Genomic DNA, 72,089 nt, shown 5'->3' with positions numbered 1-72,089 from the left:
TACACCCCGTGCCCTGAGCTCCACATCAATTGCACCCTCCTAATCCATGTGCATCAGAAACAATGGTCTATCAGGTGCTGCCGCACAGCACGTCCCTCATGGCCATCGCCACCTGCATGACCTGCAGCCCCCTCTCCTCCATCCTCATCCCCGTCATCACCCTCAGACGGTGGTTGCAGTTCAATGTCAGGGGGCATTGGCACATTCCGTCTGATACACATATTGTGCAGCATGACACATGCCATGGTGATCTTGGCCACCTTCTCATGCCCGTACAGGAGTGCCCCGCCCGACCTGCTGAGGCACCGGAAGCGTTCCTTCAATAGGCCGAATGTCTGCTCGATCACCACGCGGGTACGGGTGTGTGCATGATTGTAGTCCTCTTTGTGCCTGTTCTGTGGGTTCCGCACAGGGGTAAGGAGCCACCTCTTCAGGGAATAACCTGCATCACCTGCATGGGTGCAACAATGGGTATGTGTAAGTGTCTACATAAAGTGGAGCCTGCACATATCACACATACAAACATAGCATTTTCAACGACATCCACTGATGCAAGCACGCATGGCAATCAGGGTAACTGCAATGTGGGAAGGTGAGGTGGTCCTTGCAAGTGGACATGCACCATGCATGCATACGTCAGGGATTGCCATGTCCCGCCTGAGTTTAAGTAATTTGTGTTTCCTGGCCCTGGCAACGTTAGTGCCACACTGCTAGTACACTGCCATTCCTTAGTTGATGTCCCCATGCTGTTCAATGGCAATTCAGTGGTGGGGTACGGGTGTGGCTCACTACAATGGCTACAGGAGATCCATTTGTATGCACTCATGTGCGCGGATCATTTCTGATGTTGTTCAGCGTACATTTCAGATGTGATTTATATATGCATGTTGCTGATTTGTGTAATGGGGGAATGGTGTGTTGTGCGGTGTGCATGTTGTTTGGAATGGCCTGTTTGGCGTAATGGATAGATATGTTTGTCGTGGCACTAACTTCTAGCATGTGGTTTTGTGTCTGTTCCATTGTGGGCTGCCTCACTGTACAGTGATGCAAATATGTATGTCCATTCTTCTCCTGACGCCAGTTCACGACCAGTTGGAGTATGCATCTCCCCCCCCAATCACGCCCAGTTGGAGTATGCATCTACCCCCCCACTCACAATCACATCACACTGCCATGTGGTTGGCCTGCTACTCACCAAGTAGCCACGAACGTTGTCCAGCATGTCGCTCCATGTATCGTGGTATTGTCGAGTTCCGCAGGACCATTGCATCATGGGTTGAACCGGGATATCGGGCACAGCAATGTGTGATGATCTTATTGGAGTCACATACCATTTGGACGTTGATGGAGTGGTATTGCTTTCTGTTACGGTACACTACCTCATTGGCATGTGGGACCACCAGTTCAACATGGGTACAGTCGATGGCCCCGATGCAACTTGGGATGCCTGCCAGTGAATGGAAGCCAACTTTGGTGTTGGAGATCTCCTGGGCAGTCCGTGGCATGTATATGTGTTGACTTGTGTGCTTCAGGAGGGCATCGAGCACCTGGCTCAGTGTGCGTGAGAATACTGGTTGTGATATGCCATGCATCTGACCTACCGTATGCTGGTAGGTGCCTGGGGCCAAGAAGTGGAGCACAGTTACCACCTTCAGTAGAGGGGGGATGGCAGTACGGATGTCAATGAGACTCACAATGTCGTTGTATATCATGTCTACAATTGTGGTGATGGTATCCCGGTCCAGACGGTACAGGGTGTGTATCTGCTCAGGGGTTAGGTTGACTGGACTGGCTCTGATCCTGGGAATTGGTGGCTGCCTCTGTGGTATCACTAGGTGCACTGGTGGTGCTTGCTGCGCCTGTCTTGCCCTCCTCCTCCTCCTGCGTCTCCTCTGTGCTGCCTGTTGTTGTAGCTGCTGCACTGCAATCATGTCCTCTAGCCCATGTAATGCTGCTAGTATTGCATCCATCTTGGTGTGGGAATGGGTGTGGGAAGGGGTGTGGTGTGCTCTTTTGTGCTGCCAGTCTCCATTGCCTCCACCTGTGCTGATTTTGTCAACCTGTGGCAGGTAGGAACACTTCTGTGCTCTTTTAACGTGTGGTTCGCGATGCCGGTATTAGCGCCTTGCCGGTAAGGGGTTTTTGGGTCTACAACATGCCGGTATTGCCATGTCCGCATGGCTCGTGATGGCGTGATATTAGCGCTATGCCGCTATTTCCAGACTGAGGGGACGCGCGCTCACGGACTTGCCGCTAATAGTGACACCGTACTTAGCGGTGCCGCTAATAGCGGTATGTCCGGGTCGTAATTGGGGAGGGGATTTACCGATACCGGTAATCCCTTACCGGTAACGGTAAATCCCTACCGCCTAACGTGTAATGAGGCCCAATGAATTGACGTAAATAGCAGAAAATAACATTATATTAAAAAGCAAAACTGCATAACAAGGCAGTGAAATAGAATGCATCATTCCATTTGAACATTCATCTTAAAGTGGAAATCACGTTGTAAACATGGATGAATGTACACACTGAAGTCATCAGGCAAGTCCTAAGCGTACATTCCTTTATTCAGGTTACATTGACAGGTCCACACGTAGATAATGAAGTAAGAGCCCTGCTGTTTCTTCTTAAACTGAAGTTTCTCAAATTCGCTCAATACTTTCTTTAAGGGCATGTCAGTTTCCCCCTAACAAAGTGAGCAAAAACCCAGCAGAGTGCAGCAGAAGGCTGTCCTCCACTGGCAAAAGTCAGGCTATGTTGGTCAGACCATAGCAAAAAGTTGGGGGGTTCACAGCAGGGGGGGAAATTAGCCATGAATGGAAATCTTTCATAACAATTATGTATGTTGAACTAATGTGAAGTAGAAAGATAATTATTCTAAATGCCAAGTTGATACGAAGTGAAGAGAGTGGCAATATAACAAGGCAGCCAAGTGTCATTGTAATTTTGAAGGTCAGAATAACTACACGAGAGGGCAATATTGTTAGAAACCAATATAAACAACTGTGCCAAAGCCAAAAGAGTGCAATAACAAATCCAGTTAAAAAGAACCAACTTTGCCAAAGCCACGGGAGGGCAATTAAGAGACCAGTGTTTTATAGACCCTATTGTCAAAGGGAGAAAGAAACAATAGGGGGAACCGATTTAAATAAACACTGCCGAAGCCAAAGAAGATCAGGAGTGAGAAGAATCAATTATCAGTACTTGGTTGATGCAAGTGTGGGTAAACACGAGTGGCAGGAAGGCTGCCCTTCTGACAAAAGTTATTCTGGAGGAGAGGTGTACAACCTGCATTTCATGTGTCAATCAAAAATGTGGAACAAACAGCACCAATGTTTTCCCCAAAGAAGTAGTCAAACTTGTTGATCAAATCATAAGAGTTTTTGAGTTGTATGAAGAAAAACTAAACCACTGAAGTACTTGCGGAAGTAGTAGTAGTTTTGCCAGTCCTGGCAGGAGAGTACAGTAGGACAAGGGACCTTGAGGTGTAGGCCTGGCAGGTAAGTGGACCAGGCAGAAGTCATTGAAGTACTGTGGTGTGGTTAAACGTGTCGAAGAAGAAGTGGCAAGAATACAAGAGCACATTGCGATGAATTGTGGAATCATCCTTACAAACCAGTATTGGCGATGCAAGTATTTTGTGAACTGCTACAGAATTATCTAGACAGAAGCCTTTTTGTTGATCTTGATGAACTGTGGAAGTATATTTATTCCCTGAAGAAAGATTGTATAGAACTCTTTACCCCAAGTGGAGAGACAAAAGATTTGTGGAACATTTTGAACTGTTGGTCAAGTCCAATTGAGAGACTTATTGGAACTATATTCGAACTTTGCTGCAAGACGGGATTTCCTTATACTTTTGAACTGTCGGTTCGAATCCTGATTGAATCTGGGGAAGGGAGACTCACCCAAATTACAAGGAGAAACCATTACTGGATCTTGACTATAACTGTTAATGTTGTTATATCTGAATCAACATATGTTACCTTATTGATTTTGTTGTATGTACCAGTGTGAGGGACAGAACCAATTTCTTAGAGTGTTTCCTTTAGTTTATTTTAGGCAGAGAAATCATCATCAGCGTAGGGACAGTGAGGCGTTTATCAAACCTTTTTTTAGTTTAATAAAGTGGCATCTTTTGAAAAACCTTCACAAAGTTGTCCACCTCATTTCTGACCCCTCACATATGGTGTCAAGAGTGTGATCGGAATCAGTTAATTCAAACTGGGGATCCCCCTTGAATGTGGTAGATACTGATCCTACAGATATAGGATCAGAAGAATATTGGAATGGACATACACCCCCTCTTCTTAGGTCATATACTCCTTCCTTAGACCCTATCTCTATCCCCTTTACCACTGGGGATGAGGTGAATCCTGATTCCATTCCCATCAGAGGACCTGGGAGAATAAGGGAGAACCCTAAGAATCTGTGGCTTCTCCAGATGAACATAGGCCTTCATTGTGTTCAACTCTCAGGGCAAGCCATTAATCCAGTAAGACAACCGGTAGAATGACATTTGTAGCATCTGTTCTTTCCACAGAACTGTGTAGCTCCTGGGAAGGATAAGCTTTTGGTTTCCATGTTACTAGAAGTAGAATTTCCTGTATATATATCCACCTACGTTATGTCTGGTCAGGGACCCAGATTTAAAGTGTATGCTTTGATCTCTAGTGTTATTGAACTGAAATACATGCTCCTAAATGTATCAAAAGATCCCTGTTCGAGACATAGAGGAGATAGAGAAGGATGGTAAATATATGATGCTGCTTGGGAATCCTGGAACAGGGGCAACACTAATTGTCATCCCGTATCAAGGAAAACATTTCTACTTGTTTGGTAAATGAAGATAACTGTAGGCTTGTTAAAAAGGAGGAAGAGAATGTCACGAAAATGATGTCTTCTTGTGAGAATGACCCAGCAGAGTTTGAGAAAGAAAAGTCCCCAACCTTGGGCCCATAAATAAGGGTCAATCAGAAGACTCCTTGAGTTCTGAGAAAGGCACTAATCCTTGCCCAAACAATGATGTTAACCAATCCTGTTAGGTTAAAAGCCAGACTGAAGACTCCCACGATTTACCTTCAGGTTTAAATACATCTCAAGAATCAATGATAGACAATCCTAGTAGCATTAACCTCTCAAGCTTTAGAGATCTAGGTTTTTCTGAAAATAATGCTTCCAATAAATTGGAATGTTTGAGATGTGGGAGTTTTGAAGATCATGTATATCTATGTGCCTCACAATTCCCATCCATCATGAAGGAAAGATGGGAGGAAGAGAAATGTTATTTTGCGAATGAAAGTGCTGTCTCTTACCATTCTACTATAAAAATATTGGAAGGCAAACCAGACATAATGTGTGGTACCTGAGAAAATAATAGTTATCACATCCCTGTAGTGCTGCAAGGGAGAACAATCTGGGCTCAGTTAGGTACTGGCAGCAAAGGTTCTGCAGTTCAAGCTGCTATCCTTCTGACAAATTGGGAAACCAAAGGTCAAAAGAATATACAATATATTCATGGATGGGCAGAGGAACATCCCTTAACTAAGATGAATATTACCATTTTGGGAAAGACCATATTGGTATTAGTGGCAGTAATACCTAACCTTCCCACCCCAATGATCTTGGGTAGATCCCTCTTTCTGGCCTCTTTCTCTTGGACCGCTCCTGTGCTTTTATTAAAGGACCTAGGTGTTAGGCTTTCTTCTTCTCTCTCTCTTGAGGCACAAGTGGCTTCTGTCTGCCAATATGGGCTCTATAACCTCAGGGTCCTGTGCAAGGTGTTAATCCTCCTTCCCTCTACGCTGCATTCCACTGTAGTAGCTTTGCTTGTGCTTAGCATAATCGACTACTGCTACTCTCTTTACTTAGCTCAACCGCCTTATCTAATGCGTCACCTTCAGCGCCTGCAAAACGCTGCGGCTAGATTGGTAACCCAGACCCCTTTCTCTATGCACATCTCTCCTGCTCTCAGACAACTGCAATGGCTTCCTGTCATCCAAAGAGTCCAGTTTAAATCTATGTGCATAGTGCATCAGGTTTTCTATGGCACTGGAGCGGAATACTTGCAACTTAAATTCTATCCATATATGCCAAATCGACCTCTGCGGTATCATGACCCTTTTACCATCCAAGTAGCATGGGTTCGGCTCACCCATGTAGGTGGCCAGGCCTTCTTCGTGGCTGCAGCTAAGCTGTGGAACTCGCTTCCGCAGCCGCTACATTCTACTGGGTTTCACCTCTCCTTTGGCCATCTTTTGAAGACCCCTCTGTTTAGATAATCCTCTCCTCAGCTAACTAACTTCACGCAGCATTTACACCATGATGCCCCCACGCTTACGATGGGCTCTATAAATCCAAATAAGATAAGATAAGTAGTGAGGTCCCCCATTTTGATGAATTGATTTTTCGAGTGGCACACACGAAGATGAAATCTGTTAAACATCTTGATCAACAGTCTCAAAAAAAGGCCTCCTCTTTATTCCCCTCAAGATTCATGGGAACAAGAAGAAACATTTTCAGAACGTCCATCCTTGGATTGGAAAACAGATGATCCTTCTATGAATACGGGGAAGACTGGTGATGTAGGAAGAGGAAAAGAACCTGGTGCGGGAGGTCAGGTCTTTAGGGGAAGCAGACTACCCGAAGGCAGCAGTGCGAGTGGATGTGCAAGCCAAACCCAGTGAGTTCACTGGTATACTGTGACCCCGGAGCACTCTGTAACTGCCCACTGGCCACGGCCAGACATTTTGAATATTGAACGAATGAAAGAAGAGTAAAGTGGTAGAAATACAAATATTATTTATGTCGAACTGATGTGAAGCAGAAAGATAATTATTCTAAGCACCAAGTTGATATGAAGTGGAGAGAGTGGCATTATAAGAATGTGGCGAACAAGCCAGCCAAGTGTCATTGCAATTCTGAAACTCAGAATAACTATCAACAACAGAAGAGGGCAATATTCGTAGAAGCCAGTATATATTATGTAAATAAAAAATAAAAAAATGTTATTGTGCATTCGGTTGAATAAAACCTCAATCACATTTGCATGAGATAAAATAATGATTTACATGCACAAAGTTCTACACTTTAAAACATTATAAATATATTCATATATTAACAATTCAAATTCATAATGTACTTACCAAATGCTTATAAAACTGTTAAAAGCTAATTATTCTCATCCATTCGCTCACGGATTTAATGTTAGCACCAATTTCCATACATGGAAAGCTGCAGCTGTAATTACCACTGAGGTGGTCCGTATGAGGTGCTCCAAAATTGGTTAGTTCTGATTCCCTCAATTTGCTTCACAAATTTACCATAGCTCTTTATGGATGGGTTCACGAGGGATGGGCACATTATCAATATATGTCGCTCCATTTCGATGTCCTTGCCATATAAACGAGAAAGTCATTGTTCGGCTGCAATGTTGTGCCATACTCCCTGATATTCCCGGTAGGCAATAGGTTGAGGCGAAGATATATTATGAATCTCCTTAACTCCAAATCGCAGTGCTTCGTGAGATAGTTAGATAGCCCTGTGTTTAGTACTGACTATCGTTTCTTCTTTGCAAGCTTGTCCAGTCTGTGGATTCTATCCCAGTCTTTAACTTTAGTTTTTAAAACTTGCTCAATATTGGGTAATGTGATGGCAGTACTCAGTGGTATATTCAGCCGTGTAAGAAGAACATTTGCAGAGTATGCCAATTCGCTGAGAAATAATGTGTCCCTATGATCTGAGGTGCTGGTGCCCAGTATATTGTGAAGCTTATACGTATCCCCTCTCAGAGTAATTCATTTGAAATATAAGATGGACGAGCCAAAAGGAGAAGACAGAGGAAACGCCAAATTCCATTTGTAATGCCTCTACTGGCACCAGGAATGGGAGATTCATAGTGGAACGCAATATCTTTGCTTCAAATCCATCAAGCCATTTCACCAGATCCCCAGAAAAGGCTTGCAAGCCGTTGAGTATTGACGGGATAAGACTTGTATGATACAAAATGAATAGGCCCTCTAAGTTATTGCTTCCTTTGCAACTAACATAGCGCTTAATAGCCAACCATTTCTTCCAAATCTTGTAGTTTACAAAGTTCTTTATGAAAGAATGTGCGATTTTTAACTTCAACTGGCATCCCAGTTATATACAAGTGTAAACTATTTCCTATGGTTCCAATCCTAACCTATAAGTAATTCTTGGGGTTTTTGGCAGAGATCCTCCTAAGCATATAATTTGTGTTTTATTGGTGTTAATCACCATATTATTATCTAGTTCAAAGAGTATTACTGCGTCAATGGCTCGCTGTAGGCGATGGGTGTTTGGTCGAAGAGGATGATGTAATCGGCTTAACCAAGCCATGTGATCGAGACACCATTGATCTTAGGAGGGTAATGTTTAACTGCTTCTAATTATCTGGTCATGTCATCTGTGTATAGATTGTATAGCAGGAGTGTGAATACGTATCCCTGCTTCAGGCCCGTATTAGTTTCCAACAGCCCAGTTGGCATGCCATTTAGGCTGAGACGCACTTTAACGTTAGTGTTGGTATATAATGATTTTATGAAGTGTAACAAATGGGGTTCAATGCCCCAGGAAGTAAGCTTTGAGCAAAGAAATGGACGTGATACCAGATCCAAGGCTTTACTAAAGTCTATCAGACAACAATATATATTAGGGCTCGTGCACCGGGTGGAATCTGTCATGAGAGACTGTATTGCACATATATTATCTAGGGTTCCATGCCCCTTTGTAAATTCCATTTGGAAAGGTTTCAGTAATTCACTTTCCACGGCCGACTGATTTAATTTTGACAGACGAATCAATGAAAATATCTTCATGCTTGAATCTAGCATTGCTAAAAGGTATTAACATGGATTTGAGACACCTTTCAGGGATATGTCCAGTATAATCTATCCGACTGAACCTATTTAACAGAACCTTTGCCCAGAATGTTGGATTTGCCTTTAAGATAACATTTGCCATACTGCCAGGCCCAGGTGTACGCAAAGATTTTAATTTGTTTATGATGTGCCTTATGGTGTCCACATCATAATTTTCATCAAAGTAGCAATTAAAGGGAGCATGATAGGCAATGGCAGGAGGATTCTCTCTAGCAGAATAGTACAATTGCGAGATATGTTCTATCCATTGGACTTCAGGTATAGGATTCAATTCAGTAGGCCTGTCTAAGGCCATATGTTCTCTAAAGTGTGTCCAAAATCTATGACCATCGTTAGTTTTAAGTATACATGACATGGTGAGCCAATGAATGCTATTCAGCGATAGTCTATGCTGCCTGTGACAATTGACTATATTGTGTTGCTAGTGAGGCTATGATAGACTGTTTCTCATTCAAATGGAGAGACGCTTGGCTTCTTACTTGTGCTCTGGCATTACGGTAAAATAATTTCTTTGGATCTATCAAGGGGTCAAAATTGTTCAAGTTGGTTCCCTTCATTTTTACAAATGGACAAATACTCTATGTAGTTATCATGGGAGCTAGATTGGTTATCAATGAGCTAATATCCCAGGAATTAAGCACCACCCAATTCTCTATATCAGCCTGATTGGTTAGCATAATGTCATTAAATGTATCTGTCATTCCCTCTGACCATATGATACGGTTCCCGTATCATATCCCGGTATTAACTCTTACTGTTGAGGTAGCTGTTAACGTTACCATTGGGGAGTTCGAAATTGGAGGACCACGAAAGGGCAGCATGATCCCTCGCAGTATTCTGTTTAATTAAAAGCTGTGAGCATTGTCCTTTCATATTGGCATTAACTATCACATAATCTATACATGATTTTGCTTTGCCATTAGTCCATGTATAAGGTGAGGTTGGGGATTTAGAGTTAGCACTCACTAAGTAGATTAGGTCATGATTTTGCACAAAAGAAAGCCAACCACAGGGGGGATGATTAAATTGCCTTCCATGTCAATGCATATGATAAGGTGCAAATCATGTGCGTTCAGGTCCCCCGCAATCTCTACTTTACTGTCAGGATGGTTACTGTACCATGTCAAGAGAATTTTTGATATCAAGGATTGGAATTTTTGTGTCACCCTGACATCCGGGGAATCGTAAACATTAATAATCAGAATCCAATCCTTAGTTGCAGGAGCAAATAGCGCATTGACAGTACTTGAGGGAGGGAGATGTCTACACAGAACAGGGAGAATCTGAGTGCCGATTGAACCCCTCTAGCAAGACCCAGACTAGGACGGCCTTTTAATGATGCTCTGGCAGGATTACAATGGATGGTATGGCCACCTATACAGAAGTTTGTAGTAAACCAGGTTTCTTGTAATAAAAAACGTCAGATGCAGTTCAGTTATGGCTAAACCCAACAGTTGTTTGCTAAAGGTGCTATGGCTGCGAGTATTCCATGTTAATCAAGAAAGAATGGATCGAGAGACCTGCCGTCAAACGGTGCTGGTATGCCACTCTTAGAACACCATTCTACTGCATGTTTCCTGGGAATCAAATGAGGTACCTCTTGTATACATGAGGCTAGTAATAGAGAGCGTTGAGAGCAAATCATCGATGTTGAGGTAGGTTAAGAGTTCCTCTACAAAGCCAAAGGCAATCATGCTTTGTGAAGCTCTCCTTGTTCGCCGATGAGTTGCTGTCTACAAATAGTCAGTCTGAATCCCAAGGATTCCAATTCCTCTGCACAAGATTTCAATAAGACTACCATCAAGGGGATGTGAATTTGAATATTGCCCAATTAGTGGAGATTTTATACTTTGGTAATTCTATCCGGGTGATGACTCATGAGCATAGCACTTTAAGATTAGGAATTTGGGAGGTTTCCAGCACTATTCTTCGATTTAAGAAGGGGCTGAGCTTGGTTGGATACAGCTCTTCTATTTTGGCCCATTTTCCAAATGATCCCTTATTTTCACACACTGTAGGTTCTTTACCCGGACCTGCAGATATTGCACGTACGGCACTGATTAAGCTCTGATAGGATGACTGGTTGAAGCAGGATGCACCGACTTGCAAGGAAGCTTTGACTAGTGCCGGAAGGACCAAGTTCTCAGGAACCGGAAGAGGCACTTCGGTGTTAGATGTGGCAAGGCAGTTGTTGGTCCTTTACGGAGGCCAGCAGAGCCTGCAGCCAATTATTTAACAGACCACGAGAAGTCGCTTGCTTAGCCACACCATACGATGAAGCTCCAATTCCTGATTTCAAGGTTGCGGTAGGAAGTGTTGCCAGGAGCAGGCCGGAATCAGGCAGAGGGCCAGCACGACCGGAAGTTTTGGCCTTCTTCTTGTGTTTGGCCTTGGTCTTCAGAACTTTTCTCAGCACAGGGACTGGGGTCGGTATAGTCTGAATTGACTCTGTTGGTTGCTCATTGGAAGCTGCACAGATTGATATTTCTTCAAAATCCCAATCACTCTCCAGTGTGTTATCTAGAATGTTTTCGGATGTGGTCGGTCGGCCATCCTTTTTACTGGATGTAGCTTTATGAGGAATGACAGATGGATGCATCCCATTTCCTTTTACAGTCTGAGGCATTTTGTCAGTCTTCAGTGCTGTGTTCGTCGGTGCTCTTTTAGAAGATTGTGAGGCATTTTCTAATGTTACATTAGTAATCAGGGAAAAGGCCTGCTTGACTTCCTGCTGTTCTTTTGCAAATGTTGCACATTAGGGCATGATTGCCTCCACACTTGCTTAAATTGCATTTAAAGTTCCAATGATAAGTGAGTCTCTGGGTGCAATCTGCTCTGTTGGTACTCTCGAAAAGTCAGACTCACTATGGCTGTCTGAATCGATGTCATCCAGAGCTCCACAAATCAAACAGAGGTGTTAGAGTGGCCGTATCCAGTGGTGCTTGCAGTCTCATCAGGTCAGGTGAGGCTGATTGTTTGTGCTTGGTATATTGTCAGAAACACCTAATGTTGCGATTGCATTTTCCATGGGTCCGACGGCCATCCTCTGGAGCCCTATGCACATGTTAAGTAAAGAATGTTTATTATCAATCGTTGGAGAGGTGACCATGCTTGGGTATCTCTGTGGGGAGGAGGCATGGGCCCAATTAGGTGTGGCTGTGTTCAGGGGAGCATTCAAAAAAACAGTAATAACAGTTCGGCTGCCGGTTTCTTTATTAAGGCTAGCCTTTTTTTTGGATGATTTGGAAGTTAATTCTGGGCTTCTCTGCCCTTTTCCGGATTGCGCTGAGGTACATAGTTGCGATTTGTGGTACGTTTCATACTTCCACTGTGGAAGGGAAGCAATTAGAGGTAATTGGAGATGTCCATCAAATCTGAAGACACCCACCACACCTGCACAATACAATGCAGGCTGATGGATAAGCAGTGAGCGTTAAGAGGGCAAATGAATTGCGTTAGCACAGAACTGCTCCAGCGCTGCTCTCGCTGGTAATGCCTCCCCACTGGAGGTATCTCTGACTGCCAGGCGAGCCTAAAGACCCAATGACCGCTTGCACCGCTTTCACTCTGCGACAACTTAAATGCAAACACCAGACTAGAAACCCTCTATGCCACTACTGAAAGCAGAAACCTGGAGGACTGCACACTTATTACACCAGCTGCACAGTAAGTAGGATTTCTCTAGCAGCTCTCCAGTGCTTGCTTATTGCAGACCACAAACAAATGGGCCCAAGCCCCCATGCAAATACCTGCAGCCTCGGCAACCTCTGGATACTTTCAGTACTCTTGAATGGCCTGGAAACACACGGTCCGGAAACAGGCTAAAACCAACAGTCTGGGACCGCGACCACAACCTCGGGTACGGGATGTGACACAGGGTTCAATCAACTCCACCAATCAACCAAGTCCAGACGCCAGCCTCGATGTTCCAGCGTCAGGGTTCCAGCCTATCAGGCCCCAGCGCTCACGGCTCTCGACTCGCGCAAGCTCTGGAAACACAGCTAGACAAAAGCACCTTGCAAAATGTCAAGTCACACTGACACGTTCACAACAGCCACTTGCGATTTTCATTTACCCAGAAGATAAGTATTAGGCCAACATAAACAACTGTTGCCAAAGCCAAAAGAGTGCAATAACAGATCCAGTTAAAAAGAACCAACTTTGCCAAAGTAATGAGAGGGCAATTAAGAAACCAGTTGTTTATAAATCCTATTAGCAAAGGGAGAAAAAATCAATAGGGGGAACTGACCTAAATAAGCATTGCCTAAGCCAAACCAGGCTCGATCGCACACGGCTCTCGACTCGGGCGAGCTCTGGAAACATAGCTAGAGGAAATCACCTTGCAAAATGTCAAGCCACAATGACAAGTTCACAACAGCCGCTTCTGATTTTCATTCACCCAGAAGATAAGCATTAGACGAATATAAACAACTGTTTCCAATGCCAAAAGACTGCAATAACAAATCCAGTTTAAAAGAACCAACTTTGCCAAAAGCAAAGAGAGGGCAATTAAGAAACCAGTTGTTTTCTAGATCCTATTATTAAAGGGAGAAAGAAGCGATAAGGGGAACTGACCTAAATAAGCATTGCCTAAGCCAAAGAAGATCAGAAGTCATAAGAAACAATTATCAGTACTTGATTGATGCAAGAGTGTGTAAACAAGAGTGGCAGGAAGGCTTCCCTTCTGACCAAAGGTGTTCAGTAGGAGAGGAGTATAACCTGTATTGCGTGTGACAATCAAAATTATGGAACAAATAGCACCAATGAGTTGTATGCAGAAAGCCTAAACCACAGAAGTACTTGCAGAAGTAGTAGTAGTTTTGCTATTGCTGGCAGGAGAGTACACCAGGACAAGGGATCTTGTAGTATAGGCCTGGCAAGTATGTGGACGGGGCCAGAGTCATTGAAGTGCTGTGGTGTGGTTAAAAGTGTTGCTGAAGAAGCGGTAGGACCACAAAAGCATATTGAGTCATTGGGGAATTATCCTGGCAAATCAGTATTGCTGATGCAAGTATTTTGTGAACTGCTACAGAGTTATCTTGACAGAAGCCTTTTTGTTGATCTTGATGAACTGTTGAAGTATACTTATTCTTTGAAGAAAGGTTGTGTAGAACTCTTTACCCCAAGTGGAGGGACGAAGATTTGTTGAACATTTTGAACAGTTGGTCAAGTCCAATTGAGAGACTTATTGGAACTATATTTGAACTTTGCAGCAAGGAGGGATTTCCTTATTCTTTTGAACTGTCGGTTGAAATCCTGATTTAATCTGGGAAAGAGAGACTCAACCAGGTTTACAAGGTGAAACCATTACTTGATCTTGAATATAACTGTTAATTTTGTTATATCTGAGTTGCCATATGTTACCTTATTGAGTTTGTTGTATGTACTAGAGTGAGGGACAGGATCCTTTTGTTAGAGTGTTTCCTTTAGTTTATTTTAGGCAGAGAAACCCTCATCAGGGTAGGGATAGTGCAGCCTTTATCAAACCATTTTTGAGTTTAATAAAATGGCATCTTTTGAACAACTTTCACAAAGTTGGCCACCTCACATTTCTGACCCCTCATAGATAGTCTGGGCAATAGGTATGGTGTGTCAGTGATAGAGGAGCTTCCCTCTTTTTCTATGAAAGTGTTCCAGAACCATAACTGCTAATTTGGATCTCAATCTATTTTAATTAATTTCTTGTCTTAATGTAGCATTATTATCCATTTCAATAATCATGTGTTGTTTACATTCTGCTGTTTGTTCCCTAGGTTCATTAAAATGCTTTAGTTCTGGAGGCCAGCAATTGCTCTGTGTTTTGTATCTCATTTTGTAAGTAATCGTTTTCTTGCTCACAAGCATGCATTTCATTCACTGTCACTTGGTTTATAGGCTGCCAGCTATCTATCACTTACTTTAGTTCTATTTGCAACCAGGAACGTAGTTTAGGGGTTGCCAGGGGTCGCACTTGCGACCCCTGAGGTCTCCCTTACTACCCCTGTGGTCTCCCTTGCTACCCCTTAAAAAATAAATCTTGTTTTTCTTTGTTGTTTACAAATTGAAGCTCCTAGACTGTGGCCAATGCCATGTGCCCCTTTGTTTCTAGAGTAGCTGGCTTATTTGTGCAGGCTTCTTAAAAAAAAAACAGGGGGTTCCACAAGTGTAACACTTTGAGTAGTGACCCTAAATAAGAAAGAATAGGAATGACAAATAATTTGTCTTTCTGGAATTCTAAACAATAATTGCTAGACTCATTAAACATTTATTTCAGGCACACTTCAGTGGGTCAGTGTGATACTTCAAAGGTGTCGTGCTTTAAAAGATGAGATCTCAGCCAATAAGTAGTTTGTTTGGACTAAAAGAGAGCCCAATTCTTTTATTGATCAAAACTATATATTTTTTTCTTTTTTGTTTTAGGTAACAAGAAAAGGACACGTTATCTTCAGCACTCCTGGGCTTCAGGACAAAGTTCAAGTCGGCGGGGTATCAAAGTAGGAGCAATCAGGTAAGTTCTTTAGGTAAGAATGTTCGTTTGAATATTACTCTCCCTCTACTCTCTTTATTTGCTTATCTGTTCTCTTTCTGGGTCTTCTCTTTTCAGTATTTCAGTATTTAGCTGCCCTTTAAAATTTCGTTTGGTACTCTCCGTGCCTTTAGCTCTCTTGATAAGGAAGTATGCTTCCCTCTTATGATAAAAGATCAGGCTCGCTTGAGTTAGGATGCTTTCGTCCTCATCATTGGCTTAAAAGACTTCTACTGTTATCTCCTCTCAGCTGGCTTGATGTATGGGACACCTCTTACGGCTTGGCTCCCCTTCCTAGAAACTCCCCTCTCACTCTCCGTTAATGTCCCAGGTCAGAATTCGCTAGCTAACAACCGTTCCTCTCCTGATACGCGCTCCGCCACTTAACACGTACTTAATTCAGTACGATCTTTCACCCACGCACCTCTTTTATCCGGAGTTCACTCAGTGATCTCTCTGTCGCCTCCGGTGTTGAGCTTCTTACAGTGACTCTCTTTTTTCAATCTGGGCACATACACATTACATGCTCTCCCGGGCTGCACACGGCTCGTCCTCTTTGCCGCTCAGACGCCTGCCGATGGGTCTGCTCCACCTCTTCTGAGTCCGCGTTCTCTCCGCGACTCCAGCGGCGCTTGCCCTCCTCCTCCTCAGTTCGGGTGCCGCCTCCGGTCCCCTCCTCCAGCTCTCACCTCTCCACAGTGCCGGTACGTGTCGGCCACCTCTCTGCCTCTGCTACGAAAACGAGCGACAAACAGTCGCCTTATCCTCACAACCTGATAGAGCGCAATGGCGCTGCTCCGCTTGTTTTCACTCGACTGCTTCAAGCGTCGTTTCTTTTCCAGCCCAAAACGAAATTATCCCCTTGACAACTAACGTCTGTGCAATGGCACAAATTTAGTCTAACAGGCGGTTCCACTTATCAGCTGTCTGTCAATATGCCCAGCTGAGACCGTTGGGTTCCACCTCCTCGTCATCAGCCCTGGTTTCCTAGGATACCAAAACACAGATCACATTAGAAGAAAGTCCATACAGGAACTACTTCCTGCATCCATATCCAAGCTGTAATGATGCTTCCCCACTGTACAGAAAGATGTAGAGGCATGAACAACCCAGCAAATTGTCACAGTGAGTCACTGATTTAGTTTGTTCTTAAACACCCCAATTTCACAATGCAGACAAAAACTTCACAATATTTAGAGTAGAATAAGCATCCATTTCGGACTATGTACTTTGCTTTTCGCAAGTTGCTGTTATAGCATGTTTTTTTCTGTCGATACATATTCTAACCATATCTATCATAGTGTACTTAGAAACAATGCTATATGATGCCACTTCCTGTTTTGTCAAGGGGTAAATGGTCGTGTTCCATCGCTTCCCGTGATGTCACTGCAGGGTGGGGTCAAATGACATCACTTCCTGTGATGTCATCAGAGGTCAAGGGTCATGTGATGTCACTTCCGCTACCCTTGTCATTTTAGTGAAATTACATCCCTGTTTGCGTCATGGCATGATTAAGATCCTTCATTAGCTTTTCTAATTTCTCTCTCACTCTCCCATTCTATTCCCTTCTTCTCACTAGCTCATGCGAAGACACCTTAATCTAATCACTGTATGCATGTGTTTGTGTCAATTGTAAGGCAAGTTGGTGTATTTCTTGGATAGCAGTTCATTTTGTATTGGGCTACCTGGGTTATCTGCTGTTTGATTATTGTTATATCTTGTTGTAACTGATCTAGTCCAGCTTGTGAATTAACATAATCAATGATGTGTTTTGCCACTGTTTCTTGGCCTTATTTGAGTTGCATTTCGATAGTCACAATGCAATCCAGTAAACAATTGGTATAGATGATATGATCACTTAGGTTCACCTTTAATTTGTGATGTGTCTATAAACATTGGCTCTGGGTGTCATTTATATTTAAATATGATCTTTCTGAGCATTTTCTGGCTTGTCAGCACACTTTCAATTCTTGTACTGCTGCAATGAGACAGTTATGTTTTTATATTAATATTTTGTTGTTTTTCAGATACTATTTCGATTGATTTATTTCTTGTTCTTACTGATCACTAATGTGTTGAATGAGTTTTAATTCTGCTAATGTCTTTTGAGCAGGGTCTGTGATTGTGTTCATACAATTTTCTAACTGGACTAGTCTGTCCTCCACTATTTTGAGGTGGAAGAATAGATCAGCTAACAGATTCGCAAGCACGCGTCTCTCTTCCTTGTTAGTGGAAGTAATGTCCTACTTCAGTAATAAATGGTATGATGGACTCTGTTATTCTGAAATATTTGCTCCTACATTCTTCACTATTTCCCTCATTTGCCTTTCCATGACTCAAGATCCTGCATCACCCAATCTCCATGAGGAAAATATCTAAACTGCACATGATCCTGGGCCATTTTTAAATCAATGAATTCCTCCCAAGACATTTCTAGACAAGCTATTTGATCACAATCAATAACTAATGGTCAATAGTCAATAATCAAATAGACAATCTATCTGGATTATAATTCTCACATCCAAAATATCATTAGTTTATCAAACTACAATTCCACAAACATAAAACACAATTCTCAATACACCTATAACTGTCACATTCCAAAAAACAACCTGTGTCCTTTGTGGGATTATTCAACATGAACTGTCTAATTCAGCACAACAATGCAACTTCAAACATATGTGTGGTATGAACACAATCTGTGTTACAAAATGCATCTACATGTTGATATCATTGGCATTATAACTTCTGCTTCCCGGATGAGCCCCCATCTCTCTAATGACCTCTATTTATAAAATACTAGCTAATTTACCCGGTGTTGCCTGGGCTTTCATTCCCTCCTAGGTACAGGTGACTGTGCAAAATGTGAAATGGTGTGGAATTGTATAAGGAACAACGCTTTGCCAAGTCACAAACCCACAAACAAAGTGTGACTTTTGCTGAAATCCTGGCAAAGGGGTAGGGTGTCCCAATGTCATGTAGCCAGTAATGTCCAGAACGTCCTAACTGGTGGCTGTACCAAATGTTGTGCAGATTGGTGAAACAGTGTGGAATTGTACAGGGAACATACGTGAAGCCACAAACCCACACCCACATTTTCTCTTTTGCTGAAATTCGGGGAAGGGGATGAGATGTCCAGATATCATGTAGCCAGTAATATCCAGAGGGTTCTAACAGGTAACTGTGTAAGATTTGGTGCAGATTGGTGAAAGGATGTGGAATTGTATAGGGAACATATGCAAAGCCACAAACCCACAAATGTTCACTTTTATATATGTGGATAATTTGTTTTTAATAATAGACTCATTATAAGGAGGAATATCACCAATTGAATACCATCCACCACAATCCTAGCCCACAATCGTGGGCAAGAAAAAGACTGTTTTTAATGTGAATGTTCTATTTAGCATTAGAAATCAAGAAATTAAAGGTTGTTCGCTAGTTTTAAATGCTGGGGATGTCACCCACATTATTCCACATAAATACAAGCAGCTTGTCTTCAGAAAAGAAAATACAACCTGCCTGCAATTGTTTCACTTAGGTTTACATTCACAATAAACACAGACATCCATACTTATAAAAGCAAATATGTATGACTTTTCTAGGACTGATTCGAAACTAAAATGTTGGATAATATCTGAGGCACACTGCTGGTTTCCAGCTTCAGCATCAATGCACAATTTTCTTTCGGGTTGACTTAGTAATATTTATTCTGAAGGCTGGGGTTCAGGAATTCTGTTTCTTTTCAGATTGTAGGGACAATAATGCCTAACTCCCTCACTAACCTCTAGAAATCAAGCTACCCTCTCAACACCGCATTTCAATGTGTGTCATGATGCCTGCTCCCGGGGAGCCGGTTCAAGCCCTGCGTCCCCGAAAGCGGACATCCAGTCCCCAAGGAAAGACCCAGCAACCCCATATAGGGGCCCTTTGGGCAGTGTCCTGGCGCCTATGGCGCCAGGCTCATAAAGGACATCAGTCCTGGCGCCTATGGCGCCAGGCTCATTATGGGAGTGCTTGGGTGCACTTACCTGATGCAGACCATGCTGCAGAATCCCGGCCTCCTTGAGGCCTGAAAGGAACTACTTTACCTGTGGGATTAATTTACCATCCGGGCGTGGCCGGGGAAGGATACATACCTGATTGGAGGAAGGATACATACCTGGAACTTCTTCCAAGGCTATTTAAACCCCACCCGAACAGCCACACGTGCTTCGCGTTGTTCTGCATCTAGCATCTGGACGCTCGCCGTGTCTGCTCCTGCATCCTGACTTCTGCCACGCCTGCCAGCATCCTGGATCACCTGCAAAGGAAGAGAAGAAGAGAACAGAAGAAGGAAAAGTCCTTACCTGCTAAATCCGCATCCCGGAGACATCTCGCCGACAATCCTGAAAAGGAAGACTTTTATTTAAAAGCTCATCGCGTCGATCGCTGCAGCGCCGCATTCCACTCACCTTTACAGGGCGCCTCCATGTTCAGCAGCGATCATTCGGATTCGCAGTCACGCCCCAGCGCCTAGGGAGAAAAAGGCAAGAACAAAAGGTGAGAGAGAGAAGGGAATAAGGAAAGCTAAATCTCCATGTTAAGACTTACCTGTTGATTCATTCCCTCTTCATTTCGGGTCCGTGCCGCATCCTGGCATTTCCGGACCCCGGCTCCTAAGGGGAAAAAGAGACATTAGAGTTAATGAGCGAATGAAAAGACATTACCAAAAAACGCTCATTAAAGACTTACCTGATTTCTACAAGGATTTCACCTCTCATCTCGGGTCGGTGCCTGTTCCCCGGCATTCCGTACCCCGGCCCCTATGGGGAAAAAGACACTAGCATTAGTACATTAATGCATGGACACAAGGGGAACCTCTTATCAAAAAACTTACCTGGAAGCCAAGCAAGTTTGGTTCTCACCAATCCAAAAATCCAGTGAAGTAACTGGATACCAACGTGCCCCTGCATCAGAAGCAGGATGGAGAGCTCGTCCTTCCAGACCCTAAGGTGAGACGCTACGGGGAATCACAGAAGGGTTTCGAGGAGGGTGAGAGGGGAAAGTGGGAGGCCGATTGCATTACCCCGCAGACAGTTAATCCCCTATTTTCGCCTACAGAAGGATACTTCTGCGAGCCAGACAAGCCAGATTTGGGGGCCCGGTCCAGTCCGTCTTCCGAACCCTGCGCATCACCTTAGAAGAGGTCACAGCAGCGCGAACCAGGCCAGCGCCTCCGTGGGAGTCAGGTGAGCGTTACAATGTGTTCATTAAGGAATATATTTCATTTGGTTTATTGAATAGGGCAGACACTAATCACAAAGGCATATCATTCCACATTTGAATTCAGGATCTCCAAGGTCTCTAGATATATAAACCGTCTGAAGAAAATCCTTATTAAGGTGAAGCAAATCACATTTCACTTTTAATTATCATACACAAAGCATATATGCCTTTTACATTATTCCCCCTTTCAGGGATATAGAGAGATATAGATTATAAACAGGGTTCCCACAAAAAAACATTTAATTACTATTTGGAATGTATTTAATTATTGGGACATTGGTTTAAATTATTTTATTTGTTCTTCAAAGTCCCTCGACGGGAAGGTAGTTCAAGTAGCTCTAGGCAACTCAGCCAGACAAGCTCTTCCTTAAAGTCTTTCCAACTGATCCACAAAATCTCTCTCAGGCAATCTGTTCTTGTCTTGGGAAAGGCCTCTGCATTCAGTTCCCCACTGGAAAAGGCCTCAAGGAACTTTTCCATCAGCTACTTCCAGTTGGATCAATCCATGTTTCTGCTGCCTGGCAGGTTCTCTTCCTTTGCTGCTTTCCCCAAAATTCCCACCATCTCCAGTGCGTTTGAGTTTAAATATCCAGCAAACTCCACCCATGCAGCATTATTTGACGTGGTAATTTTGGATTGGACAGTGCATGTGATGCATTCCCTTCCCTTACTCACAGTCACTAGGACCTTCCGCTTTGCTTTGATTGGACCATTGAACTCCCTATATAATATGGGGATGTGTATGCTATGAGGCAGGCCTCCCCTTAGGAATACAACTGTAGATTTGGACTGGAATATCTCTTTCCCTTAGAATTCTTTGTATGGACCTGTGCCAATAATACAAATTATATATTTGGATTTGCAAGAACATTCTGAGCTCTGAGGCATCCTTTATTTGCTTGTGACAACAAGCCTAACAGAGTTATTAAATATGGAAATGTATACAAAATTCATGAATTCTAATAAATCCTTTTTATATGCATATGATTCATTGTTTCTACACAGCTCATTGATATACGATCCAGCTTGAATTATGTGTGTGAGTATTTGTGTGTGTGCATGTCTTGACCCATTTCTGATCAGATGAATCCATCTACTGAGACAGATATTCTGTGAAACAAAGATATTTTGATAGGCTATTTTAATGGGACTGATTGATGTGCCAAGGTCATAGGTTAGGGTTTGTTAGAGGACACTGCTATTAAGAATGCATGTTATTGATTCTGAATACCATCAACATATTGACCTTTCTATTCTCTTTAAAAATAGGACCAACCATAAAATTCCTGAGGTTGGCATGTATTGTGAGTATTTTATTTATTTTACACACAGGGTTTTGTTCTTCAAGTAAACCAGATGTGTCAATGTGCCTCTTTAATGCCCTGTTCACAGTGATGGATAATTGGTCTATGCAGTCCTAGTTTCAAGAAGACTGAGCATTACATAAACATACACTGAGTTCATAGCTTAGATTCCCAGAGCAGAACGGCTACATGAGATATTCTGTCCTGTGTATCAGACATTTGCAATTTATCTTCATTGTTTATAACACTCAAATAATAAATTGCTCTGATAATAGATATACTAACTAAACTTCTCGTGTGACTTGCAATTAAAATACTTACTACCATTTACTTGCAGAACACTAAAATACAAGTGTACAGTTTCCAATTTGCTTCATGCAACATTGCTGCATAAATAAACTCTTAAATTAGCTCATTTCATTTTTAAATAAAAGATTCAGTTTTAGTATGTTTGACAGGAACTGCATGCTATTTCCATGTATAGCTATTCTATTCTTTGCATTCTTTAATGGACAGCATCAGATTCCAATAGTTTATTGGCTACAGAATAATGTTTGACTGTGAAATGTATTCTAAGACAATGAAGAAGTGAACTCCCCTATACTGGCTGTCAATGATATTTGTAGCATGAGAGAGGCACTTTTACTCCTGACAATTGCTGCCACTGTAGAAATTACATTAAAAACTGCAAATCACATAGATTGTGCCTGGTGCATCCAAGCAAAGTTATTAGACCAACTGGTCTGAGTATAGCCATGATCTGTTTTTAATTATCTATTTAACACATTATTTTCTCATTCTTTGAAGCTTTAATTTATGACATTTTAATAGCTTATTTTAAATTGACGTGCTAAGTCATCTGGTCTAATGCCGTTTTATTGTTTTCATCTAGTGGAGTGCTAAAGCTTTTAGTATGATTTGGAATGTTGTATTAATGTAACATTGTTATATGCTGTATATCTTACCAGAAATGTGTGATTTCTGAGTAAAGCAATAATAAATTGAATTGAATCAAGACCTAAACAAGTTGACAAGCATGTCCTTTTCACTTGCTGGATGGAACATCATTAGACAATACAAAATGTGAATGAAAAGGGGTCATTTGAATGACCACCTTCAAACTGAGGATGCATCCTCCTTTGATGTCTGTGTGAATCACATTTAGATACATTTTAACAGTGTGAGTATTGTATGCAAGACAATGATGAGGTGTAAGCATCAAATAGATGTCTATGTCAGCAGGTCTCAGCTTGGGTACTTTCGTCAATGATGCACATTCTTTTTCAACAATGACAATCATTGTGGCACAAGTCTCTATTAGCAATTCAAGTGGATGACTGCTTATTTGTGGTACCAGGACAGGGCTGCATTTCATTTGAGTCAGGTTTCCAAGAGCGAACACATAACACTTTTTCCATTCTTCATGGGAGGAGGAATCTGCTTCACTGTGAGTACTTTTCTGATATCCAAGCAGTGTATCTTTCTTTTTTGCAATATTTATTTTAAAAAGATTACAATATCACGAACATATTTACAATAAAATATAAACGTCATGCAATAATCACATCAAATCAACTTAACTATATACATCAGAAACACCCTCCTCCCCCCAGGAGCCACGATACAATCAATAAAACAAATCTAATACAGTAACAGAAATTTGCCCCAGATCTTATTAAATAAAGCTTCTTTATTTTCTCTCTGATACAGCACTCTCTCCATATCAGTTAGAGAATGCATCTCAGCAATCCATTCCTCAATAGTAACAGGGGTAGATGTTTTCCAATGTCTCAAAATTAGCTTCTTCCCCACCATTGCCCCACGAAAGATCCATTTCTTCTGAGAAGTAGTCAGGTCGTCCAACAAATCCCCACTACCCAGCAGTGTATCTTTCAACGCAGTCTACATATGGCTTTGTGGTCAGGGGAGCAATAGGTATATTCAGTTGATTATCTGTGATGCTCAGAAGAATATTTGGACTGAAGTCCAGATGGGAGAGGGTCAATATGTGAGTGTACCCCGAGACAGATGACTATATTGATGAAGACAACCCTTTTGAGGATTTTAGAGCAGTAAGCATGGAGCAAGACAGGCCCTTTAGAATGAGGGTTGTTGGAGGTCAGCACTTGGTTGCTTTAGGAGAGGTATGACTGTTGCAGAGGTGCTGGGAAGATATCAGTTGAGAGGTTGAATAAGGCAGAGAGGTGAGCAGAGAATGCAGGAACAACTTCCTTGACAATTTGTGGAGCATAGGGAGCAATTGGAACACAGGATTGATTGGCCAACCGAAGGATGGGAAGACGTTTCATGGGGGAGAAGTGAGATAGAGGGGAAAGTGTGGGGATGAGGGGAGAAGGGGAGAATGAGGGAGTGGAATGAAAAGATGGAAGGGTGTACATAGTGTCCTGTATGTTGGAGATTTTAGTGGAGAAGTAAAAGGCAAAGTCATCAGCAGAGGAACGGGATGAAAAAGAATGATCCTTATGGAGGAAATGCATGACCTGGATTATGGAGAGTGTTGCAGTATTCACAACATGGACAGATAAATGGGATACACAACTTAAATATAAATACATCAATCCAAGCTCAGATTCCATTTCACAAATCAAAATGTATTTCTATTTGCAGATAAATACATTAACGTTAAAAACACAATCTAAAACACAAGGTGATATGGGGTTAGTAGAAGAAAGTGCCCAAATACAGGTGCATCAACAAGTACATAATAAACTCAAAAACATTTATCAATCCTATTTGGAAGATTAGACAATAGGAATGCCTCCACTTCTGTGAATCAGAATATAACTGCCACTTTTTTTTTACATGATTGTCATTCACTTATTTGATAAATCAGTGGTTCTGTGCAGAAAAGTGGGACTTCCTATATAGTGTAATTTACTTTACCAAGTCGACTTGGTCACATACGAATGTGGTCGACACTCAGCCCTTTGTTGAGAGATACAGGCATTCAACCCTGTTCTTCAAATGAGAAAAGCGATGTTTAACATGTTTGTGGAATATAATTAGGAGCCACTATGATAATGAAAGAATTAAAATAGTAGATTACCCTGTTGTATATCGTTGTAGGTGTGTGAACCATAGAAATTCTTGATGTGAAGCTCAACATTGGATTGAATCCACTTGAAGGTCATTGTTCCTCAGCCCATGCACCAAAAAAGACACAATTAAAGGTTAGTTGCCGACATGGACAAGCACTATAAGCCGCAATAAATTGTGCTCCGAGTCCTAGCCTCAGTATTGTTTCTTTTCAAACTCACCGGAATTCGTACAACAGTGAAGGGGATGCGGAGTAAATACCCTTATTGAAACCATACACGTCCTGATGAAGGCCCACTGAAATCTTTGAAGAACGCGATTGGATGTCCCTATCTCTCAACAAAGGGCTGATTGTCAACCACATTCATATGTGACCAGGTTGACTGGGTCACTATCCTTATTGTGATTCAATGAAGTAAATGACACTAAATAGGCAGTACCACCTTTGTGTACAGAAGCACTGATTTATCAAATTAGTGGATGACAACCATGTAAAAAGGTGCCAGTTGTGTTTCCAATTCACATAGTCCTATTGTCCAATATTAAAATAGGATTGATAAATGTTTTGAGTTTATTATGTACGTGTTGATTCAGCTGCATTTGGGCACGTTCTACTAACTCCCCTTAACACCATTTGTGTTTTAGATCATGTTGTAGCCACACGATGTCTATGAGTGTTTCTTAACATTAATGTATTCATATGCAAATGAAATGATTGATGCATTTATAATTACGTTGTGCATCCCTTTTCTCTGTCCATCTTGTGAATAATATGGTGCAAGAGGGAGGCGTAGTATGCTCCACCTGTTCTCTTTAGTTACCTTCTGCAAAGCACCAGCACCCCAAATACAAAAAAGTGGGGAGGATCCATTCTGTAATATATGTGGTCTGGACAACCACTTGGTTGAAGAATCTGTATTAATTCATTGCTACATTGCACGATTGAATCTGATGTGGGTAATCTATTGTAACCCCAATAACTAACTAGGGAAAATGTTAACATTGTGTTGTTTTTCTGAAGAACACTTTCAGAAATTGCTGAACTTACCATCTAGCTTACTTTCATTCCAAAGTGTTACATATACCAGCTCTATCACCAATGATATTGATATAATCACCCCAAAAAAGAAGAAATGTGTCCGCACAGAACGACACAGGAAATTGATGTTGCAATATCTGAAGGCTGGACTCATCCTAGATGGCCTTCAAGTACGCAACATCCCCAAAGTATTCATTGATAATCCAAAGATTAAACTCAATTGGAATGGTGTGGAAATAAGTGCAGTCAACATTGGGTTATTTTAATCATAGAAACAGTGGAAGAAGAGACTGCTAAACAGGGGGAAGCAGTCAAAATTGCCAAAGAGAAACTCCTCACAGAGGCAATGATTTAAGACATGAAAACCAAACTTAAAATTGAATGAAGAAATCCAAAAATGTAAGCACTTCACCCTAGACAAAAAAATCGGGAAAATAAAAAAAGGTATTGAACAACATGTAAAGACTGGAGGGAGGTATCTGAACTCACAGAGCACCCTAGCCAAGATTCTCTATTTGGTAACATTGAACAAGCAATTAAGATTTAAGCTCTCAGGAGGTGATGCCGGCTGGTTCTTAAGTACAGTATAGTCCGCAAGCCCCCACAAAGGAATGTCCACACACTATGTTAGTGATAACACAGTTCTTTATATAAATAAGGTTCAAGCTATATACACATACAATAACACACTTTGTGCTCCGGCAATTCTATAATGATAAATGTACACTTTCTATGTGGTACCACAATTACTGTTTGACTCCATTAAAATACACCAAATGCTGACAGTTTCAAATGGCATACAAATCAATAGCAAAATGTATCAACCATGGGCACAGGAGGAAAACAAGTGGTTAAACGTTTGGCAGAATACTGGCCCCTACCAATAGACAAAGTTCTGTGTGAGGATCCCCCCGACCTGGGCAACCTGTAAATAAGATATTGACAAGCCCAGTCCATATATTGCTTAGCAGAGTCTTATTCCCTTCTATAAATGTTCAACGCTAATGTACCTGGTTTAGCAGAGTTCCACGATGGCTCGTTGACAGATCCTTCTTGAGTGAACTCTCTTTAAGGCAGGAGCCACAGATCCTCGAGATTCTATGAAGAAAAGGTGAACAATGCTGTAGAGACAGCAGCTTCGGTCTTTGCGATGCTCGTCAACAATCGGTCGTTGGCGTCCTGCGAAGATGAGGCCTGCGGTGCACCACGACGACGATAGCTTGTTGCGGCAAAGAGTCAATGAAGAACGTAGGCCCAGCAAGGGTGTCGGGTCGTCTGCGTTTTGCGTTGGCGAACGGGACTAGACCACGGCTGGCTTTCGAGTCTTCGTCGGCATCTTTGAGGACTTTGGGTGGTGGGAAACCCACTGGCAGATTCTCCTCGGTTCGTCGGCGACCATGACTTTCTACAGCGGGACAAAGCGGTCGACGGTGATGAGCAAGGGAGTCCTTGATTCAAAGTGCTGTTAGGCAATGGGGTGTTGCGGCTTCGTTGGAAGATTATGGTCGTCGACAGCGATGGACTTCAATGTCCGGGCACTTTGATTCATATTCCTCAGTGGTCCCCGTCTCCGCTCAGCAGCCTTTCGATGACTGACTTCCAGGGAGCCTTGGTGAAGGTTAGCTGGTGCATGATGCTCCCTCGTAGCTCAGGAAGAGGTCACCTAGCCAGGTCCTCTTTTGGATCAGTTCCTTGAAGACACAGCAGCTTTCAGATAGCGGTGAAAGAAAACAGCAGTTAATGCTTATTCTCGAAGCCGAGCAGGAAGAAGAAGGTTAAGTTTCGACTTCAGCTTCTGAACGATTTCCATCAGTGAGAGGTCCCCAAATATACTGTGTGGTTTCTCATTCACTCTGCTGGGCCACACTCAGGCAACCAATCATTCAGAAGGGCATTCAGGCAGGCAGGCAATCAGGCTCACAGTGCATTCAGGCCATTCACTTCCCTCCAGCCACTCACAACAAGGAATCTGTATTTGGACAAGTAAACAGCCATTCATCACTCCAAACTGCATTAATAGCAGTTTCGGACAGAGCTGCCTCAGTCATTCTGTCACACACTAGATACTAGACACCCATAACATGAAATGTATATTGGTCACACACTCCATTCACCCACGTCACACCCCAAAGGTGGGTCCACAACATACAGTCATTGGGAAGGCTCCAGCCAGTCTGGCCTGGACTTCCCCTCAACACCATATATATATGACAGCCAGTCAGGAGGAGGGACAGAGTCAGGGCTTCGCCAGGACTTTGGGAAAACAAGGTAACAGGCAATAGAAAGCAAGGAGCCACAGGGGCCTTCTTGTCTCCTATCAGGAATCAACTGATTCCAATGGCAGGGCCTGGGTATCCCAAAATGGAGGACACTCAGTGCACCTGTCAAATTCATCATGGAGCTGCCACCAGCCCATATCCTTCTCTGTGGGCCACACACAGGTGCCAGAAAACATACACTAGGGGTACAGTGTCGTACCCCCACCCATGGGTGCCATAAGGGTATCCCAAGGGTCTGTTCACCACAACCAAAAAGAAGAAGAGCTGCACTACCAGGAGTCCCACATGTACGCCTGTGCAGAAAACAACACAGAACGCACTTGAAAAAGGAGTACAGGACAAGGACAGGGAGGCCCTGTCCCTCCAGTGCATTTCCAGCATCACACAATATAAGGAAGAAAAAACGTGCCCTTTCTTAAGACCAGATTACTAACAAGAACAAAAAAGGATATACAGTTGTCAGGGTCAATCTAGATTTCAGAATAGAAGAAGGAAGTACGTAACCTTTGTAGAAACCTCAGCCTCTAGTGAAAGTGAACAGGAACAATTAAGGGAAGAATCTCCCTCCACTTCCAAAGCCGTGGAAGCTCATGTCCAGCAGTTTTTTTGCAGACGTGGCAACAGACGCACGATATTCCAAAAACGGCTGCCACAGGGAGAATACGGTGTCAGAACCAGACAATGGAGCAGGCAAGAACAGGGGTGATGACCCAGATCTTCAATCTTACTGAACATGTTTTATCAGCGGACGAAATCAGTGCTTTAAACAAAAACCTGAGTTTTGTTCCTTTCATGAAAGCCGACATATTTCGCACTGAGTGTGAACTGCGGAAGTTCTTTAGAGTCCTAAGACTGAGATATTTTTTTTACAGATAAAGAGCAAACCTCAATGAGCAGACTGGAAAAAAGTGTGACCGGCTTAAAACACCCGTCAACATTTTGGAGTGTGTTGCAGGCAGCTGCCTTGTCCTAGGTTTTAGATTCAGAGACCTTCTGTCACTCCTTATCCAGGAAGCTTGCTGCAGAGACTAGCAGGACACGCTGTGAGCAGGCTGGGCACCGGTTCCAGAGCAGCTGGAGGGTCTTCTGAGTTCTGTTTCTCCCTCTGTTCCCTGTGAGAAGTTTAGGGGAGGGATCTTGCTTTCCTCTTTTGATATCCTGGCCTTCCTTCACTGGCAGAAGCTGTAAGGCAGTCTGTACCTTCTACCAGGGTCTAAGGTTGAGTTATTCTTTCTTACTTTTTGTGCAGTCTTCAGATGATCTGCAAAACGGAGGGCTCGACCCACTTTTAAAGCCAAGTGGGCCACAGTCATTGGTGTAGGCTAAGTCTACCTTAGTGAACAAATCCTGGGGTCCTGTCACGATGCCTGCCCCGGAAAGCCAGACCAGGCCCAGCAACCCCGGAAGCAGGCATCATGCCACTTGAAGCATGCCCGAAAACCCCATTTAGGGGCTATTTGGCACCAGTCCTGGCGCCTATGGCGCCAGGCTCATAAGAATAAAGTCAGTCCTGGCGCCACGGGCGCCAGGCTCATTACAGAAATCATACCTGTTGCAGACCATGCTGCATACCTACCTGATGCAGACCATGCTGCACGAAGCCACAAGCAAATTAGGCTTAAATGGACTACTTTACCTCAGGGACTCCTTTCCTCTCGGGTGGGGCTGTGGAAGAATACTTACCTATGACTTCTTCCAAGGCTATTTAAGCCACACCCGGACAGCCACACGTGCTTCGCGTTATTCTGCTTGCTGCAGCGTAACGCTCACCGTGTCTTCAGCAGCTCCAGTCTTCAGCCACGCCCGCTTCAGCCCTGGAACACCTGGAACAAGAAAAGGAGAAGGAGAAGAGGTCAGAACAAAACCCTTACCTGAATCCTTGATCCAGCACATCGTCGATCTGGAAGAGAGAAGCCTTCTCAGGTGTATTGCCACGCACCTCGCAGAGCCGCGCTGAACTCACCAACCGGGGCTGCATTCCTTATCTCCATCGCAAATCCAGCATCTCCAGGCCATTCTTCAACACCTTGGGGAGACAAGAACATATAGGTGAGCAAGGGCAATACAAACCACCCCCAAAGACTTACCTGATTTACCACAGGGGGATACTCACCTCATCTCGGGTCGGCGTAGTCAATTCTGCATCACTGCCGCACTCCGGCCCCCTAAGAGGAAAAACAAGGACAATACAAATCACCCCCAAAGACTAACCTGATTACCACAGGGGGGTACTCACCTCATCTCGGGTCGGCGCAGTCATTTCCGCATCACCGCCGCACCCCGGCCCCTAAGGGGAAAAAACAAGGACAATACAACCTACCCCCAAAGACTTACCTGATTAACCACAGTGGGGTACTCACCTCATTTCGGGTCGGCGTAGTCAATTCTGCATCACTGCCGCACTCCGGCCCCCTAAGGGGAAAAAACAAGGACAATACAACCTACCCCCAAAGACTTACCTGATTTACCACAGGGGGGTACTCACCTCATTTCGGGTCAGCGCAGTTAATTCTGTATCATCGCTGTACCCCGGCCCCAAAGGGGAGAACCACAATAGACTTATCAGGATCTTACCAATTGCCACTTGGAACTCTTCTGGTGGTTTAAATCCGCAACCTGCAAGGAATCTGGCAGAGTGAAGATCAGACTATTGAACTCTTAAGAACAATTGGACTTAGAGTCAATACTGGAACTCACCAATTCCTCCACGCCAGTGAAGTAACTGGTCGTCTACGCGCCTCTGCGCTCGACGCAGGATGGAGAGCTCATCTTTCCAAATCTTCAGGTGAGATTTAGAGGGAACTTCAAGAGTGTTCTGTGGGCAGACAAGGGAGTGGGAAGGCGGGTTAACGCTCAGATTACGGGAGGTTAATTCCCTTTCTCCATTGCAGAAAGATATTAGTACGAATCCAACAAATGAGGCTAAGTGGGTCTGTCCAATCTGTCATCTCGGCTCTACGTGTTACTCTGGTGGAAGCAACAGCAGGCCAGTCCAGATCGACACCCCCGTGGGAATCAGGTGAGCGTAACAGGTCCGTACCAACAATTTTCTGTATGCGTGAGGTCATAACCAGAGTGCTTTGCAACAGGAAAGGTAAAGAGGTGAAAACAGGGACAGGGTGTGCCGCAGAACTGATATAGTGGAACCCTTCTCTCAAAAGAAAGACATCTGGGCTCCTTCCCTTGTGCTACTAAATCCAACCCATATTCCTTTCTGTTGTGTTCAAATAGTCTCTCTGGTTAGTCCATATTAAAGCAACAGGTTTCCCTTGAATCTGCAGCGAGACCAGACTCTGTCTCCTGCAAACCACATTCTCCTACCTTGTGAATGGGTTCCACCTAGTGGGTGGTCTACTGTAAACAACAGACCCAGACATGGAAGTTCACTGCCATTGATATTGAGATGTGGGAGCTGGCTTCAGGGTGACACAGTTGCATATGAAAGGTTGTTGGGTTTTCTGTCTCCTTCGTTATCCTCTGCAGCCAGTCCCCGTGTGGGCCTGTTTGAAATCCCCCCTGTTGGTATGATAATCTCTGCCACCAGCTGCAGGGCCTAACAAAAGAGCAGGGTGAATCCATTGAGCCTTTGTCACTTAATCAGGCTGACCATGGTAGGGGGAAGGTTTGTCCTCCCCCTTTCTGCTGATGACATTGTGCACTCCTCAGCTGTCACATTCCAATTAAATATGACAGGGGCGGACGGTGCCTGTAGGCGTTGTCCAGCCCAGAGTGCAAAGGTCTATGATTTGTCATGGTGTGAGCATAGTAGAATGTGTGTGGATTAACCCCACATATTTTCCTGAGGTTGGTCTACCATCATTCCATTCAATGAAACATTTTTTAAAAAGCCCAGGCGAGCACACGCCCACCCTGCGGATGGTCAAATTCCTCACAGCACGCTTTCATTGGCTAATTAGAAATTCGGTAGATAACTGGAGCTGTGTGGGAGTTTTCAGTCAAAAACGTTGCATCACAACTCCAATAACTTAAACATGTATATATTAAAATAGCCACTGTTAATAACAAAGATATCTTAAAAACCGAATTTTCAGTGGTTTCCAAATCAATCCATGCTCCATTAAAGGACACCAGTGGTAACAGTTGAAGACGACTTAGAGAAGAAGTGTTCCCCAGCTAGTGTGCTAAGAGCACAGTAGACGTGTTCTCTCCTTTTGTTCTCCAGGTTGGGCCCTGAAGGAGACATTATGGACACTGTGGGCGATGGGGAAAGGAGGAGAGAGAGGGCGCTGCTTTCTCCAGTAAAGGCTAGTCCTTTAAGTTGCGATAAAGTGAACTGTAAAGCTTTAATTTTCACTTCTCAGTATAGTTGAGTACTGGTATTGTCTTTTACGGGTTGAAAAGTGCAGGTACTATAATGCTCAAAATTAAGAAGTGTAGATACAGAGCGGGGTAGGAATGGTATATTTAAAGCACTGGTTTTAGAACTAAGAATGTGTTCCAGGAGGTTGTTCTCACCAACGGGTAGGTCCTAGGAAGGCTTTCTCTGTACTAGAACATCCTGGGGTGCTCGACAGACAGTGCATCAACTCATATTATTACCCGTTTATCATGAGAAGGAAAACGCAAAATGCAATGTATGCTACACAGTCATGCAATCGTATAAATATGTCTTAAACTGTAGAATTCTAAATGCACAAAGACTGCACTAGATACTCAGGGGCCCGATCCCACCCAGAGAAAAGACAAGTGAGAAACACACAAGGAGCAAACTCTAAACAGAGCCCAATACAGCAGCCCATAACATGGCGTTTTCAAGTGATGGACAAGGCATCATCATGGCAATGGGGAATGAACACAATATTACATCTCTGGATTCTTTAGCTGATCTGCATACAAGGACGCTGCATCTACTGTGGCATTGATGAAGAGCACTTGAGAACAGAGTATCAGCAGGTTCCATGGTGTAATGGTTAGCACTCTGGACTTTGAATCCAGCGATCCGAGTTCAAATCTCGGTGGGACCATTCAGCCTCAACTTTTGAGACTTTTCAATACTTTTGTCTCTGTTTATGTTCCTCCATGTTCTTTATCATGATACTAAAAGTTTGAAATAACATCATTTCCATTATTTGGTTTCACATACCTATCATGGTGTTTTCGAAATAAAGCTCGTTCATGTCCTAAATCCGATCTAAGGAGGATTTTTCCAAAAGCGTTTCCGCCTGGTTTCGAACCGGGGACCTTTCGCGTGTGAGGCCGCTACACTACGGAAACGCCATGACTGTTTAGAGCATGGCGGTTTCATGATAGGCAGGACGCATGGACATGCTCATGGATGTACAGTGAATCAGTGAATCGCTTGTTCTGTTAACTTGCTAAAATGACCCCTCTTCCCTTCCCACGGAGTTCCGCCATTCCAATGAAGCCAGACAGATGGTTTGACACTGGGGCAAACATGAGACCGAGGTCCCTGTAATCCACATGCATGTATTGCTGCATGGACACTCCTCATCTTTGCAGGATGTAAAGAAATGTATGATTTCATATTAAGTGCCCCACATCAACCCTTGATCCTTTGTAAGTGTGGTGCTGTCTCCAGTGCTACATCACCCCCCCTGTATTTCCCAAACGGCACACGCGGGGCCAGAGTGTTAGATCGCCATCTTATCATTGGAACCCCCTCTCTCACACCTCAATGATTCGACAACAGCAGATTGGAAATTGTGTTCTCTAAAAGTAAAAAGAAAAACCCTGATTAGCATTACATTGCCCATAGTATGACATCACATGACTTTCATGTACGTACCCACACATAGAGCTCAACAAAGCGGGGGATATGGGTTTAGGGGGGCATGGAACAGCCTTGCTATTGCCAATGAAATTAGAAAGTGAATGTGGTGCTTGAAAGACGTGCATTCTGTTTGTGCTTCCCATAACCTGGGCATTTGTCCATTAGCTATGCCACTTGTATCAAACATTTCTCATTTTGCAGGCCCCTTTCGTTTCCCCTCCAGTAAGGTGCTGCATGAGACGTTTCCTTTAGTTTGACATAACAAGGCCGCAGATTTATTTTTACATATGCACAACCACTGCAAACAGGTATTAAAAATAGCTCCAAAAGTGTGGCGACTGCTCCTCGTCCTGCTTCCCCTTTTACCTCCATGTCCATTGCAGGCCAACTCCCCCAAGGCCTTCGAGTCTGAGAACCGCCTGCCCCTGCAGGTCTTTGCGGACTGGGGGAGCGCCGTTTGTTGGGGGGAAGTTTTGAGCCCAAATTGCTACCGCCAGACACCCCCGCCGTTTAGGCTCCCAGGAGGCGCTGTCTAGAATGGGCGAAGCCCCTTCCGGTTTAGCAATGGCTCATTCGGAGTCTTTGTCTTATCATAGGTTGCCACAACCCGCCACGCCAAAGGTGGGTTACCGCCCACCGTGGCTCCCTCCTTTCCTTGCTTATAATTCCAGCAATTTTGTGCAGATGTTCCAGAAAAACAAATCCATTCCCTGTTCCGACAAATGAACTCCGTCCCTCAAGTAGTACTCCTTGTTTTTGAGGTTGATCAAACCATGTCTGAAATGCTGAAAGCCCCTTCCTCTGCAAAACTTAGCCATAGCCCAAGTCAACTTCCTCCTTGAATTCTCCACAGCCGCCTGACTCCCAGCGCCCCTCCATTCGTGCCTCGAGATGATTTCTGACCACACGATTTCGGTCTCTCCCAATTCCGCCGATAACTCCTGTAACGAAGACATCATTTCCCTGAGCAAGATCCCCCTCCCCAGACCAGCCAAGTCATTGCCACCAAGGTGCACCACCAAAACATCGGGCCTCCGATGTTCCCTCAGGAGTCTGCGCACGTGTCCCTGCAGCTGTGCCCACTTCATACCCGCCACTCCATGCCATTGCACCCGGTATTCCCCTGCAGTCAACTCCTCTTGCTTGGCTGTACAGCTTGCCCTGGCCCTTGATACAAACGAATAGCCCACCACCCATGCGGACCGTCGCCTTCCCTTCGCCGATGCTACTGCGAGGAGATAGGAGGGAGGAACCGTTAATCTTACATTTTTTCAGGCCTGACGTATCGCTTAAAACAACCGGACCTCCAGCCCCCAATCTGTTTGATTGCCTCTGCTCCCAGGCCCATCCCTGCCGCTGATGTGGCTGCCCCTATCCTGAAGGAATGCGTCCCATAGACCCTTTTCGAGAACCCTGCCTCCACCAGTGCCATGTCCATCACCTTTCTAAATTGGAAAAGGCTTAATGCTGTCCCATCACTATGTACCAGAAAAGGATCCTCCTCCCCGTGGGAATCCTCCAACTCAAATACCTTTTTACGCATCCTACAGGACAAACCGGGCTGTCCTGGGTACCTCCCAACATAATGTTTCTGCCTTTACCTGTCTGATCGGTCTTGGATCTCCTCAGAAATATGTATAACCGCTCTCTTTGTACCCCTATGTCACAGCTCCTAAGGAAACTTAAACCTTTACCCTTCTTGTGGCTGGCACCAACTCACTTACCCTAAAAACAATGCATTTTCATAATCGTCCCTACACACCACCGTTAGGCTCATGATCATTTTGCGCAATTTGCCCACATCTATGGGCCGTCTCTCGTCGGGTTTACATGTCACCTGTTTTGCCCAACCCCTCATTGCCATGACAATGTAATGCTCTTTGGTGGGGTCGGGCCTGCCCCGCAATTTATAGAAATGCACAACCGCTGCCAGGTGATAGACCACCCACGATCTGGACCTTCCTTGTTGCCAACACCATCCCACAAAGGCCCGCACTGGCTTTCCCTTCTCGCTCTCGGGCAGGATGTTGTCTTGAAAGGCTATGAATCGATCCCAGCACCCTCTATATCTTTGCATTGTGCCTGGTGCGAGTGCTGTGTCGATCAGTGGGCTCAGATCTCCCCAACCAATCCCCACCATTGTGTCTGGAAAGGTGTCATCCTTGTGCTCGCTTCTGGGTGATTTTCCCGGAACTTCCCCCACTGTAAACGAGAAAGACAATCAGCGGCAACATTCTTAACTCCCGGTATATGTCGTGCCCGAACCTCTGCATTCAGCCGCAGCAAGCACCTTGTTAGCTCCCTAAGTAGCCCCAACGCCCTGCCGTTCTTACTTGTTCCTTGGTTGATAATCTGCACTACCGCTAGGTTGTCCGACCAAACCATCACCTTTTTATCTTGCATTTGTTCTGGCCAGAGCTTGAATGCCACCACTATCGGGAACAACTCTAGTACCGTAATGTCCCTGGTGATCCCCTCTGCCTGCCATTGTGCCGGCCATGCCTGCCCGCACCAACCCTTACCCAAGATGGCACCAAACCCTAGAGCCCCTGACGAGTCGGTGACCAGCTTCCGGCCATTTCCATTCTCCAGGTTTCCTTTCCACAACAACACCCCGTTAAAGCAGTCCAAAAAGGCATTCCACATTTTAAGATCCTCTTTAACCTCCTTTCCTAGGCGCACATGCTGGCCCGCATGCCTCAAGCCCACTGTTTTCAGTTCTATGCTTCTAGCGAACACTTTACCTGCCGGGATCACTTTGCCTGCGAAATTCAGGTTGCCTTCTAGGGACTGTAGCTCCTTCAACGTGGCTTTCTCCTTGCCCAACATCCCTGCAATTACCTCCTTCAACTTCCTTACTTTCTCTCCTGGCAGCCTGCATTCTCCTGCCACCGAGTCAATTTCACTCCCCAAAAATACCAGTGTCGTGACTGGGCCCACAGTTTTCTCTTTTGCCAGTGGAACCCCAAACTCCTCCATCAACCCTTGAAATACCCCCATGAGTTCCTCGCAATCCTGTGTTCCTTTTCTCCCAATAAACAGGAAATCATCGAGGTAATGGATTATCCATCCCGACCTTGGCTCTTTGCCTTACTGAAAATTCCAGGAATCGGCTGAACCTCTCAAAATACGCACATGAAATTGCACACCCCATCGGTAAACATTTGTCATAGAAGTATTCGTGCAACACCTTGAACCCCAGCAAATGGTGGGTGTCCTTGTGAATCGGCAGCAAGCGGAATGCCGACTCGATGTCGGCCTTCCTCATGAGGGCCCCCTCACCTAACGCTTTTACCAATTCCACTGCATCTTCAAATGACGCGTAATGCACCCTGCATTGTTCTTCTGCAATGCCATCATTCACGGACTCCCCTTCCGGAAAAGACAGGTGCTGTATCAATCTGTACTGCCCCAATTCCTTTTTTGGCACCAGGCCCAAGGGGGACACTACCAGGTTTTCTAGTGGAGGTGTGTTGAAGGGACCTGCCACCCTCCCCAGCTGCACTTCTTTCCCCACTTTCAGTGCCAAAACCTTGGGCATTGACAAAGCAGACTTCAAATTACAAGCCTCCCTTGATCCTATTTGCCCGATGAAAGGAATCTTAAAACCCCACCTGAAACCTTCCCACAACAACTTAGCATCATCCTTGTCACAATATGCATTCAGAAACGGAATCATAGCCTGTAAACGAATTGGCGTGGGTAGTTGTGTTTTAATCATGCTTGGATTTTTCCTTGCTTTTTGCGCTGCCCTTCGCTTTACTCTCTCGGCTGGAGAAGCTGTGCCTCCCTGCGCTCGGACCCTTTGTGTGTTTGAACCTGCATGAATTTCCATATGTGCACTTCCCTTCAGCAAACAACCAACATTCTGGTAACTCCCCCTGGTAGTTGGAACGGTTATTCCAGGAAGAGTTCCCTCGAAAGGACCCCCTCCCCCTTGAGTAGGACCCCCTGCCCTTGCCCTGTATTGCTCTCTCGCTTGGAACAGTCTCATCCACTGGCCTGGATGGGACCATTTTTGTGTCTATGTATCCTCCCACATCCACTTCATCCCAGGTCATAGCTGGCCTAACCTGCATTTTGAGTCTAAAACCCCTATCATAATTGATCCATGCATCTCCCCCAAGCTTCAAATACTGCTCGTGAATATACTGTTCGTACGCTATCAAAGCCACGCCATCTTGCGGGTATTTTTCTAACATGATGGTGGCATACACCCGGAATGCCCTCAACCAGGTATGAATATTAAGCTCTATTTTTGGCCTCTCCCTCTCCTTCTTCTCTTTTTCCCTTTCGGTTGCCTCACTGAAACCCTGTCCCGAGGGGACCATCCCCAACAACTCCATAATATCCATGAACTCCTTCCTCCATACCCTCTCTTTATATGCCAGCGGGATGAGCCATGCCAATGCATTAATCACCACTCTGGCTGGCGCAAACCCCGGCATGGGCCTCCCGTATATTGTGTTATTGTTAGCCGGCTCATGCCCTTGTACCTGTGAGGGAGTCTGTGCACCCCACCAAGGTGTTCCCCCTATTTGGGGCGTATAGGCGGCGCTTGCTCCCTGTGCCGCCATCTGTACCGGGTTCACCCCCACTACCGGCTGACTCATGCCTGCCACTGGCTGACTCCCCCCTAAGCCCCCTTGCACCAAGCCCACACTTCCCCCTTGAGCCCCCTTTCCCAGTAGGTTCAAGGCATTATTATTATTAAAAGGTACCTGTCCATTTACACCAGTCCCCCACGATTCCATACATTCCCTGAACATACCTTTCACCATCTCCAAGGTGGTTGGACCCTCAGCTGCTACCGCCGGTGTGGCTACAGGTGCGCCGCAAGGACCTCCCATTGGTCTTGGAGCCTCAGCAGGAACCGGTGCCGTTGTGGCTTCAACCTCCTGCGCCCTCCCTTTTCCCTTAGGGTTGGTCTTCCGTTTCAGAGCTGCTGCCGCCTGCTGCTGGCTGTCCTTCGCTCTCTTGGTCATCACTCTCTTCCTTTTGCCGACCGGCTCTTCCTCGAGCTCCACAATGTCCTGAACTTCTCCCTCCTGTAAGTGCACTTCTACCCATGCTTCTTCCACTGGCGTTGGTGGAAACAACAGCGGTGAATCGGGCCTCTGGCTGCGCCCCGCAACCTCCGTCCCCACTTGTGTCGCCATCTGCTACATCCAGCTGGTGCCATACCTGTCCCCAGCCCTCCTTGCCATTGCCAAAATTGCCTCCAGGTCGTCCCTCTGTTGGTCCTTGTGGCTTTTCCTCTGTACATCCATGTCCTTCTTTAGCACTGCCTTTAATTAGCTTTGGGAAAGCGGAATGCCGCCCAGCCGTTGCTTCGTCGCCCGTTGTGCCACTCTCTTTGTTGCACGGGCGCTGAAATTCGCCCCTCGCCGTCACCTCCTTCTGCTCCAGAAGCGTTGGCGAGTTTTTTAGGAAGGCGTTCCTGCTGAGAGCCTTCCACGCTTTCACACGGCTCGCCTGGCGTTCGCGGGAGAAGCCCTGCCCCCGGCAAAACACACAATCAACCTCTCCTGCGTGGGGGGGGGGAGTGGGTGAGCGCAGCGGCCAGCCCGGCTCCGCAGGTGGCGATCACTCTCTTACCGAGGATCGGAGACCGCAGGGAGGCCACACGGGAGGAGCGCACCCCTGCGACTCAACTCCTGCTTTCTGTGTGAGCGTTGGGAGGGATGGGCTACCCACACCGCGGTCCGCCTTAATCGGCAGGTCCTCGGCTCGCTGCAGCACGACACCACGCGGCTTGGTCCCCGGGTGGCTTCCCCCGTCGGACACTCGCGTTGTTCTTCGCTTCCCCTCCCAGGTCTGCCCCTCCTTCAGCAGCACGGCACCTCCGGATGGCGTCGCAGCCGAACACTTGCGTTGTTCTTCCCTTCCCCTCGCAGGTCTGCCCCACCTTCATCCGTCGTCGGTGACTCTGCCGCTGCCCGGGGGTCACTTCCTCGAAACGAAATCCACACAACGAAAGTCTGCGACAACGAAATCCTCCAATTTTTGGCGGGCGCCCGGCTGCTGGAATAGCTGCAAGTGCTCCTGTGCCGGGCACCCGCCGCTTATGTAGCCCAAGCTCCTCCCCCTTCTTTTGTTGCCCTTCGCGGGCTTCCGAGGGCTCTTGGCACCCTTTCTTTTGTTGTCCTTGCCGCCCTCTCGCCTGCCCCTGTGGGGGGAGGGACGAGAGAACGGAAAGGAGGAAGGCCCCTGCCCTGGTTATCGGGGTGCCTCCTCCATTCTCTTCGTTCCCCGTTCGTCACCTTCACACCCCTGGGTCCCAATGGGCAGCTCTATGATGGGAACCCAAGGTTCTTTGCCAATCCTTGATGTTAGGGTCTGCTGATGAAATGATGACAGGCCAGGTCAGGATGCACCCCAGTAACTTAGACACTGAATGGAAAACACTGGTTGACAACTTGACATGCATCGCGTGATTGGGTGTGAGCGGTATTTCTGCTTGTGAGGAGGGTGGACGTTGCATATTGTGAACGAAAATATTGGCCCATTAAAGAATAACAACCATAATGAACGTTTAGAGAGGGTTGTTACAAGAAGGGACTTGGGGAGCATGGGATGGTGATCGCCACATTAGGCCTGAGAAATCTCAGGGCATTTTATTTAAGTATTTATTGCGTCGTTATCAGTATTGCGAGCACTTAGGTTGCACAGAAGAACCAGAACCTGTTCCCAGAATAGTAAAGAAATATAACACGCAAGTAATAAATAATGTATACACTCCTTCTAGGACCAATACAATTAAAAGACTCCCCCCCAATACATCCAACAAAGGCAACTGCAAAGCAAGCTGCAGGAATACCCTGTGGAGTAAATGACTCCTACTCTGCAGGTGTACATGATGAGTAGTGGCTAAACTGCCTACTGAACCCCTCACACTACTACTAAACCAGGAGGGATCCCCAGACTCGGACTGCCCTAATACACAACAGGCCAATGCCAGTACCAAAAACCCAAAATGCTAGTGTGGGCCTGGTTTCTTTGTCAAAGTGGGCCACTTTTTTGGCCTATGTGGGTCAGTTTGATAGGTTACTTCACCATGCGGCTAGTAGTATTGACAATTTACTGAACAAATAGTCTTTAAAATGCACAATTTGCATCACATTTTGTGACCTCCCCCTTGGGTACTACTCACACGCTCTGCCACAAAAGGAATGAATTGCTATTTCCAAGGTGGGACACTTTTTTATTGGTGCGCGAGACAATTGTATGGCCCAGTCCGACCCTGTATGCAGGCATTACACATCGTATTATGGGGTCTACCGTGTACTGTAGGTTCCCCTTCCCTGATGTAAGCTGCAGGAAGTAAACTAAGCACATACTGTGCCTTGTATTGGGCAATTCTCCGAGTGAACAGAACAGTCTCCTGGTCTGACTTGGAAATGGCAGAACTGGGTGGCATGCATATAATGGCAGTGTTCAAAGGTCGAGACAGGTGCGTACCACTAGGCACACTACACAGGGGTGTCGGGTTGGCAGTGCATGTTCTGGTGTAGCGCTCTGTGCAGCGCCAACGGGGCCCCCTTGTGTGTAGTGCTGAAAGTAGCACAGTGCTGTATGTGGGTACAGCTGCCCTGCTGGATGGAACCCACGTATTCTGTGCATAGTGCCCCAGAGGGGCTTGCTCTACCTCGGTAGTGCATGATGTAGCCTGGGACGTTGTCCAGCGCCCAGGGAAGTGTTGCAGCTGGCCATGCTGGGATACTCGGTGCTGAGTTCAATGCATAGAAAGGATCCCCTGTGGATCCTGCAGACGAGCCCCTTTTGTTATAGGCAACTGAGTAGAGGTACGTTACTGTGGGTTGGGAGTGATATAACTTCCACAGGAAAATAAAGCAATAATAGGCAGTCTGTGGCAGTCGACCTTCCTTACCAGACCTTCCTACCAGAGTCTCTCTACGCTTGTTGCTGTTTTTGTGGGTGGACCCATAAAACCTCTTCCTAGCCGCGGAGCGGCCGCGGAGTTGGCTGCAGAGTTGCAATCTGTGGCAGTCAACCTTCCTTACCAGACCTTCCTACCAGAGCCTCTCTACGCTTGTTGCTGTTTTTGTGGGTGGACTCATAAAACCTCTTCCTAGCCGCGGAGCGGCCGCGGAGTAGGCTGCAGAGTTGCAGTCTGTGGCAGTCGACCTTCCTTATCAGACCTACCTACCAGAGCCTCTCTAAGCTTGTTACTGTTTTTGTGGGTGGACCCATAAAACCTCTTCCTAGTCGCGGAGCGGCCGCGGAGTTGGCTGCAGAGTTGCAGTCTGTGGCAGTCCGTGAGCAGGAGTGACCGGCCTGCATGGAGGCCGATAGGGGTGAAACACCCCCGTCATCACCTCTGAGAGGCGAAGAAGAGGACATGCGACGGCTGAGGAGTTCAAACCAAAGACCTTCGTCTACTAGATCTGACCTCCCTCGCCCACTCTCAAGAAAAAGACATCCTACCAACTTGGGGCCCCAAACCGCTAGCTCCCTTGTATACTTTCAATACGAGTCCGCTTTGAAAAAAACAATCAGGGTCAAAGCGCAGCCCTAGCGTCACCCCCAAGAAAGGACGCCGCCAGTGTGGAAATACTTCAAACCAGACTCATTGCGGCAATCGAGTCCCGCGAGGTCCAAGAGCGGGCACCTGAGTTGGTGAAGCCCCATGCAGTCAGGTTCCCAGTGCAGCCGACCGAAGGGTGGGCGGCGAGGGAAGCGCAGGCGGCTTCACCACTCTCTGCACTCGTTGTAGCCCAGGAGGGCTCTCAAAAACCTCTTGCCGGAGTTCGGGCCTCAGAGGTTCTTCGGTCGCCTGGAGCCCTGGGTTTGACTGGCGCAATGTGTGACGGCTCATAGGGCTGTGGCAGGGATGGCCTCTGCCGAGGAGGAGGGGAGCCGCAAGAGCTTGCTCCCGCACCTGCCGCCTCGCAAGCACTCGTCCCGGAAGCTACGGAGGTGCTGACAGCGTCATCTGAGAAGAAGGTGGGGCGTGTTAACATTCATGCGCCCGAAAAGGAGGGCCCACTTCCTCAAGGGGGCGGGGCCAAAGACCAACAAACTGAGGAAGACACGCCTACTGTAGAGTTTCAACCTGCAAAGCCTTCAACTATGCTGAATTTAGAGAGCGAATCTCCCTCCATTGACTCATTGCTTCCACACACTCACCCAAATAAAAGTTTGAAAAATAAAGAGCTCCCAAAGAAAAAAAGAAACCAAAGCAAACAAAGAAAGAAGAAGGGTCCGGCAGGTCGAGCACCACAGTATAAAAAACCTTCGGACCAGCTTGTAACGAACGCAGCGATTTGCAGTTCTTTAAAAGCATACTTCGTCAGCCAAGGGAAACGAAAATACGATGTCGTCCTAGAACTGACGGACGCTGAAATATTAGACGCAACGGATGACCTCTCTGGGGGCCCTAAAGCATGCAAGTTTCCTTATGCACCGAAAGATCCTTTACCGCTTTCTATTGAAAACGACAACACCTGTGAAGTTTTTCCTCCCGGAAAGCCCAAGAGCCGACTTGCTTGCAACATCAGGCAGTCCAAAATCTGCTCCATTCAACCTTCCTCCAACGAGTCCACCCGCCTCGCTTGTTGAAGTTCCCCAGAAGAATAGCCCAAAGGGTCCACTAAGCTCTCAACCTGCCCCTCAAAGTATTGAGACCCGGGATTTCGATTCTCTAGCCAAAAATCAACACCAACAGGAACCAACTTCAGCAGTTCCGGACACAGGTCTCCACTCTCCTAAGGCTAAATTACAGCCTCCTTCTTCACCCTGCAGCCATAATATTCCACTTCGAAGGAAAAGTGCTGGTGGGACCCAATTGGAGGGTGCCCTCAATGAAACACCGTCGAAAAAAAGAGACCTGACCACACTGATGTCAGCTTTGACGATCGCACTCGCTCCTTTTGGTAAATTATATGAAGCCATAAACGACACATTAAAGGATCAAACCACCCTGATCGCAATGACTCACACGAAAATGACATACCTTGAAGGGTATATAACCGCAAAGGAAAAAGTTGACAGTGTTACATATGATAAAATCATTGGTGTCCCTTCACAAAAAAAAACTGAAAAGTCGATTCAATCAGCTCACTCATTCTTAATTAAAGATACAAGAGATTCTGCATCACAGACCGACCCAATGGCAGAAAAAGGAAGAGAATCGGGGTCGAAAACCCAACAAACTGGAAAACAGGTTCCAAGCAAAATCTGCTTTGACTTTGGGAAAGAGTTCAGAACAAACCAAAAAGGAAAAGAAAACATCGAACCTCTCAGAAAATTTCTATTTGAAGGAGTCAAAAAGGGCCCGGCTAAACCTTGCCTAAAAGAGCCAACTGTAGCTCCCAAACAATCACATCAGCAACCTGGGGTGAGTCCAGGTAAAGTGCAAACAACAGTTAAACCACCTCAGCTTACTAATTCAAACGGAAATCAAAAAAAAAAAAACACCCCACAAGAAGTGGTGATAGCTCCTGTTCTGAAACCCTTAGCCGGCAAACCACTGGAAAAAGGTTTGACCCCCCGACAGAAAACCAACGACCTGCCAGTGAATGAAAGAAAACTCTGTGCCACCTCTCAGTCCCCGATACAGGTCTGCCATTACGTTAGAAGTCCCTCTCAGTCTCCGCTGTCACATTCGCCAATTACTGTTGAAGACTTCCTGAGAGACGAAGCTCTAATGAATATCACTCTCCACTCGTCACCAGAGAGCAGCTGTCAAAACCACATTGAAAACCACCATCACGAAAGACTGCAACCAATCAATGACTGTATACAAAATTCACCACCAAAAAACATAAGACCGACACTGACAACAAAAGGGCCAGGCTAGACGTTGACAAGAGACATCCTCATGGCCCGTATTCCTTGAGGGAGAAACCAACGTCGCACAAAAGAAACCATGTTGAACCGGAATCCTATACTGATACCATCAAAACCCGGAGAGTCGAACCTAATTTGCATAAAGGATTTAATGACCGTATCGAACTGACGGAAAAAAAGAAACATTCTGGGGACAGAAGCTCGATTCAAAAAACAGCCTTAAACTCAAGGCTTGCAGCTATGACAATTTCAAAGCTAGAACAGACTCCAGCAAACTTTGAGAAGACAACTCTAAACAGGGGGACAGTACTGAAAATCCTAAAACACACAGGATACCTAAAGGATCTGACAACAGAGGACTTGGTACTTGTTGAACCATACCACAAGGACCAAAAAGCAAAGGCGTACTTGTACGTAAGCGCAGAAGCAAAAGGTAGCTGGTCTAAAAAAGGCGAAGCTGACCTCCTGAAAAAGGGCTACTTCATTACAGAGGTGAAACGCTCCCTAAACGAGGAGACACCAAAAGAAAAGAAAACTGCATACCCGTCTGGGAACATCCATTACAGGTCAAGAACGGAGTCGAATAAGCTGACCACGTCGCCGCTCCCAAGGCGGCACTCGGCCCAATTATTACAGTCTATTGGAAAGAGCAAAAAGCATCCCCCTCCAAATGGGGAACTTGCCGAAAGAAACTTGCAAAGACCAAGAGGAAGCCGGGAAGGGAGACCCCCGGATAGAGGTAGGGGACAGTCCTATATCGAATCTAAGATGGACCAAAAATCTTCCGATAGAAACCGGAAGTCCACGAGACCTATGGACCACGTGGCTGCCAATGAAAACTCGTCAACATTTGCACCGATCAGACAGCTTTTGGCGTGGCTTCCGAAAACTTCCTCAAAACACCAAAAGCAATAGCAATAAATTCCATCCGCTAAGCGGGGGACAGATTCAAAAGATGGACCAAGTCAAAATACACCAATAAAGGACCCAGATTGCCAAGACCACTCACTTAAAATGATCTCTTGGAACACAAGAGGTTTCACCCATCTCACAAAACCTGGACGAGTTAACCTAGGGGACTTTGACATTATTACCCTTCAAGAAACATGGCTACTTGATTCCCCAACAATAGATGGCTTCTCAGTTGCTACTTCTCCAGCAAAAAAAGGCCGCTTGGGCCGTCCATCAGCCGGCCTTCTAGTAGCAGTCCGATTGGGCTCAGAGCTTTCGATCCAGAAGAAGATTGCTGCACTCAATCTCACTTAGTAGTACAACTAAAGTGGGATCGACTAGCTGAAAACAGTCGATCGTTGATTTCCTCTCCGATTACGATAATCACTACTTACTGGAATCCTCAAGTCATTTCAGATAAAATTTTCTTAGCGACTATTGAAAAAGAGATTGATGGGATCATGACCACCCAGGAAAATCCACTTAGAATTCTAAGTGGCGACCTTAATGCTAAATGCCCTACGGGTCAACCAAGAGGTCTTGAGCTGCGCCAAGTAACCCAGACTGAGTCACAGGGAAAACAATGGCAATCGCTCATGGATTCTAGAAACATTTTTAACATCGCCCACTCTCTCCCCCAGGCTGTTCCCATTCCAACTTGGGAAAGAGGTTCGCAAGAAGGAACGATTGATTACATATTTGTATCAGAGGAGATGTTAAATTGAATTACATCATTTGAGGTTGTAAGGACGGAAGCAAGCGATCATAAGATTCTGAAAATCTCTTGGCCGACAACAGTTAGAAAAAGAACCCAAATGATGGAAAAAACCAAATCTACCAACCATGGAAATCGTCTCAGGCTTACATCAGACAGAATCAAGGAACTGACCAAAAACTACTCGACGCATTGCTCTCGGGGAAACAGGGAGAAATTAAACCCCACTGACTACCAGCCTATTTTTTTTCCGTACCTGATACCAAGGACACTTAATCATAAAGCAACGCAAAAACCTTTACACATCTACGACACTGAGTTGGTCCTGAAACGGCGTACTTTGGGAAAGCTGAAAAAGCAGGCGGCTATTTCTAAGTCACCGGACCTAAGAGACCTCTACCTAAAGGAACACAAGTCATAAAAATCCTGGCTCAGACAACAAAGAATCCTCTTGTACCAGCGTGATTCTGAAGAACTGCTCCGAAAGTTGGCCTCTAAGAACTCTGGTGCTTTCTGGCAGCTAATAAAGAACACAGAAGAGGGAGTAAGTGAAAAAGGATCAAACAATGTCTCAGAAGAAGCATGGAAATCACACTTTTCCACGATTTTCCAACTTCCAAGAAATCAAGCACCGGTTGCAGTGCAGGACTCAATATTTTCCACCTGGGAAGACTTCTCAAACGAGGAAGACATAGTTTCGGCCATTAAGCGCCTTAAATCTTCTAGGGCACTGGGACCCGACGGAATCACAAATATAGATTTAAAGAACCACCCGGTGGAGTGGGCTAACTTTATCGGCCAAGTATTCAAGAATTGCAGCACCACAAGATCCATTCCGAATTCATGGCGCACAGCAGTGATTGCACCTATCTATATAAAAGGAGACAAAACCGAGCCTGGTAATTATCGTCCCATTGCCCTTTTGGACACCATTGGAAAAATCTACGGGTCATTTCCCCTAAGAAGTTTCCAATCCTGGGTCAAATCAGCTCCGTGTCGAGACCCTTTTCAAACAGGGTTCATGAATAACTCAGGGACTACCGCCAACATTATGCTGTTAAGTGTCATAAAGGCTGTATTTTCATCCAAGCCCGGGAAAGTACATCTGGCATTTATCGATCTGAGTCAAGCTTTTGACCAAATAGACTGTGGTCCAAGTTAGAAAAATGGAACTGTCCAAACAAAATCCTTGATCCAATCAAGGCTTTCCATGACAAGACTTCGATCAGGATCAAATTGGACCAAGCGGGAAACTTGTCTGAAGAAATCCAGACGCTTAGAGGGGTAAAGCAGGGCTGCCCATTGGCTCCGGCCCTGTTCATCTCCTTCCTTGGAGACCTAAAAGACAATTCCAGCGAGTTAAGATCATTCCCTCTGAAAGTTGGTAAGACTCCTGTAACTAGGTTGTTATACGCTGACGACATCATCCTCGTCGACCAGACCCCAATTGGTCTTCAGAGGCAGCTTGATAACCTAGCAAAATACATCTCAAGTAACAACCTCGAGATAAACAAAGAGAAAACCAAAATCCTGACCCTCGGAAAGCTGCAGGAAAAGAAAGTAAAAAACTTCAGATGGCGAATTGAAGACTCAACAATTGAAGTGGTGAAGTCCTTTAAATATCTGGGGACGATGATGGACAATTCAAAATCGGAAATCGCGATGCAAAACGATCTATGGGACAAAATCCACAAATTGACCACTCAGGCTAAAATAATTGACCGAAAATATGGACGATTTTCGCTCCTAGCAGCCATAAAATTTTACAAGAGCAAAGTAGTCCCGAGTTTACTTACGGCGGTGAGGCAATGCCTGCGATCCCCTCTATCTGGCCAAAATTGGAAGCCTATTTCTGGCGGAAAGTTCTTCTGCTCCCAAATTCGACTCCAATCTCGATTATCAGAAGAGAACTGGGAACTCTTTCCTTGAAAGCGGTCATCGAGGCAGGCGAAATACCCCTTTTCAGGAAAATAATAATGCAAGACTCTCCACCTGTTTACAAGATAATCAATGAGGAAATGATGGAAGGTAAGAGCAAACTTCTCTCCTCTTGGGCGAACAAACAGCGCACTCACCTGGTCATCAGTGGATGTTCTGAAGACGACTTGATGCAAAATCCCATGAAAGTTAAACGGAAAATGGCGCTGCTGGATTGGATAGAGACTCTCACATTGGCAGGCAATAACAAACTGCTCGCCCACCTGAATTTTCACCCCAAAAAACTACACTCTACCTCGGAAGTCCTGAAAAGATTCCCGGACAAGGGTCTAAGATCTATCTTCCTGAGAAGTCGCTTAAATTTGCTTCCAACAAACGAAATCAGGGCCATTAGAGGGCAATCACAAACCAATTTTTGCTGCCTCTGTGAAACCGACTCAGAGCCGGAATCGATAAAACATCTTCTGATGCATTGCCCCAAAACTGAAAAATGGAGAAGAGCATACCTGAGTCCCCTGATAAACTCAAACCTCTTGAATGAAGAAGACGTCTGGTGGAATCGACTTCTGAGCGGTTCCAGAACGACATGGTCTATTGCAACCGCAAAAATCTTAAAAGCAGCTTTAGAAGCATGTTCCCTTAGAACTAAAGAATTCGATTAGCTAGGTTCTTGATAAACAAGGTTTGAACCTGACCTGAACGTCAACACCGAACTGTAAAAGGGAACTCTCTATAAACTTTTAATTTTTTCTTCCTCCAACTTTTTCTTTTTCTTCCTCCAATTTTTTCTTTCTTTTCTTCTTTTTGCAAAATCATTGATTTGATAAAAGCGAAATAATAATAATTTTTAAAAAAAGAAAGCAAAATCCCTAGGCTTTTTTTCTTCTATTGACATGTTTCTATGTTTGTCTGCTTAGCATATTGTGTAATCATTTTTGTACTTTTCAAGACATCGAAATAAAACAAAGTATTATTTAACCTTCATGAATGAAACCCAGACCATAACCTACATACAAAGTAAAGCTCAGAAATGTTTAGTTGCAGATTGGCCCCAAATCCTGCTTTCACCACTTAACCAAGTTGTGTGATCTGAACAAATCATTTAATCTCGCTGTTTTATTGGGCGTCCAAAAAAGCTATTCCATTCACTGCTTATGCCATTACAAAAATCCACACCCATGGAATACTAGACTGTTGCTCCATATATAATGCTCGTGACCTCACACGTTGTGCACCATGAAGTTCTTTGTCTCTTGGCTTACTTGTGGCAATCTCTTGTGATGCCACTTTCCATGGTGCCCTTCACTACCAAAGACTGATGGCACATCATGTAATGTCATTTTCAATGACCCCCTTCCACTTTTGATGATGGCATAAATTGGTAGGTTTGCATGCAATTTCCAGCGCAGGCCTCCCAATTCATAATACCTGCTCTGGAGAGAAAGATGACAAGTTAGTTCCCCTGTATGCACAATGAACTCTACCAGACCAACCAGATCCCCTTACCTACACCAAATCAACATCCCGAAGTTCAACCTGAAAACGGCCAGGGGGAGAAAACGGCCAGGGGGAGCAAGTTTTCCTGTACTAGCAGCCAAATGCTGGAACGCACTACCTATGACAATTAGAGCTGACACATCGTTTTGGTCGTTTAGAGCCAAAGTCAAGGAATTGCTCATAACCAAACAATAGCCTGCCCACTGCACTTAGCTACATTCAACTGCTCCATTATCAAATGTATGCCACTATGTACGTCACCCGGACACCGGTATCTTTGTTTTATGTATGCCATGATTGTGGCGGACCAAACTTTAACCCGGTCCCACCAGAATCTAATGTGCCCCTTTCTCAGACCACTCTGTAACCTGGTCCTTCTCACCATTTACTGTACTGTATTATACTTGCGTGCCCCTGTATGTGCAGCCTTCTGTAACCATTGCTGATCCTAAAGACTTAGTGCCCAGTTACCCTAGGGTTCGGCCGCACTTTACAAATAAACAAACTAAACTAAACTAAATTGTCTTCGAGCTTTCATATGTGTTAGAATGCCTTTTCCCATTGGAAAAAGTGGATATGGTGAGAAGCAAACAGTGCAAATCCACAAGGAACGCGTGCACGACAACATGTTTATAATGTGCTTCCTTGTCTACACAGCCCTGTGAAAAACATTTTGTAAAGTTACCCGCCCTAGATCCTTCTTGTGCACTTCACAAAACACCTAGTTATGCCATGCACTGCCGACCTTTGAGCATGCTGCAAAAAACACTGCAACCAGCAAAGTGCTCTGGACACTAAGCAGCACTAACTAGACTCCACCATGCACGGACAGGAAGATTATCTTCGTGTGCCGTGAATGCTGCATCAAATGGCATTGTGCAGAACCGCCACCACCAAACCTCTCCATGCACGGTCAACCAGGGCTTCCTTGGTGGGGGTTAGTACTCGCATGCCAGGGGAGTGATTAGAAGAGTAGGCAACAGGAGACAGCTCATTCTCAAAGATGTGAAGGAGAGAGTTAACTGTTTGTAACATTGGAGGTGTAGTAGAATAGTCTCATTAGAATGAATGAAGAAGTGAGGTGACCCCACACAAGTGCGCTTGCTCCTCACCCACAGTCTCTGAAGTTGGCACCTCTCCCAACATTTGAAGGGTCAGACCTCCTCCCCCCACAACCCCACCACCCCCACAATTTCTGACCTATGTGCACCTGTGCCTCCTTGTAGATCCCTCTAGGCAGTAAGGGCAGGTCCCATTGCACTCTATGGTACTGAAAGTCTGAATGGATGGGTACAGATGACCATTTTACAATGTTCCTGGGCTGCTGAGCAATGCCATTATATATTAATGGGATAGCACCAGGTAGACGTCACCGAGCCCACAGCAGGTGTGAGAAAAATGTGGTTCAGGGAATGGAAAATAGTATGATAATTAGGGTCAGGTGAAATTCCTGTGCATGCCGCCTGGTGGCGTATGGTGTGTAACAGTGCACATGTTTCTCCCGGAGCTAGCCCCTCTTTGGATGTCTCCAGTAATGCATGAAGGATATATCATTGGGGTTGTCCCATTGCTACTGCTAAAAGATCGAATGCAAACAAGCAATTGGCACCCACGTGCACTTTGAATGAAAAGGCAAATCGGAATTTGAAAAAAAACAGTCTGACCCAACTGTATGGGCTAATTAGGACCTCCATCAGAGAAGTGTTTGTGACCCACCCCAGATCTGGTTTGGCCGTGCCACCAATGAGTGAAATCTTTCATTAGGTGATTCTGACTGTACAGCACCCCAATGACCCACACGTCTGATAAGTACATGATCAATGCCGATATTTAAACAGTTGATTACACAGGAGTTCCTTCGACACAGCCCCTCTCCTTCGCCCTAGTCACTATCTCTCTCTCCCCACTTTACTTGTCTTTTTTCCCCTTGCATTGGGACCTTTATTTTGGTGGCGTGGGTACTCCTCCTTGCAGCTGTACCTTCTGTTTAGCGAGCAGGTCGTTCTCCCATCCTAGTCATATTGCTCCACCTTTTAGGGCTGATACAACCTGGATGAACATAGAGGGGTGAAATAGGGGCAGTGATGGCTTAATGGAAGGCTTGCATCTCCATACAAGACTTTAGTATATGCAGTACATGCTAGCCCCTGTTCCCACTGTTCTGCACCCCCTCATCACCAAGTTAACGACTAAGTGCAAAGGTGGTAATGTCACTCCCCTATATCCGGACACCACCCGGCCCCCTGGGAAATTTATAAATAGGGTACCCTGAATGCGCCTACCCTCACTTGGTTTCAACAGCCTCTTCTTACAGATGTACTTTGCATTAAAAATTAACTCTTACTCTCTCCCGCAAAGCCAAGGCGAGCACACGCACACCCTGCGGATGGTGTAATTCCTCACAGCTCGCTTTCATTGGCTAATTAGAAATTCGGTTGATAACTGGAGCTGTGTGGGAGTTTTCCGTCGTTCCATCACAACTCCTATCACTTAAACATGTATATATTAAAATAGCCACTGTTAATAACAAAGTCATCTTAAAAAACGAATTTTCAGTGGTTTCCAAATCAATCCATGCTCCATTAAAGGACACCAGTGGTAACAGTTGAAGTCGAGTTCGCAAAAAAGTGTTCCCCAGCTAGTGTGCTAAGAGCACAGTAGACGTGTTCTCTCCTTTTGTTCTCCAGGGTGGGCCCTGAAGGAGACATTATGGACACTGTGGGCGATGGGGAAAGGAGGAGAGAGAGGGCGCTGCTTTCTCCAGTAAAGGCTAGTCCTTTAAGTTGCGATAAAGTGAACTGTAAAGCTTTAATTTTCACTTCTCAGTATAGTTGAGTACTGGTATTGTCTTTTACGGGTTGAAAAGTGCAGGTACTATAATGCTCAAAATTAAGAAGTGTAGATACAGAGCGGGGTAGGAATGGTATATTTAAAGCACTGGTTTTAGAACTAAGAATGTGTTCCAGGAGGTTGTTCTCACCAACAGGTAGGTCCTAGGAAGGCTTTCTCTGTACTAGAACATCCTGGGGTGCTCGACAGACACAGCATCAACTCATATTATTACCCGTTTATCATGAGAAGGAAAACGCAAAATGCAATGTATGCTACACAGTCATGCAATCGTATAAATATGTCTTAAACTGTAGAATTCTAAATGCACAAAGACTGCACTAGATACTCAGGGGCCCGATCCCACCCAGAGAAAAGACAAGTGAGAAACACACAAGGAGCAAACTCTAAACAGAGCCCAATACAGCAGCCCATGACGTGGCGTTTTCAAGTGATGGACAAGGCATCATCATGGCAATGGGGAATGAACACAATATTACATCTCTGGATTCTTTACCTGATCTGCATACAAGGACGCTGCATCCCCTGTGGCATTGATGAAGAGCACTTGAGTACAGCGTATCAGCAGGTTCCATGGTGTAATGGTTAGCACTCTGGACTTTGAATCCAGCGATTCGAGATCCGAGTTCAAATCTCGGTGGGACCATTGAGTGTCAACTTTTGAGACTTTTCAATACTTTTGTCTCACTTTAAATTCCTCCATGTTCATGATACTAAAAGATTGAAGTAACATAATTTCCATTATTGAATTTCGCATACCTATCATGGTGTTTTCAAAATAAAGCTCTTTCTTGTCCTAAATCTGATCTAAGGAGGATTTTTGCAAAAATGTTTCCGCCCGGTTTCGAACCGGGGACCTTTCGCGTGTGAGGCGAACGTGATAACCACTACACTACGGAAACGCCATGGTGATTTAGGATCGGCAGGACACATGGACATGCACATGGATATTTTACTTGAGTGCAGTGCTTGTTTGAAGGTTCAGTCACAGCTGTAATATTATTGCCACTGCTGATCTTTCAAAAGCCGGCGCATGATGTGTCTCTCCGGAGGAATGTTCATGCCTCTTTGCTCCGCATTCAATCAAGTGAATCGCTTGTTCTGTTAACTTGCTAAAATGACCCCCCTTCCCTTCCCTTTCTACTTCATTCACAGATTCTTAGAAACATTTTGCATCCACTCACTTGTTCTATTCTCTTGCAAACATGATATAATTCGATGCAATCTTGCTGCTTCCCCTGGTCTCAATTTATAGCTTCTTAGAAACATTTTTAAAACAAGGGCATTTCTGATAGTTTATAACTTTTTTTCTTGGCTTTGCCCTCCCTCTGGCAGCAGTGAATTTCTTTCCATTGTCGTATTTCATTGACATAAAACATTTGCAATTGCCCACAAGTTTCAAATCAACACAAGAACATGTCAGCCACGGAGTTCCGCCATCCCAATGAAGCCAGACAGATGGTTTGACACTGGGGCAAACATGAGACCGAGGTCCCTGTAATCCTCATGCATGTATTGCTGCATGGAAACTCCTCATCTTTGCAGGATGTAAAGAAATGTATGATTTCATATTAAGTGCCCCAAATCAACCCTTGATCCTTTGTAAGTGTGGTCCTGTCTCCAGTGCTACATCACCCCCCCTGTATTCCCCAAACGGCACACGCGGGGTCAGAGTGTTAGATCGCCTTCATATCATTGGGACCCCCTCTCTCACACCTCAATGATTCGACAACAACAGGTTGGAAATTGTGTTCTCTAAAAGTAAAAAGAAAACACGTGATTAGCATTACATTGCCCATAGTATCACATCACATGACTAAGTTTCATGTACCTACCCACACAAAGAGCTCAACACAGGGCGGGATAAGGGGTGCAGACCTGGGGATGGGGGCATGGACCTGCCTTGCTAGTGCCAGAGGACCAATGAAATTAGAAAGTGAATGTGGCGCTTGAAAGACGTGCATTCTGTTTGTGCTTCCCACACCCCTGGGTCCCAATGGGCCGCTCTATGACGGGATCCCAGGGGTTCTTTGCCAATCCTTGATGTTAGGGTCTGCTGATGAAATGATGACAGGCCAGGTCAGGATGCACCCCAGTAACTTAGACACTGAATGGAAAACACTGGTTGACAACTTGACATACGTCGCGTGACTGCGTGTGAGCGGTATTCCTGCGGGTGAGGAGTGCGAACGTTGCATATTGTGAATGAAAATATTGACCCATTAAAGAATAACAACCATAATGACCGTTTAGAGAGGGTTTGTTACAAGAAGGGACTTGGGGAGCATGGGATGGTGATCGCCACTTTAGGCCTGAGAAATCTCAGGGCATTTTATTTAATTATTTATTGCGTCGTTATCAGTATTGCGAGCACTTAGGTTGCACAGAAGAACCAGAACCTGTTCCCAGAATAGAAAAGAAATATAACACGCTAGTAATAAATAATGTACACACTCCTTCTAAGACCAATATCCGGTGCACCCACGCACCTTATGACTCTCTCTCGCTCTACTGACTTGAGCTACGGTTCCAAGGGCGTTCAACCTACCAGGACTTTGAGTTCATACCAATGATACATAAGGCGCTATATAAATGCCAAGTAACATAACATAACAATACAATTAAAAGACTCCCCAACAACAAAGCCAACAAAGGCAACTGCAAAGCAAGCTGTAGGAATACCCTGTGGAGTAAATGACTACTACTCTGCAGGTGTACATGATGAGCAGTGGCTAAACTGCCTACTGAACCCCTCACACTACTGCCAAAGCGGGAGGGATCCCCAGACTCGGACTGGCCTATAGGACAACAAGCAAATGCCAGAATCAAAAACCCAAAATGCTAGTGTGGGCCTGGTTTCTTTGTCAAAGTGGGCCACTTTTTTGGCCTATGTGGGTCAGTTTGATAACATGCTTCACCATGCGGCTAGTAGTTTTGACAAGTTACTGAAAAAATATTCTTTAAAATGCACAATTTGCATCACATTTTGATTAAAAAACCTCCCCCTTTGGGTACTACTCACACGCTCTGCCACAAAAGGAATGAATTGCTATTTCCAAGGTGGGCCACTTTTTTATTGGTGCGCGAGACAATTGTATGCCCCAGTCCGACCCTGTATGCAGGCATTACACATCGTGTTATGGGGTCTAACGTGCACTGTAGGTTCCCCTTTCCGGATGTAAGCTGCAGGAAGTAAACTAAGCATATACTTTGCTTTGCGTTGGGCGATTCTCCGAGGAGAACCTGCTAGTAGCTAGGCGGAGAGTGAACAGAACGGTCTCCTGGTCTGGCCTAACAATGGCCGAACTGGGGGGTATGCATAGAATGGCAGTGTTCAAAGGTCGAGACAGGTGCGTACCACTAGGCACACTACACAGGGGTGACGGGTTGGCAGTGCATGTTCTGGTGTAGCGCTCTGTGCAGCGCCAACGGGGCCCCCTTGTGTGTAGTGCGGAAAGTAGCACAGTGCTGTATGTGGGTACAGCTGCCCTGCTGGATGGAACCCACGTATTCTGTGCATAGTGCCCCAGAGGGGCTTGCTCTACCTCGCTAGTGCATGATGTAGCCTGGCACGTTGTCCAGCGCCCAGGGAAGTCTTGCAGTTGGCCATGCTGGGGTACTCAGTGCTGAGTTCAATCCATAGAAAGGATCCCCTGTGTATCCTGCAGACGAACCCCTTTGTTATAGGCAACTGAGTAGAGGTACGTTACTGTGGGTTGGGAGTGATGTAACTTCCAAAGGAAAATAAAGCAAAATCCGTAGGCTTTTTTTCTTCTATTGAGATGTTTCTATGTTTGTCTGCTTAGCATATTGTGTAATCATTTTTGATATTTGTTTACGTGTTTAGTTGCAGATTGGCTCCAAATCGCGCTTTCACAAATCATTTAGTCTCGCAGTTTTATTGGCGTCCAAAAAAGCGATTCCATGCACTGCTTATGCCATTACACAAAGCCACACCCATGGAATACTAGACTGTTGCTCCATATATAATGCTCGTGACCTCACACGTTGCGCACCATGAAGTTCTTTGTCTCTTGGCTTACTTGTGGAAATCTCTTGTAATGCCACTTTCCGTGGTGCCCTCCACTAACAAAGACTGATGGCACATCATGTAATGTCATTTTCAATGACCCCCTTCCCCTTTTGATGATGGCATAAATTAGTAGGCTTGTAGGCAATTTCCAGCACAGGCCTCCAAATTCATAAAACCTGCTCTGGAGAGAAAGATGACAAGTCTGTTCCCCTGTATGCACAATGAACTCTACCAGACCAACCAGATCCCCTTACCTACACCAAATCAACATCCCGAAGTTCAACCTGAAAACGGCCGGGGGAGCAAGTTTTCCTGTACTAGCAGCCAAATGCTGGAACGCACTACCTATGACAATTAGAGCTGACACATCGTTTTGGTCGTTTAGAGCCAAAGTCAAGGAAATGCTCATAACCAAACAATAGCCTGTCCACTGCACTTAGCTACATTCAACTGCTCCATTATCAAATGTATGCCACTATGTACGTCACCCTGACACCTGTATCTTTGTTTAATGTATGCCATGATTGTGGCGGACCAAACTGTAACCCTGTCCCACCAGAATCTACTGTGCCCCTTTCTCAGACCACTCTGTAACCTGGTCCTTCTCACCATTTACTGTACTGTATTATACTCGCGTGCCCCTGTATGTGCAACCTTCTGTAACTATTGCTGATCCTGAAGACTTAGCGCCCAGTTACCCTAGGGTTAGGCCGCGCTTTACAAATAAACAAACTAAACTAAACTAAATGGTCTTCGAGCTTTCATATGTGTTAGAATGCCTTTTCCCATTGGAAAAAGTGGAAATGGTGAGAAGCAAACAGTGCAAATTCATAGGGGACGCGTGCACGACAACATGTTTATAATTTGCTTCATTGTCTACACAGCCCTGTGAAAAACATTTTGTAAAGTTACCCGCCCTAGATCCTTCTTGTGCACTTCACAAAACACCTAGTTATGCCATGCACTGCCGACCTTTGAGCATGCTGCAAAAAACACTGCAACCAGCAAAGTGCTCTGGACACTAAGCAGCACTAACTAGACTCCACCATGCACGGACAGGAAGATTATCTTCGTGTGCCGTGAATGCTGCAGCAAATTGTATTGTGCAGAACCGCCACCACCAAACCTCTCCATGCACGGTCAACCAGGGCTTCCTTGGTGGGGGTTAGTACTCGCATGTCAGGGGAGTGATTAGAAGAGTAGGCAACAGGAGACAGCTCATTCTCAAAGATGTGAAGGAGAGAGTTAACTGTTTGTAAGATTGGAGTTGCAGTAGAATAATCTCATTAGAATGTATGAAGAAGTCAGGTGACCCCACACAAGTGCGCTTGCTCCTCACCCACAGTCTCTGAAGTTGGCACCTCTCCCAACATTTGAAGGGTCAGACCTCCTCCCCCCACAACCCCACCACCCCCACAATTTCTGGCCTATGTGCACCTGTGCCTCCTTGTAGATACCTCTAGGCAGTAAGGGCAGGTCCCATTGCACTCTATGGTACTGAAAGTCTGAATGGATGGGTACAGATGACCATTTTACAATTTTCCTGGGCTGCTGAGCAATCCCATTATATATGAATGGGATAGCACCAGGTAGACGTCACCGAGCCCACAGCAGGTGTGAGAAAAATGTGGTTCAGGGAATGGAAAATAGTATGATAATTAGGGTCAGGTGAAATTCCTGTGCATGCCGCCTGGTGGCGTATGGTGTGTAACAGTGCACATGTTTCTCCCGGAGCTAGCCCCTCTTTGGATGTCTCCAGTAATGCATGAAGGACATATCATTGGGGTTGTCCCATTGCTACTGCTAAAAGATCGAATGCAAACAAGCAATTGGCACCCACGTGCACTTTGAATGAAAAGGCAAATCGGAATTTGAAAAAAAACAGTCTGACCCAACTGTATGGGCTAATTAGTACCTCCATCAGAGAAGTGTTTGTGACCCACCCCAGTTCTGGTTTGGGCGTGCCACCAATGAGTGAAATCTTTCATTAGGTGATTCTGACTGTACAGTACCCCAATGACCCACACGTCTGATAAGTACATGATCAATGCCGATATTTAAACAGTTGATTACACAGGAGTTCCTTCGACACAGCCCCTCTCCTTCGCCCTAGTCACTATCTCTCTCTCCCCACTTTACTTGTCTTTTTTCCCCTTGCATTGGGACCTTTATTTTGGTGGCGTGGGTACTCCTCCTTGCAGCTGTACCTTCTGTTTAGCGAGCAGGTCGTTCTCCCATCGTAGTCGTATTGCTCCACCTTTTAGGGCTGATACAACCTGGATGAACATAGAGGGGTGAAATAGGGGCAGTGATGGCTTAATGGAAGGCTTGCATCTCCATACAAGACTTTAGTATATGCAGTACATGCTAGCCCCTGTTCCCACTGTTCTGCACCCCCTCATCACCAAGTTAACGACTCAGTGCAAAGGTGGTAATGTCACTCCCTATATCCGGGCAACCCCCCCCACCCCCCCCCCCCCCCCCCGGGAAATTTATAAATAGGCTACCCTGCATGCGCCTACCCTCACTTGGTTTCAACAGCCTCTTCTTACAGATGTACTTTGCATTAAAAATTAACTCTTACTCTCTCCCGCAAAGCCAAGGCGAGCACACGAACACCCTGCGGATGGTGTAATTCCTCACAGCTCGCTTTCATTGGCTAATTAGAAATTCGGTTGATAACTGGAGCTGTGTGGGAGTTTCCCGTCGTTCCATCACAACTCCTATCACTTAAACATGTATATATTAAAATAGCCACTGTTAATAACAAAGTCATCTTAAAAAACGAATTTTCAGTGGTTTCCAAATCAATCCATGCTCCATTAAAGGACACCAGTGGTAACAGTTGAAGTCGACTTCGCAAAAAAGTGTTCCCCAGCTAGTGTGCTAAGAGCACAGTAGACGTGTTCTCTCCTTTTGTTCTCCAGGGTGGGCCCTGAAGGAGACATTATGGACACTGTGGGCGATGGGGAAAGGAGGAGAGAGAGGGCGCTGCTTTCTCCAGTAAAGACTAGTCCTTTAAGTTGCGATAAAGTGAACTGTAAAGCTTTAATTTTCACTTCTCAGTATAGTTGAGTACTGGTATTGTCTTTTACGGGTTGAAAAGTGCAGGTACTATAATGCTCAAAATTAAGAAGTGTAGATACAGAGCGGGGTAGGAATGGTATATTTAAAGCACTGGTTTTAGAACTAAGAATGTGTCCAGGAGGTTGTTCTCACCAACAGGTAGGTCCTAGGAAGGCTTTCTCTGTACTAGAACATCCTGGGGTGCTCGACAGACAGTGCATCAACTCATATTATTACCCGTTTATCATGAGAAGGAAAACGCAAAATGCAATGTATGCTACACAGTCATGCAATCGTATAAATATGTCTTAAACTGTAGAATTCTAAATGCACAAAGACTGCACTAGATACTCAGGGGCCCGATCCCACCCAGAGAAAAGGCAAGTGAGAAACACACAAGGAGCAAACTCTAAACAGAGCCCAATACAGCAGCCCATAACATGGCGTTTTCAAGTGATGGACAAGGCATCATCATGGCAATGGGGAATTAATACAATATTACATCTCTGGATTCTTTAGCTGATCTGCATACGAGGACGCTGCATCTACTGTGGCATTGATGAAGAGCACTTGAGAACAGCATATCAGCAGGTTCCATGGTGTAATGGTTAGCACTCTGGACTTTGAATCCAGCGATCCGAGTTCAAATCTCGGTGGGACCATTGAGTGTCAACTTTTGAGACTTTTCAATGTTTTTGTCTCACTTTAAATTCCTCCATGTTCTATATCATGATACTAAAAGTTTGAAGTAACATGGTTTCCATTATTGAATTTCGCATACCTATCATGGTGTTTTCAAAATAAAGCTCTTTCTTGTCCTAAATCTGATCTAAGGAGGATTTTTGCAAAAATGTTTCCGCCCGGTTTCGAACCGGGGACCTTTCGCGTGTGAGGCGAACGTGATAACCACTACACTACGGAAACGGCATGGTGATCTTGGATCGGCAGGACACATGGACATGCACATGGATATTTTACTTGAGTGCAGTGCTTGTCTGAAGGTTCAGTCACAGCTGTGCTATTGTTGCCACTGCTGATCTTTCAATAGCCGGCACATGAAGTGTCTCTCGGAGGAATGTTCATGCCTCTTTGCTCTGCATTCAATCAAGTGAATGGCTTGTTCTGTTAACTTGCTAAAATGACCCCCCTTCCCTCACCTTTCTACTTCATTCACAGATTCTTAGAAACATTTTGCATCCACTCACTTGTTCTATTCACTTGCAAACATGATATAATTCGATGCAATCTTGCTGCTTCCCCTGGTCTCAATTTACAGCTTCTTAGAAACATTTTTAAAACAAGGGCATTTCTGATAGTTTATAACTTTTTTTCTTGGCTTTGCCCTCCCTCTGGCAGCAGTGAATTTCTTTCCATTGTCGTATTTCATTGACATAAAACATTTGGAATTGCCCACAAGTTTCAAATCAACACAAGCACATGTCAGCCACGGAGTTCCGCCCTCCCAATGAAGCCAGACAGATGGTTTGACACTGGGGCAAACATGAGACCGAGGTCCCTGTAATCCACATGCATGTATTGCTGCATGGACACTCCTCATCTTTGCAGGATGTAAAGAAATGTATGATTTCATATTAAGTGCCCCAAATCAACCCTTGATCCTTTGTAAGCGTGGTCCTGTCTCCAGTACTACATCACCCCCCCCCCCTGTATTCCCCAAACGCACACGCGGGGGTCAGAGTGTTAGATCGCCTTCATATCATTGGAACCCCCTCTCTCACACCTCAATGATTCGACAGCAACAGGTTGGAAATTGTGTTCTCTAAAAGTAAAAAGAAAACACGTGATTAGCATTACACTGCCCATAGTATCACATCACATGACTAAGTTTCATGTACCTACCCACACAAAGAGCTCAACACAGGGCGGGATAAGGGGTGCAGACTTGGTGGTGGGGGCATGGACCTGCCTTGCTAGTGCCAGAGGACCAATGAAATTAGAAAGTGAATGTGGAGCTTGAAAGACATGCATTCTGTTTGTGCTTCCCACACCCCTGGGTCCCAATGGGCCGCTCTATGACGGGAACCCAGGGGTTCTTTGCCAATCCTTGATGTTAGGGTCTGCTGATGAAATGGTGACAGGCCAGGTCAGGATGCACCCCAGTAACTTAGACACTGAATGGAAAACGCTGGTTGACAACCTGACACACGTCGCGTGACTGCGTGTGAGCGGTATTTCTGCGGGTGAGGAGGGCGAACGTTGCATATTGTGAACGAAAATATTGACCCATTAAAGAATAACAACCATAATGACCGTTTAGAGAGGGTTTGTTACAAGAAGGGACTTAGGGAGCATGGGATGGTGATCGCCACATTAGACCTGAGAAATCTCGGGGCATTTTATTTAAGTATTTATTGCGTCGTTATCAGTATTGCGAGCACTTAGGTTGCACAGAAGACCCAGAACCTGTTCCCAGAATAGTAAAGAAACATAACACGCAAGTAATAAATAATGTATACACTCCTTCTAGGACCAATATCCGGTGCACCCACGCACCTTATGACTCTCTCTCTCTCTCTCTCTCTCTCTCTGTCTCTCTCTCTCCTGACTTGAGCTACGGTTCCAAGGGCGCTCAACCTACCAGCACTTTGAGATCATACCAATGATACATAAGGCGCTATATAGATGCCAAGTAACATAACATAACATAACATAACATAACATAACATAACAATACAACTAAAAGACTCCCCAAAAATACATCCAACAAAGGCAACTGCAAAGCAAGCTGCAGGAATACCCTGTGGAGTAAATGACTACTACTCTGCAGGTGTACATGATGAGCAGTGGCTAAACTGCCTACTGAACCCCTCTCACTACTACCAAACCGGGAGAGATCCCCAGACTCGGACTGGCCTATAGGACAACAAGCAAGTGCCAGAACCAAAAGCCCAAAATGCTAGTGTGGGCCTAGTTTCTTTGTCAAATGGGCCACTTTTTTGGCCTATGTGGGTCAGTTTGATAAGATGCTTCACCATGTGGCTAGTAGTTTTGACAAGTTACTGAAAAAATATTCCTGAAAATGCACAATTTGCATCACATTTTGATTATACTCACACGGTCTGCCACAAAAGGAATGAATTGCTATTTCCAAGGTGGGCCACTTTTTTATTGGTGCCCGAGACAATTGTATGGCCCAGTCCGACCCTGTATGCAGGCATTACACATCGTTTTATGGGGTCTACCGTGTACTGTAGGTTCCCCTTCCTGGATGTAAACTGCAGGAAATAAACTAAGCATATACTGTGCCTTGTATTGGCCAATTCTCCGAGTGAACAGAACAGCCTCCTGGTCTGACCTAACAGTGGCCGAACTGGGTGGTATGCATAGAATGGCAGTGTTCAAAGGTCGAGACAGGTGCGTACCACTAGGCACACTACACAGGGGTGTCGGGTTGGCAGTGCATGTTCTGGTGTAGCGCTCTGTGCAGCGCCAACGGGGCCCCCTTGTGTGTAGTGCGGAAAGTAGCACAGTGCTGTATGTGGGTACAACTGCCCTGCTGGATGGAACCCACGTATTCTGTGCATAGTGCCCCAGAGGGGCTTGCTCTACCTCGCTAGTGCATGATGTAGCCTGGCACGTTGTCCAGCGGCCAGGGAAGTCTTGCAGCTGGCCATGCTGGGGTACTCAGTGCTGAGTTCAATCCATAGAAAGGATCCCCTGTGTATCCTGCAGACGAGCCCCTTTGTTATAGGCAGCTGAGTAGAGATACGTTACTGTGGGTTGGGAGTGCTGTAACTTCCAAAGGAAAATAAAGCGAAATCCGTAGGCTTTTTTTTCTTCTGTTGACATGTTTCTATGTTTGTCTGCTTAGCATATTGTGTAATCACTTTTGATATTTGTTCACGTGTTTAGTTGCAGATTGGCTCCAAATCGCGGTTTCACAAATCATTTAGTCTCGCAGTTTTATTGGGCGTCCAAAAAAGCGATTCCATGCACTGCTTATGCCATTGCACAAAGCCACACCCATGGAATACTAGACCGTTGCTCCATATATAATGCTCGTGACCTCACACGTTGCGCACCATGAAGTTCTTTGTCTCTTGGCTTACTTGTGGAAATCTCTTGTAATGCCACTTTCCGTGGTGCCCTCCACTACCAAAGACTGATGGCACATCATGTAATGTCATTTTCAATGACCCCCTTCCCCTTTTGATTATGGCAATTAATATTCAAATTGGTAGGTTTTTGTGCATATTTCCAGCGCAGGCTTCCGAGTTCACAAGACCTGCTCTGGAGAGAAAGAAAACAGGTCAGTTCCCCTGTATTCACAATGGTCCTAGAGCTTTCATATGTGTTAGAATGCCTTTTCCCATTGGAAAAAGTGGATATGGTGAGAAACAAACAGTGCAAATCCATAGGGGACGCGTGCACGACAACAGGTTTATAATGTGCTTCCTTGTCTACACAGCCCTGTGAAAAACATTTTGTAAAGTTACCCGCCCTAGATCCTTCTTGTCCACTTCACAAAACACCTAGTTATGCCATGCACTTTCGACCTTTGAGCATGCTGCAAAAAACACTGCAACCAGCAAAGTGCTCTGGACACTAAGCAGCACTAACTAGACTCCACCATGCACGGACAGGAAGATTATCTTCGTGTGCCGTGCATGCTGCATCAAATTGTATTGTGCAGAACCGGCACCACCAAACCTCTCCATGCACGGTCAACCAGGGCTTCCTTGGTGGGGGTTGGTACTCGCATGCCAGGGGAGTGATTAGAAGAGTAGGCAACAGGAGACAGCTCATTCTCACAGACGTGAAGGAGAGAGTTAACTGCTTGTAACATTGGAGGTGCACTAGAATAGTCTCATTAGAATGCATGAAGAAGTTAGGTGACCCCACATAAGTAAGTTTGCTCCTCACCCACAGTCTCTGAAGTTGGCACCTCTCCCAGCATTTAAAGGGTTAGACCTCCTCTCCCCCCACAAATTCTGGCCTATATGCACCTGTGCCTCCTTGTAGATCCCTCTAGGCAGTAAGGGCAGGTCCCATTGCACTCTATGGTACTGAAAGCCTGAATGGATGGGTACAGATGAGCATTTTACAATTGTCCTGGCCTGCTGAGCAATGCCATTATATATGGATGGGATGGCACCAGGTAGACGTCACCGAGCCCACAGCAGGTGTGAGAAAAATGTGGTTCAGGGAATCCAAAATAGTATGATAATTAGGGTCAGGTGAAATTCCTGTGCTAAGGCACCCAAAGGCCTCACAAAACTTGCTAGAGGCACTGTCCAAAAGGTTCCTATTCTACTAGCTCTCATTCAGTATAACGAAATGACAGTGAGGATCCCTGTCAGTATTCAGAGTGAGGTGCCTGGGAGAGTCCTGTTTGGGAATGATCTAAAAACTCTGAGTAGTATCCAGTACCCCCAGGCCTCCCAGTATGGAGAAGCAGAACCAAACTAAATTATCTAGAGAGGCCACCTTAAGGGACCACTCTGAGCCTGTGGGAACCTCTACAGAGAACCCCACTACAAGCCCTGGTGTTAGTAAGTTGACCTCTAACCCAGGCAAAGTTCAGGCTAGTATGTTAGGGAAATGGGAGCCCATACCAAGCTCTATCATTGTTCCCCCAGCTTTAAAGTCTCTGAATCCCCCTGCTTCTGAGGAAGAGGTGGATAGACCAACTGGACCCCTCTCTGGGCCTAAGAGAACTTGTAATTCTCAGTGCTGGTGGACAACCAGAAAAGACAAGTCTAAGGCCAAAAACCTTCAGACTGTTGGACCTTCTACAGAAGACTCCAACCCAAATCCTAATATTAGGAGAACAACTCCTAAAATAGGTAAGGTTAGATCTAAGAGGAAGGGGAAGCATGTACCTTGCTTATCCCCAGCCCCTCCACCCAAGATGCCTGAGACCCAACCTGCTCCCAAAAGAGAGATGGTGAGGAAACCTGGAGGCCCCTCTAGATCTAAGGGAATCCTTTATAAGGACCCCTTGGAAAAGCCTATCACAGGTTCAGGAGTTGAACCAACTTCTGAGGGACTGGTCAACCAGATCCCCTATAGATTTCAAAAGAAATGTCTCTCAAAGGGTGTGTAGGTCATATAGTTTACAAAGGAAAACCTTTGATTTTACCATTGAGCACAGAGCAGGAAGTCACCACCAAAATGCTGATGGTCTCTGTGGGATGTGTATAACCGACTAGAGGTATGAGATCCCTCCGGGAGTGGATTAAATCCTCCTGTCCCTTAGTCTGGGGGGTTAGGGGGGTGCGAGTGTTTGGGAGAATTCTAATTTATGGCTAATTTCCCTTACCTAGTGAGTCCCTCAAGAGCTTTGCTGGATTTCTGGGGTTTACTTTTTCCACTTGGTAAGAGTGTGAGACTTTTTCCCCCTCTTACATGTGTTTTTCCATGTGTATTTCTACTGTCTGTGTGATTGTGGGCTCTGGAGGACACCACTCCACGAACCCCACTTTTATGTGTGTTACACAGCACCTTCCGTGCAGTGACACAGGGTTGTCTTTGAGACTTCCCCCTGACTCCATTTTTCTGGGACTGACTACTGTCCCCCAGAAAACAGGTAAAGTTGCCATTTACTTTACATAGTCATTTAAAAGTAAGACCCAGTACACCCCATCTTACATGGAGTACTGGAAAGGGTTAATTCCTATCCATTTTTGTCTGTGCCTCTCTGAGCTTTGTCTTGCTCTTTTAACATTTTGACTTGGCTGGTGGCAGTGGAATCTACCCTACTTTTCTACCGCGATTATACTATATAAACGTGGTACGGTTCCAGGCTATTGTATTAGCCTCGAACATAAACCCGCTTGACCAAATGCTCTTTCTTTTGGCTCCGGTCGGGTTTATTTGCCATTTCTTTTTGTTAAAATCCTTCTTGTGTTTTACTTTGCGCGGCAAACCAGGTTTGCCTTCTTTGTTCGCCATCTTTTGGCGGGCTTCTCTCAAGAAGCCCTCCTTTTGGCGCCTGGGTGTCTAGGTGGGCTGAATGTGAGGGAGGGGTGTAGTCACCCCCTGCACAGGGTATCCTTGGAAACCCAAGTCGCACTTTGTCGTGATTGGCTGTGGTGGTTGTCCGGGCCAGACAACCCCACTGCTGTGTGATTGACAGCCAGGCTGTGTGAATGGGGGATTTTCGCATAAAAGGCAGGACTCTTGGGCTGGAAGTCAGAATCGCCACTGAAACTGCAAGGAACCGAAGAGAAGTGGAGAAGAAGACGGCTGCTGCAACTACCGAGTCCAGGTGGAGCCCTGCTGCAGTCCTGAGCTATCTATCCTTCAACGACAAGAGAAGATCCAATCCGGAGTCTTCTTCCCTTGAGCCTGGTGGGATCAACCAGCTCCTCTTCCACAGGCAGAGGATCCTCTTCTTGGTCGAAATTGCTGCACACTGCTGTAGTGGTCCGGATAGCCATCTGAAGAGCCTCTCCTGTTTTAAAGAAGCGCACCTTTTATTCACCGTTGCTTTTGCTGCTGCTGGCCTCATCCCTGCGTAGTGCAAATCGCTCCAGACGTCCTCCTTCTTGTCCCCACGACTTAAGCTTCAGGAACCGTGAGTCTGCAGGAACAACCAGGAACAACTGCCGTTGCACCAGCTTTTCTTCACTTGATTAAGGTGCTGTGTCCAACCTCGAGGAACGGGGGTGAACCCTTTTTCCTCACTAAAGGCTTGTCCTTATCTTCCTTCCGCCTTATATCTTTTGCTTCCTCTTTTGACAATATCCAAGTACTCCTGGCAATCTCGAATCGTAAACTGTACTAACCGTGTGATCCTCGACAACAGGAACCCTGTTCCACTTGACACTGGCGCGGGCCTATTGACTTATTCACTTGTGGGAAAGTGTCCTCTGATTCTATCTGCCTTGACAAAAGTATTGCCTATGATTTGTATCCCCAACTCTCTTGTGTTGATTCATGTGCTAAGTGTGTTTTAACTCCGGTAACATTTCTTCCCTCTGGTACGCGTATCTTTAGTAAGACCGAACTGTCATTACTGTCAAAAAGCGATTGCATCTGTCCCCCCGGTAACTTCTTTGTTTCCCAACACCGGTCAGTCAAAACCAAAGGTACTTACCTTGAATTGCGTTGCACAAAGTGAATTGGTTGTGTGTAGTGTATTTTTCATGTGATTTTAAATTAATAGAAGTGAAGGGTTTTACAAACAGATATTCTGGAAATAAATGTACTGTTACTTCTCAACCAAAAACCTTGAGTCAGTGTTTGCTTGAGTCACAGTAATTGTGGTCCTTTGTCTAATCTCTACTACTGCTCATTTGCTCTTGAGATAAGTCTGGCTGCTCCGCTACTGCTACCACTCTAACAGTTTAGTACAGGCTTGTACCAAAGGTGACCTTGTATTACCACTTGTAGTCTTAATTGTGTGTAGTGGTCCCTAAGGACACTGCACAGGATTCTGCCTAACAGAGTGCCCTCGTCAGGTTGGCCATGAATCGTTCTATCATTCCATTCGCCTGTGGCCATAATGAGGTTATTTTCTGGTGGTGGAATCAAAGGAAGTTTGCAACTTGTGTGAATTGATGCCCATTGAATGGGGGCCCGTTGTCTGTCTGTAGCACTCTTGGGATGCCGTAGGCGGAGAATATGGGGTCTAGCGCTGGTATGACGTGATGAGCTGTGCTTCCGGATATCCAGAATATTCGTCCATCACCGCCAGCACGTACTTCCCTCCTTTGATGGGCCCAAAGAAGTCGGTGGCTACTGCTTCCCATATTCCTTGGGGAAGCTCCGACATTTTCAAGGGTTCCGGGTGTCGGTTGGGTGTGATGAGGCTGCACGTGGGGCATGACTTCAAGGCTTCCTCCACCAGGGAGTCCATGCTGGGAAACCAGACTTTCTGGCGAAGGTCGACACTATCCCTCTGTGGTTCTCATGGGCGAGCTCGATGACTTTTGCTCATAAGGGTGGCGGAATCACCAGCTTGCAGTCTTTTAGGAGCAGGTGCTCTTGGGATAGTGCCAGTTCGTCCTTCATTTGCACCAGTAGTTCTACCTCGATGCGCACCTGGTCCCCTGCCGCTCTCGCTCTCTCTCTGGCTCTCCTCCACATGCCTGATTCGAGGCAGTCACAGATGATTTGACAGGCCAGATTGTTTTCTGCATTTCGAGCTACTGTCTCGATGTCTATCCCCTCTGGGGTAGTTTGATGTGTGAGGTACCGAAGGTATCTGTCCGCTACAGAGGGTTCTGGCGTACACCCCTCCAGGGCCTTCTGGCCGATGCACGATCTTGAAAGCATAATCTTGCAGTCGTAGCCCCCATCAGGCTATCCGAGGTGGCATCTTCGCCTGGGGGTTCCCATACATGAATAGTAGCGCCTGATGATCTGTGATGACTCAAAATGGTTTTATCCAGAAAGAAGGAACGAGTAGCTTCCGTCCCTGGATGAGCTCACTCATAAAACCCTATCCAGGGTTTCTAAATACTGTTCAAATCAATGAATCACTTTCATGTGGTTAAATCAAGATTCTATATTTCTGTGTAGTTTTTCTCAAATATCATTATTTATTCCTGACTCATCAGTGTCATACAGTTTTAGCCAATGCATTTCGGACATCCGTCCATCGTCAGGGCTATTACCACTGTTATTCATCAACCAGTAAGTATCCCATCAACATGTTGTCATACATCGATACAATTAAAATTAGTTATCCATCATACAGTGAACCCCAAAAAACCGAGCAAAATATGACATATAAATTCCACATACCAGGTGATAGTTGCAGTCCAAGGTGAAATTCAAAAAACAAAAAACAAACAATAAGCAAACGAAAATTCATTGTAGTACATTATTCAGCTGGCTAGACAGACTACACAGAAATATAGAATCTTGATTTAACCACATGAAAGTGATTAATTGATTCGAACAGTATTTAGAAACCCTCGATAGGGTTTTATGAGTGAGCTCATCCAGGGACGGAAGCTACCCGTTCCTTCTTTCTGGATATTCCTATTACCTTGTGCCGAGGCTACAGGGTGAGCTCCCACAACAATTGCGAACACCAAGTAAAACTGTGAACTATTTAAGAATAAGTGGTGCCCAGCCTACTCCTTGTTTTTGTTTTGACTCAAAATGGTTTGCCATATAGGAAAAGGTGGAAGTGTTCGCATGCCCATACCACAGCAAGGCCTTCCTTCTCTGCCTCGGAATATGCCTGTTCAGTGGCAGAGAGGCTCCAGCTGGCGTATGCGATAACATGCGTTCGCGAATGGTCTTTTGAGTCCACTTGAGCCAGGATAGCTCCCAGTCCTACAGGGCTGGCATCTACTGTCAGTTCAGTTTGGCGGCTGGGGTTGTAATATGACATATTCTCGGCCTTAGCAACCCTTTCTCTGATGATCTCGAAAACCTTCTGGCACTCATCAGTCCAGGGGAAAGTGGCATCCTGTCTGGTTAAGAGTCTTAGTGGCTTGCTTACTGTCTCAAAGTCCTTGATGTAGCGCGTACAGGAGCTGGCAAGCCCTAGGAATGACCACGGCTCTGAGACATTGGCTGTGGGTGCGGTGTCGTTCAGCGCAGCCACTTTGTCAGGATCTGGTGTTATGCCCGACTCTGAAAAGATACGTCCAAAGAATCTCAACGTGCTCTTCCAGAACTCGCACTTGTCCCGATTTAGCATGAGATTCACTGCCTCCAGTAAGTACTTTGCACACTTTCATTAGTGCCTCATCATGCTTGATGACGTCCGCGCTGATGACCAGGATGTCGTCACTATAATTGAGGCAGTTCGGTATGTGCTTGATGATCTTGTGCACTTCGGCTTGAAATATCTCTGTTGCTGAGGACACACCGAAACTTAGCCTCTTATAGCGAAAGAGGCCCAGATACGTGACGAGGTGGTGATGTTCCTGCTTTCGGGGCTCAATACGAGTTGATGATAGCCTTTCTGTAGGTCTAGCTTGGAGAACACTTTGGCCCCGTTCAAGAGATGAATCATGTCTGAAATACGTGGGGCCAAGTGCCTATCTCTCTGAATGGCTTGGTTGGGGTGCCTCATGTCCATGCACAGTCAAATTGCTTCCGATCCTTTCTTGGGCACCGGCACTATTGGGGACACCCAGGTGGTGGGGACGGTGGCCGGCTTGATGCTATCATGCTCGAGCAATTTATGTAGCTCGTCCTCCACCTTCTTTTGGATGTTGATGGGGATCCCTCGGTAGTGTTGGGCTACGGGGGCGTATGGATTCATCTATGTGCAGCTTTCTGGGTCTATTCTTTAATTTCCCGATGCCCCTAAATATGCGTGGGTAGAGGTTGTTGATCATTTCAACCAGATCAATGTATTTGTGGACCATGATGTTGTACAAAATGTGAATAAGTTCCATGTCGGCCGCTGCCTTGAAGCTCAGAACGCACCCACTGTCTGTTTCTGTTGCTAGGACGTGAATGGTTATTTTTCTCTCATGTCCCTTGTATCGGCAGGTGCCCTCAAACTGTCCTAACCACTTAAGGGGTGCCTTGGCCCCATAGGCGTATATGTCCACCGTTGCGGGGCACAGTTTTGGCTGTGTGGGCAGTTCCTTAAAGACGGTTTCGCTGACGACATTTACTGTGGCCCCTGTGTCGATAAGGAATTCTGTCGGCTGCTCATTTAGTTTGATGATCAGGGTAGGACTGTGCGCTGTGGCGGTGGGATTTCCTAAGGCATATACGTATGCCTTCTTCTTTTGAGCGCTTCCCGATGAGCTGGGGTGGTAGTCAGATGGTGATAGTTTCACTAGATAGCGCACATGGGACCTTGATCTTCGCTCGGGCCTTGCACGCATCACGTATCTCCTTCTGTCCCTCCTCTCCCTTCTTTGCCTGTCGTCCCCCGAGTCCCTTTCTCTTGGGTGTATGGGTGTCTGGTTTGCTGGTCCTTGGGGAGATGGGCTGGCTCCCTGGGGAGGGGTTGGCTATTATTGTGGGTCGGGATAGCGTCTCTCTCCTCCGCTCCCTACCTTTGCCTGACGACATTTCAGATAGTACAAGTGCAATGAACAATTAAGGAGAAAAGGAGTGGATGAAGGCATCCCTGGATATGACATTTGTATTACACCAGTAGTAAGTTCCCAGCTCCAATTAAGTTATTAACTACACAGGGCTTTGTAGTAAACATCTCTACGTCAGTGG

General features: G+C 45.4%; 5 non-coding genes across 5 annotated transcripts; 3 read left to right on the top strand and 2 right to left on the bottom strand.

The window, feature by feature from the left end:
- Window positions 1–33,271: 33,271 nt before the first annotated feature.
- TRNAQ-UUG (transfer RNA glutamine (anticodon UUG)) lies at window positions 33,272–33,343 on the top strand. The gene has a single exon. It is a non-coding gene; the product is annotated as a tRNA-Gln (tRNA).
- A 20,097-nt stretch (window positions 33,344–53,440) lies between these two features.
- TRNAQ-UUG (transfer RNA glutamine (anticodon UUG)) lies at window positions 53,441–53,519 on the top strand. The gene has a single exon. It is a non-coding gene; the product is annotated as a tRNA-Gln (tRNA).
- A 183-nt stretch (window positions 53,520–53,702) lies between these two features.
- On the bottom strand, window positions 53,703–53,775 carry TRNAV-CAC (transfer RNA valine (anticodon CAC)). Its single transcript has one exon. It is a non-coding gene; the product is annotated as a tRNA-Val (tRNA).
- A 6,787-nt stretch (window positions 53,776–60,562) lies between these two features.
- On the top strand, window positions 60,563–60,634 carry TRNAQ-UUG (transfer RNA glutamine (anticodon UUG)). Its single transcript has one exon. It is a non-coding gene; the product is annotated as a tRNA-Gln (tRNA).
- Window positions 60,635–60,823: 189 nt separating this feature from the next.
- On the bottom strand, window positions 60,824–60,896 carry TRNAV-CAC (transfer RNA valine (anticodon CAC)). The gene has a single exon. It is a non-coding gene; the product is annotated as a tRNA-Val (tRNA).
- Window positions 60,897–72,089: the final 11,193 nt, after the last annotated feature.

This window comes from Ambystoma mexicanum (genome assembly GCF_040938575.1).
Source record: "Ambystoma mexicanum isolate Mex_15411 chromosome 12 unlocalized genomic scaffold, UKY_AmexF1_1 Mex_chr12_unloc.2, whole genome shotgun sequence".
Classification (NCBI taxonomy): Eukaryota; Metazoa; Chordata; class Amphibia; order Caudata; family Ambystomatidae; genus Ambystoma; species Ambystoma mexicanum.
The sequence above is the reverse complement of the archived record's forward strand: the minus strand, read 5'-3'. Positions and strand labels throughout refer to the sequence as shown.